This window comes from Arachis hypogaea, chromosome 1 (genome assembly GCF_003086295.3).
Source record: "Arachis hypogaea cultivar Tifrunner chromosome 1, arahy.Tifrunner.gnm2.J5K5, whole genome shotgun sequence".
Classification (NCBI taxonomy): domain Eukaryota; kingdom Viridiplantae; phylum Streptophyta; class Magnoliopsida; order Fabales; family Fabaceae; genus Arachis; species Arachis hypogaea.
The window spans coordinates 39,954,582-40,026,670 of NC_092036.1; the positions used below are offsets into that span (position 1 = coordinate 39,954,582).

The 72,089-nt window shown below is 32.8% G+C and overlaps 5 protein-coding genes and 1 long non-coding RNA gene across 7 annotated transcripts; 2 read left to right on the plus strand and 4 right to left on the minus strand.

The window, feature by feature from the left end:
* The first annotated feature begins 4,791 nt into the window (after positions 1-4,791).
* LOC112802888 (L-lactate dehydrogenase A) lies at positions 4,792-7,363 on the plus strand. Its single transcript, XM_025846279.3, has 2 exons — positions 4,792-5,822; positions 6,751-7,363. Exons 1-2 carry the CDS (start codon positions 5,214-5,216, stop codon positions 7,189-7,191), a joined length of 1,050 nt encoding a protein of 349 aa, XP_025702064.1. The 5' UTR covers positions 4,792-5,213; the 3' UTR covers positions 7,192-7,363.
* Positions 7,364-24,465: 17,102 nt separating this feature from the next.
* On the minus strand, positions 24,466-26,492 carry LOC112717454 (uncharacterized). The gene is made up of 2 exons (XM_025769504.1): positions 24,881-26,492; positions 24,466-24,788 (listed from the first exon to the last, which is right to left on the minus strand). Exons 1-2 carry the CDS (start codon positions 26,490-26,492, stop codon positions 24,466-24,468), a joined length of 1,935 nt encoding a protein of 644 aa, XP_025625289.1.
* Positions 26,493-28,726: 2,234 nt separating this feature from the next.
* LOC112802897 (NADH dehydrogenase [ubiquinone] 1 beta subcomplex subunit 8, mitochondrial) lies at positions 28,727-34,085 on the plus strand. Its single transcript, XM_025846291.3, has 4 exons — positions 28,727-29,027; positions 29,176-29,262; positions 29,362-29,457; positions 33,853-34,085. Exons 1-4 carry the CDS (start codon positions 28,890-28,892, stop codon positions 33,907-33,909), a joined length of 378 nt encoding a protein of 125 aa, XP_025702076.1. The 5' UTR covers positions 28,727-28,889; the 3' UTR covers positions 33,910-34,085.
* A 6,020-nt stretch (positions 34,086-40,105) lies between these two features.
* LOC140182014 (uncharacterized) lies at positions 40,106-44,004 on the minus strand. Its single transcript, XM_072228010.1, has 3 exons — positions 43,791-44,004; positions 41,254-41,585; positions 40,106-40,492 (listed from the first exon to the last, which is right to left on the minus strand). The coding sequence occupies exons 1-3, from the start codon at positions 44,002-44,004 to the stop codon at positions 40,106-40,108; spliced, it is 933 nt and encodes a 310-aa protein (XP_072084111.1).
* A 159-nt stretch (positions 44,005-44,163) lies between these two features.
* LOC112717548 (uncharacterized) lies at positions 44,164-44,712 on the minus strand. Its single transcript, XM_025769569.1, has one exon. The coding sequence runs from the start codon at positions 44,710-44,712 to the stop codon at positions 44,164-44,166; it is 549 nt and encodes a 182-aa protein (XP_025625354.1).
* A 15,774-nt stretch (positions 44,713-60,486) lies between these two features.
* Positions 60,487-65,173, minus strand: LOC112802904 (uncharacterized). 2 transcript variants are annotated; one of them, XR_003202571.3, is made up of 6 exons: positions 64,543-65,168; positions 64,340-64,428; positions 64,114-64,259; positions 61,439-62,023; positions 61,238-61,339; positions 60,487-61,154 (listed from the first exon to the last, which is right to left on the minus strand). It is a non-coding gene; the product is annotated as an uncharacterized lncRNA (long non-coding RNA). The 2 variants fall into 2 exon arrangements; XR_003202568.3 differs by lacking the exons at positions 60,487-61,154; positions 61,238-61,339; positions 61,439-62,023 and having other exon boundaries at positions 63,920-64,259; positions 64,543-65,173.
* Between the last annotated feature and the right edge of the window lie 6,916 nt (positions 65,174-72,089).

The window sequence follows — 72,089 nt, forward strand, 5'->3', positions numbered from 1 at the left end:
ATTGTTTTCATCCCTTACAACCTCCTTTGTTTGTGCATCTTCCTTCTTTGTTGGTGCATCTTCCTCCTTTGTTTTTGCATCCTCCTCTTCTTCCATGTGTGAGGGTGGAAAGTTCTCTAATTCATTGGAGTATAAACTCCTTTGATTGATTTCCTCACTCTCTTTCATAGGATCTTGCATTATATCTCTTGGGAAGGAATTTGCTTGTTCTTCTTCCTGAGACTTGGTAATCAGCTGCACATAATTCTCTACATTTTTAACACTCGTCTTTATATCATGTATGAATTCTTTCATGAGAAGCTCAAGATCTGATGGTATTTGAGATGAATAAGGAGATGGTGGCTCTTGATATGCATAAGAAGGAGATAATGGTTCTTGATAAGTGTAAAAAGAGGATGGTTCTTGGTATGAATAGGGAGATGGTGGCTCTTGATATGGGTAGAAGGATGATGGTTCTTGATATGGATAGAGAGGTGGTGGTTCTTGGTATGAATATGGAGATAGTGGTTCTTGATATGAATATGGAGGTGGTGGCTCTTGATAGTTGAAACATGGAGCATTGATGTTTCTTTGGTTTTGACTTTGCCAACCAAAATTTGGATAGTTCCTCCATCCACCATAATATGAATCACTACTTGGGTGTGAGTAGTAACCCATGTGATCTCTCTCCATTATTTTTCCTTAGCACAAAACACCAAAAATGATTAAACGCACCATGTGGTAAACAGGAAAGCAAAGAAGAAAGAACAGAATTCTAAGAATTAAAATAAAACTAACTAGGAAACACCAAACTTAATTTCAGAAATTAAGAAAAATATTGGTGCTATTTATTTATTTAATTTTTTTTGAAAATATTAAAAATAGATTTTAATAAAATTAAAACTAAAATGCCTAATCTAAGAAATCAAATAACTAATAGTTGTTAATCACTATCAATCCCCAGCAACGGCGTCAAAAACTTGGTGCGGTAATTTTATAACCCACAAACTAACCGGCAACTACATCGGGTCGTACCAAGTAATACCTCAGGTGAGTGAGGGTCGAGCCCACGAGGATTGATGGATCAAGCAACAATGGTTGGTTAAACCACTTAGTTAGACAAACAGAAAAGAGTGTTGGATGTTCAAAGAGCATTAAACAGTAAATTAGGAGTTTGAAGATAGTAGGTGAATAAGTTGGGAATAAAATATGGGAGAAAATAGTTAAGGCTTCAGAGTTATCTAATTTCTGGATTGACGTTTCTTACTAACTATTTTAATCATGCAATATTTAATTCATGACAAACAATATGTGACTAGACCCTAATTCCTTAGACCTTCCTAGTCTCCTCTAAAATTCATTAACTGCCAATTCCTTGGTCAATTAATTCCAATTAGAGGGTGAAGATCAAATTCCAGTTTTTATGCCACAAAAATCCTAATTACCCAAAAATAACAGGATTATATGTCACGTATCCCGTTAAATCCAGATAATTAGAATTTAGGAGAAATTGTTTTCAAGCTGTTGTTCAAGTAAAGAGCTTTTCCAAGTTATACAAGAACTCAATTAGAAAGAGGGTCATGCTTCCGTTCCACCCAAATTCATAAGATAAAGAACGAAAACAATTCTTGAAATATAAATCAAAACATTAATTAAAATAGAAAAATAATAGAATCAATCCATACAATAGATAGAGCTCCTAACCTTAACAGTGGAGGTTTAGTTGCTCATGATTGAGAGAGAAAATAAGGATTCAGGTAAATTGTCTGAGATGGAATGAAAAGTTCAATGTTGCATATCCTTTTATATCTAATCCTAATAAATTTAAAATCTACTTTCTAAAACTAAATAATATCTTTTCCTATTTAAAAATTAAATTTAAAATAGAATTAATTATGACAATCATCAACCCTTCAATTGATGGATGGAGACCACTTGATTCCTTCACTCTATAGCCTCTGATCTGTGCTTTCTGGGCTGAAAATTGAGTCAAAACAGCCCAGAAATTGCTGGGGGCGAATTCTGAGTTTGTAGTACGTCGCGCATGTCGCGCGTACGCGCCAGGTGCGCGTGGCGCGCCGATGAACTTTTCACCAATGTGTGTGTGCTCCGGATGTTAGCTTTCCAACACAACTGAAACTGCCTCATTTGGACCTCTGTAGCTTAAGTTATGATCGATTGAATGCAAAGAGGTCAGGATGGACAGCTTTGCAATTCCTTCCATTTTTGCATGCTTCCTTTCCATCAAATCCAACCAAATGCTACCTAAAATAAATAGAATTGCACAAGACTCAAAGTAGCATCCATAGTGGCTAAAAGATAATTAATTCTTGCTTAAACTTATCAAGTTAAATGCAAATTCACTAGGAAAAGATAGGAAAGATGCTCACGCATCATTACGCCATCGACGTTTGCATGCAAGTATGAGGACCAGTGTATCTTCTAACCTTCCACTTTTCTTGCTTTCGGCGATATGATATGAGTATGCTCAAATTACAACCATCCCCGAATTGGATACATTGTACATTATACCTCAACTAGTCACTCTCTACTATTTTGTACTCCGTAGCCCTCCTAATGCTGTACTGCTTAACTGCCAACATGACTTCTTCCTTGTTCTTAAATTGTTGTCCAACCTCGAACTCGTTGCTTGGATCCTCTTCGGGGCCTCCCTAGGTAAACGACCAATCGGAAGTCATTACATCGAGATTCAACCTCGTGAAATGATCCGGCCGGTCATATGGTCGAGAAATGAAAGGCTGTGTCAGAGCGATTTGTGTGTCATCGTAGTAGTTCATCTCTTCTTCCTCGTCACCATCGTTAGGAATTTCGGGTGTTTCTTCATCAACATCGTCTCCGTCATCGGGATTAACTTCATACTGACCCATCATCGGATTCTTGATAGCAGAACCCTCATGACTTTCAACACCGTCATCCATTAAGTCAACATTACGAACTTTAACATTAGACCTTTCTTGACTACCTTCAGGTGGCATATTTAGGTCCACCATTGTCCTTTTGATAGTTCGTCTAACAGCTCCACTCAACGGACTATCATCGACAGTATCTACAGACAATCCTCAGCCACTCAACTCAACGAGGAACATGAATAATTCCAACAGATGAACATTTGTCCATCGGTTGTGCCACAACCTTATAAGCCGTACGTCCTTATCGTCACGTAAACGATACCTAATTCAAAACAACAGAAATATTTCTCACCATGGTCTAATAAATGTACTAGCATCAGAGACAAGACAACTGTAATATACCTTTTATAAAACAAATTGCCATCTACTTTTGTCGGATATCTGTAGTAAATTTTTTTCACCTTTTTTGCCTCTTGCTGTCTGACGGAATGCAATATCAAATTCTTCAACACTGTTAAACTGTTGACTTCCGGTGTCATATAGGTAATTATCGATTGTCCCGATCTAAAAACGATAGAACTTTCTTCATCATACACTATTTCACTATCGTAATGAATAGATAACAATGGATTTCTTAACATTATAAAGAAAAAATGTCAACAATGATAATAAAAGTCGACAATGAAATTGTGGCTCTCTACTCTGCTGCATGCTTTTATTTTAGACATCTAACCTAGAATTTGTCGGAAATTGCAGCGAACTCTATATAAATCGTAAAGTTTGTTGGAGGTTCGGCGAACTCCCTAATTTATATAGAGTTTACCGAGAATGGAACAAACTTGTCTTAATTATTAAAAAAAATTATACTCCAAAAAATAAAACTCAAAAATCTTATTTAAAGAATTAAATAATTTTTTTATTTTATTTAAGAAAAAAAATCCTAAAAAGCGCGTGATTTAGACGGTTTCATTTTCAAATCGAATGGTCAAATCAAACATATTTTTCCTTAATTTTCTATTTATTATGTTTTTTTTTTTCTAAATCAAACCAATTTGAAGGTTCAAATAAGGAATGTTGGATACAGTTTGGTGTTTCCCTTCTAGAGAAGAGAACTAGAAGGTTGACCGTTGAAAATCCCAAGTGTCTCCACTCAAGTTTTGTACCATGCTTTCCTTTTTCTCCCTCCATCCACAGAAATGCATTGACTTTCAAATATCCATAAGACCATAACGCCAAATTCTAAATTTTACTTGCTGCAATTATAACATTAATGAAACCTTTGATAATATTTAAAAATATAGTTAAAGTAAAATTATATATTCTATTATAAAAATAAATATTATTTCTCATAATTTAATTTTTATTATTGTTAATATGAAAAGTTTTTATACATACTATAAAAATTAAAATTAAATGAATTAAATCTTAAAATAGTTTTATATTGATTATATACTATACAAAATTAATAGATAAAGTATTCTTTGAGTTCGATTTTAAAAGATATTTTTAATTAAATTAATCTATTAAAGAATTAAATTTAATCATATTTATCTTCAAACCATTCCATTAATAATTTTTTTAAAAATAATGTTGTAAAATGTTAAAAAAAACATATATAATATGTGACAAATCTTATTTGATATTAATTAAATATATTTATAAAAATTTATTAATTTAGTCTTTTTTTAATTATAAAAATTTTATTTTAATATAATCTAGTGACTAAATCGATAGATTTCATAAATATATTTAGTCAGCGTTCAATTAGGAATTTAGATTCTCTAAATTTTGAATTTTCATTTTAGAGAATAACGTGAAATCTCTCACCCTTAAATAATTTCTCTTTCAAATTTTTTTTGCCTCACCTATAAAATAAATGGTAAAAAATATTATTAACTAACATTTCACATCATCAATTACTCACAAAAATTATAAATATAATAATTGAAGGACAAATATGATTAATTCATAATTTTTTAAAAGATCAATTTAATTAATAAAATCTTTTAGAAGTGAATTTAAAAAACATCTCATTTTTCAAAGATTAATTTAATTATCAACATCAAAATAATTTTCTAGAATTTAAGAGCTCTAATTATATTTTAAAATTGATAAAAATATATGATGTTAGTCTTTAATTTTTTTTTATTAAATGACTCATCACATTATTAAAAATTAATATAATACGTTTTTCATTTTTATCAATTTCAATAATATAATTAATACAATTAGAATCTCAACCTATTTTAATACATACCACCATAGGCATAACTCTTATTTTACAGTATAAAAACTTCCGTAGCCCCCTCTCCCACTATAAACCCCAAACCACGACAATTCACTACCACAACAAGACACAACACAATGCATAAGAGTCCCTCAGGTTCCACACTGGGCCCAGGTGGGCTCGACCTAACCCAGGCCTTCTTCAGGCCCATAACAAACGCCGCACCACCCTCGCCAACCAAGCGCCAAACCAAGATCTCCGTCATCGGCGTCGGCAACGTCGGCATGGCCATTGCTCAGACCATCCTCACTCAAGATCTCACCGACGAGCTCGTCCTCATCGACAACAAGGACGACAAGCTCCGCGGCGAGATGCTCGACCTCCAGCACGCCGCCGCCTTCCTCCCCCGCACAAAGATCTACGCCTCCGTGGACTACGCCGTCACCGCCGGCTCCGACCTCTGCATAATCACCGCAGGCGCACGCCAGAACGCTGGCGAGTCAAGGCTGAACCTGCTCCAGAGGAACCTCGCGCTGTTCAAGAGCATTGTGCCGCCGCTTGCGCGGTACTCACCGCAGACGGTGCTGCTCATCGTTTCGAACCCCGTGGACGTTCTGACCTACTTGGCGTGGAAGCTCTCCGGTTTTCCATCGAATCGGGTTATCGGGTCGGGTACGAACTTGGACTCCTCAAGGTTCAGGTTCCTCATCGCCGATCATCTCGACGTCAACGCTCAGGACGTGCAGGTCACTCTCATTTTCCTTTTTGTATTTTTAAATTTTTTATTATTGTAATGTCTACATTACTGTATCCCGCAAATCTTGGGATACTTATGTCTCTTATTTCTCTTCTTGTTTTGGATGTGTTGCCGACTACTGCTTCATTTAGTGTTAAAAAACTAAAAATAGAAAAAAAAAACCATGTAGATAATTAAAGGAATGTTCTTGGCGAGTTAGATAACAGCTAATACTTGAAAGACAACAATTTAAATTTATTTAATTTAATTTAATATTTATATTTTTATGTATATAATATTTATAATTATAAATTTATTATATTTTTTTTGGTGATTTTATTTATTATATTTAATATTATTCAATTATTTCAATGATAATTAAAAAATATAAAATAAAATAAATAATAATTAAAAAATTCAAAATAAAGTAACTTTAAACTGATTTTGTATTATTTTTGAATATTTTTGTTAAAATGTTTTACTGCCGTAACAGACACATACTTTATATAGATTTATCTAACTATGCCCATTAAGGTATCAACGCATAATAGAGTTTGTATTGAAAGATTAAAAATTTTAAATTTTCAAAACATTTCACTAGAAAATATTTCACTCAATTACTTTCTATTTAAAAAAAAAATTACAAATTAAAACTGTTAATTTGGTTCAAATTAAGAATGGCATTTGAAGTCTTCCTTAAAAAGGTCACTCAACATTTTAGTAATGACACTCAAAGTTTGGCTTGATGTATCTGATCAACTGATCATTCAAGCCAAGTTGTTAGATATGTTTAACATACATAGAAATGCTTGTTTTAAAATAAGAACATAATTATTATACAGTTTACAAAATGTAATTGTAATATGATTTTGTAGATACTAATTTGAATAACTGAATACTAGAGAATGTAAAGTTTGTATGCTGTTATTGCATTTCAGGCTTACATAGTGGGGGAACATGGGGATAGCTCGGTGGCTCTGTGGTCTAGCATCAGCATTGGTGGTGTTCCGGTTCTGAGCTTTTTGGAGAAACAGCAGATAGCATACGAGAAGGAAACATTAGAGAACATACACAAAGCAGTGATAGACAGCGCCTATGAAGTTATCAGCCTCAAAGGCTACACTTCTTGGGCCATTGGCTACTCTGTTGCTAGCTTGGCGCGCTCTATTCTCCGGGACCAAAGGAAGATCCACCCTGTTTCTGTTTTGGCAAAAGGCTTCTACGGCATTGGCAACGAAGTGTTCCTCAGCTTGCCAGCACAGCTTGGTCGCGGAGGAGTGTTGGGTGTGACCAATGTGCACTTGAATGAAGAGGAGTTACAAAGGCTCAGGGACTCTGCCAAGACCATACTTGAGGTGCAGACTCAGTTAGATCTTTGAATTTGTGTTCATCCTTCTAGAAAGATCTCTCCTCCTTGAAGTGCGCTGTGGTTTATTAGCTAACTTATTTTGTACTTTAACTTTGTTTTGTTTTGATTTGCATGGTTGTTACATGTTAATTTTGACCCTTGCGGTCCGTCGTTTATGTTAATTGATACATGTTATTTCGGTCCTTTTTGTTGTTACATGTTAAGTCTAGCATGGTAGATCTAGTGATATGTATTTTTTTATATGTGTAGCCAGTCAATTAAAATTTCAATTGTTGTAATTCACTACCCGAAAAAAAGAGATTTAGCCACAAAAAATTACTCACAAATACATTAAAGTAACAAAGTTATACGTCAGTCCTTGAAATTTGCTATGAACATTCATCCCTATAATTAGGTTTTATCAATTTGCCACAAATAACATTAACACTGACCTCCTAAACTATAGAACCATTTATTCTCCATTTATATCAATATCAACATTTCCTCTGCCCCTGTATTCTATTTCTTTTCTTTCCTCCCTTCCCTGGTGACGAACCTTAGAGAAATTTTATAATGAGGATAAAAAATAAAATTTAATTTTAGATATATTTGTCTTTGTCTTTCTACAATATCCAACAAGTTAAGAATTAATTCCTTATTAATTTGAGTTCTATTTAAGAGTTTATAATTGGCTAATAAATTATTACACATACAAGATAGAATTGGAACTCCTAATATTTACTTAAGCGGAGGATTAAGTTGTTTATTCGACCAACCTAAATTGGTTTAGATATATTTAAAATTTTAAATTAGAACTATTTATACATGTTGATAAAAACTAGAGATATACACACAATCACTTATTATAGTATTTAAAATAATAAAAAAAAAATTTCACACACAATATAATATTCAAAATAATAAAAGCAATAATTTATAATGACATTCTTTTTTATTTTTAACATGACAATATTATTTTTTATATATCTTCTTAAATAATTATTTTATTTTTTATTATCTCATATTTAACTGTTAAGTCTATTTATTATAGTCTTTATAGTATAAACAAAATTTATACCTAACTTGTCTACCTAAATTTTATTATATTTTTGCCTCCACCGTAAAATTTCTCTGGGTCCGTCACTGCCCACCATGGCTAAGTCGTGCACAATGAATTAATTTGGCATGGTTTCCACCAGTTTTTTCCAATTTTTATTTAAATATTTTTCCTCTAATTTGGTAAAATTTTTATTTAAATGTTTCCCCTAATTTGTTTGGTGCACCAGAAAATGGCAGAGACAAAGAGTTAGGAGAATCCATTTTCAAGTAAAACCCTTTTTCTTTTATTATCATCTTTCAATTCCTGTGATTATCATTTTTGTTTATATTTTGCAACTATAATTTTTGCTTGGATTTTATTCAATTTTTTTTATATTTTTTCATTTTTCTTATTTTTGTTCGTGAGTTATGAAATAGATTTTGCCTTCATTTGTTTATTAGATTGTCGAGTGTTAGCTCCTATTAAAGGATAGGTTATAGGGAAAAGCCTGTTATTTCTTGTTTGATTGTTGATTATCCTTCTATTGTGTTCTTGATGTGTGTGACTCTTTGTAACCATCAAATATGATTTTAATAAATCTTTCGAATAACTGTTGCACTTTTTGTATATGTTTGCATTTGTATAAATTTGAAAATATTTATATATAGCTGCATTAAATTCTCCCAAGTTCAAATTTAAAAGAAGATGGATATTGAAGATGTATGCAAATAACAGAAAACAATTAAGAAACATGAAGTTAAAGATCAAAAGCAAGATAGAATCTTAGATCTAGATTCTTTATATAAGAACCAAACCCATATCTCTCAACACATACACACATGAAAATGATTTCAAAGACTTATTTTTATGAAAATAATGATAGAAATTAATTAAAATTAAAAGGTTTTATTAAACTTGAGCCTAAACGCTTTAAAAACATGATTTATACTGAAAATAAGGAATGGAATCGACTCTGTAACCAAAGAATCGATTCTCATGTTCGAAATTCAAATTTTTTTCAAACAATGAATAGCAAGAATCGATTCTCTTGTGAAAAAATCGATTCTTTTAAGTGACAAATAACTTGTAACGGCTAATTTTGACAAAACTCATTTTCACTTCATTTCTAACGTTCCAATACTTTGAAAATTCTATAAATAGGTGTGTTTTAGCCGTATTTCATATACAACACCTATTCTAAGCTTTATTGAGTTCATATATCAATTTCTATACAAATTTAATGTGGTTTATACACAACTTGAGGGATATACAAGTTTATGTTCATTAGAGCTTAATTTGTATTCATTCACTCTTCTAGAGAGTATTCAATTTTTGTTTTCTTAAGTTGTAAAAGAAGATGTTTTTAGCTCCTTTTGTTGAGTGATTTGGAGTGTGATTCTCCAAGTTTGTAAAGTTTGTTTATACACTATGTCCAAGTTGTAAAAGAAGATGTTTTTAGCTCCTTTTGTTGAGTGATTTGGAGTGTGATTCTCCAAGTTTGTAAAGTTTGTTTATACACTATGTCCAGTGAGGATACCAAAGAGGTATATTAAGCACTCAAGAGAATTCTTAGCGAAGGTGAATTGGCCTAATATACGAGTAGTGATCATATACCGTGAGATATACATCAAGTGCTCGTTGTTGTAACAATTTGTAAAGCATCCTAAAAGCTTGGTAATATAGTAAAAATCTCCAACACTTTAGTGGTAAGGACTGATCGTAGGCGAAGAAGTTACAATGAACTAGAATATATCGTCATTTGCAATTTCTCTCTCTCAACTCAATATCTTTTTATATTCATAGTACATTTTAATAATAAGTGGTGTGGAAAGTAAAACCTCCTTTTAAGTACTTGAGAAGTGACTTAAGTCCTTAGAAAAATACTAGTACAAATTCATTTATGCATTTTACTTCAACTTCATTTAAATTTCGCAAAACTTTATCATTGTTTTTTGATACTCAATTCACATCTTCTTGAGTATCATGTACTAAGTGACTAACAAGATGGTAACGGTTCATTCAATTCATAGCTAAATTTGTCAGTGGTGTTCATAACTTATGCTGAATTTTTATTTATGAACTTTCAACACTTTTAACGCCATGAAGCTTTTGAAAAATCATTCTTATTTTGTAAGGTTAGTCATGAATGAATAACGAATTCCTTCCTTAACTTTAATTTCTCTTCATATGTTTTGTGAATTCCTAGATTAAAATCACAACAAAAAAACTCAACAAACTAATATATCTACATAACTTTTTTAACAAGTCTAAAGTAAATCTATGTCTTCTAGATAAAAGTTCTTGTCTTTGACTCCAACTTAAGGCCTAGTTGGAGATCCAAACATTTTACAGTTCCATGATGATGATGATCAGAACCAACAAGGGAGAATACATACAATAATTTTTTTGTTGATAATGAGAATTAGGAACACATCACTTTAAAAACATCAACAAAAAGACCTGCATCTTCATCATCATCTTGATCAGTATTATTAAAACCAAGCTGAGTTTCAAAATCATTATTATTATAGGAAGAAGGATTATAGAACGAATTATCAATACTGTAACCTACTTGCTGTAAAAGATAGTGGTTGATGGTGGTAGCATTTGTTTTTTGAGACTGCAACTTCTTTTTTTTTATTCTCTCTTTCTTTTTTGTGTGCATTTTAGTGTCCCCTAATGCTTGAGTTTGTGAATTTCTTGTAATAATATTAGTACTCTAATATATTTTATTACTATTATTCTCGTCATGATCTCCCTCTAATAATAATATTGAGCTTTTCTCAACCGATGATGATGAAACTGAATTTGAAGAATTCATATTATATCAAATTATCTCTTCTTTAAAATTTTAAGATCTAGAAACAACAAGATTAATGTAAATGATTGATTTATAACATTTGCATCTTGCAATGTCTTGAATAATTATGCTTATGCTAATAATTATTTCTCCAATATTTTGAATCTAATCAGCCAATCACAACCTTTACCATATTGCAGGCACTTTGCATAAAACGTCAAAGGCTCAGACTCGTACATCCTATAATCAATCCCTTTAGAAAGGGTATACCTCCTAATTGACATGACCATAATCTTCCTAGAACCAAGTTCCATTCCAACAGCAAACTCACCATCTTGAACAGAAAAAACACCTACAAATAAGGAATAACAATTTTAATGTTCTATAAAACTATATATCATAGCATTTAACATGTTAACTCAAAATAAAATTAAAATAGCACTGGTCTATAAGCAGATTGTTTCATGCAGTTACAATATAAAGAAAAATAATGAAACTTATTTGTTTTTTTTTCCGGTGCACAAGAATCTTAATATCAACTACTGTAGCAACATGCAAAATCTTGAAATAATCAACATTCTCTAAAAACAAAAATTAAAATTTTACCAACATTCTTTACAAAATGATAAAGTCACATACTTGTGTTTGCAAACTCAACAAATTCTGGTGCGTGTATAGCGTCGAGGTACAAAGCACACATGAAAGATAGCACATCAAACGAATATTGCCTTGCAATCGTGTTTATTGAACCATGAACTTCCCTTTTAGGACGACTCTCAATCCCTTTGTCGCTTCCTCCTGATAAACCACTATTTTATGGTTTATTTTGTATTGAATTCAGCAAATTTTATCAATTATTCTCACACTTATGCATATAATTCGCATGTTTTATATTTTTCTTCCTAACTTTGTGCTATGATTGAAAACATGCTTCTTTGGCCTTTAATTTGCTAATTTTAATCCTCTCTTATTACCATTCGATGCCGTGATATGTGTGTTAAGTGTTTTCAGGTTTTATAGGGCAAGAATGACTTAGAGGATGAAAAGAAAGCATGCAAAAGTGGAAGAAACACAAGAGATCGAAGTTTTGAGAAGTTGGCAGTGACGCACACGCGTGGACGACGCATACGCATGACTGGTGCAGGAGACGAGCGACGCGCACGCGTGGATGATGCGTACGCGTGACCAAGATTTTGTCAAGCAACGCGTACGCGTGGGTAACGCGTACGCGTGACAGAGCATCACGTGCTGCAATTTATAGAAAACGCTTGGGGGTAATTTCTGGGCTCTTTTTTGACCCAGTTTCAGGCCCAAAAATTCATATTAGAGGATGTTGAGTGGAGTTGGAAGGGGGAATCCATCATACACACTTTCATTCACATTAGTTAGGTTTTAGATGTAGTGTCTAGAGAGAGAGGCTCTCTCCTCTCTCTAGGTTTTAGGGTTTTTAGTCTTGTTCCTTCTCAATTTCAGAATTCTACCTTGCTTTAATTTAGTTTTCTTCTACTCCTATTTGTTCTAGCACTTTAGTTATTTATTTCTCTTATTGATTCCTTTATTTTGATAATTTAGTTTATGAACTCATGTGTTACTCTCAACTTTCATTAATGCAATTTATGTTTCACGTTTCCTATTATTCAATTGTCTTACTATTGTTATTTCCTTGCTTTGGTAGTCTTAGATTTTGCTATGTCTTATTAGTTTTCTATGTTTTTATTTTGTGCCTTCCAAGTATTTGATAAAATGTTTGGTTGAATTTTAAATTAGATTTTTATGTTCCTAACTTGGATTGATCAATTAGAGACTCTTGAGTTATCAAAACTCTTTTGTTAAATGGTAATTGAAAATTGCTAGTTGGCTTAGACTTCACTAAATCTAGTCTTTGATTAGGACTTGTGAACTTAAGTTGATTTTTCTCACTTGACTTTTCTTCATTGTTAGAGGTTAACTAAGTGAGAGTAAAAGGTAATTACCATCACAATTAATAATGATAATGAGGATAGGAATTCCAATTCTCAATCCTTGTTAGGACTTTTCTTAGTTGTTATTTTATTTCCTTGTTATTTACATTACTTGTTCCTTATTTCAAAACCCAAAAATATACTTTCCTATAACCAATAATAACTACACTTCTCTGCAATTTTTTGAGAGACAACCCGAGGTTTAATACTTCGGTTAATTTTATTGGGTTTGCTTAAGTGACAAACAATTTAAATATTGATTGAGGTTTAATTGTCGGTTTAGAACTGTACTTGCAACGCGATTTTTTTGTGAAAATCTTTACCGACGTTTTTCCTCCGTCACCTCCTAACATGTCATTGTTGGCTAAGAATTCTTTTTCACTATCATTGTTGTTTTCTTCCCGGTCTATGTTGTCTCCTTCACTTAAAAACCATTCATTTACTTCGTGCGTATTACCCAATTGCTTGAACTCAGCATACAACTCCGAGATCGGCACATGAGCTTGATTCTGTCTATAAATCATTAACATCTCTAGCATAGTTGCTTCATCAATCACATTCATTGATTGAAATCGTATCACACCACTAAAAAATAACACTGGTTGCCTGTACAAAATATTACTAATTCTTTTGAAATAGATTCGTGTATGTGTTGGCATAATCTATATTTTCACTCTTCAGATGACAATGTGCAAGAAATAATAAGAAAAATTGGATTTCTACAAATAAATTTTACGCCCTCAGTTATATATGATATAACTTCACCATCAAAATATACCAGTACACTCATATTAGCTTCCATTACTCTTACAACAAAAACTAAAAAGAATTGTGACACACTTCAAACATTTTGAAAAAAGGGATATAAATGAAAAATTTGTTAAGAAAAGAGTGAAAGTGAGTCTGAATATGAAGAGATGAGTGAAAGTGAATTCATTTGCAAACTCGATTACCTCTTTTATATAAGGAGATAAATATTAATTTTTTAATCATTAATTTAATAAAATAATTAAATTTTTTTGAAAATAATATTAAAATATTAATATTTCACACGATAAAGTAATCTTTTCGCACTCAACGAACTGACGAAAATATCATGTCAAAACATTTCTCGCTGTGAACAATTTGATTTATTATTTAAAAAAAAAAATTCTCGCATGGTGCGAGATGGGCGAGATGGGCTGATAAGCCCTTTTCCCAATTACTTTCTTGTACAGTGCGAGATGTGAAACGAACAAATTTAAAAAAAAAATAAATCCTTTTCGTATAGTGCAAAAAACAGAAGGCCATCCACATCTGAGAACAACACCTCAGTCCCATCTTAACGCACATGTGTAATATTATTTCCATATTAAATTTTTTTGGCCACCAATTAAACCTATCACAAAAGAAATGGAGGGAAAGAAAAGCAAAAGTTAATAAGATGAAGACACAAAAAATTAAACCTATCACAACAGAAACGAAGGAGGAAAAAAAAGGAATTAATATGGTGAAGACACGTAAAAGTGGACAGAACTGGATTGTATAACATAGATAAATAAATAGATATAAATATGCATGGATTGGCATAACAACCTATTATATTGTTAATTCTTCTCTGTTTTGGTCATTGCAGTTCACACTAATTATATACATGGATCTAGTTACCCAAAAACATGTATTTTAATTTGCCTATAAATAAAGTATGACCTTGTCAAATAATTTTTCAATTTTTATAATTCTACTTTGTGCCTCTTATAATACCATCACAATTGATTCAATAATACAGAGCTTAACCCTTGTTATTATTCCTTAAAAATGGAAAATTTTACTTAGTTTCCAAATTTATAATATAAGAGACGTATGCTTTTTATTAATTTTTTAATTAATTTTAAAAATAAATTATATTTAACTGCTCAATTGTTAGTTAATGATAAACTATCATTTTTGTTCTAAAACTTTGGCATAAATATTAAAATAGTCTTCAAGATTTTTTCGTCTTATTTGTATTTCAAATAATAATAATAATAATATACTTTTCAAACTCTTAAGTTTTTTGTAATTTTGTCTTATTTGTTAGTTTATTCTTGTTCTTATTTTCAACTACAATCAACAAAATAACAAATAATATTAATTTATTTATATAGTAATTAGTATCTGTTGAGAGTGACAGTGAAGGAGGTAATGATGGTGAAGTGATAGTGAGTGAGAATAGAGTTGTGGTGGGTGACTAGGTGGTGTTGATGGAGCTGGGGTGAGTCGGGTATTATATGAGTTAGGAATTATGGATACATTTTTTATAAGAAAAGAATTGGTACAAAAGTATTTGACTAGATGTTGACAATCAAAATATTAACAGTATGGATAAAATTAAAATTTATTGAAATGTTAAAGATAAAATTGAATCAAACTAAATGTTAAGAATATTTTTGAAAAAAAATTACAAACGTCAAAGACAAAAAGCATACTTTATCTTTTTGTAACTCACTAGAATTTGACTTGAATACACGTACCAAGAATGTCCCATATAAGAAAATATATTATTTACTCCTTATACCAAGACTCCAAAAATTGTATGCTTCAATGAGTTTTGCACCTCACATGAGGTAGCACTTTGACAACTATAGTACGGACAATGTCCTGACGCACCTTTATCATGGGAAAGCATGGCTTCATTTTAATCCAAAACATCCTAACTTTGCAATTAAAACTAGGAATCCTATACTAGGTCTATGTTCTGATAGGTTTACATCCAACATCCATTTTAGTATCCCTTATTTCTGCTGGCCTATTATTATTACTCCTTATAATCTTTCTCCTAAATGTATATGAAAGATCCCTACCAATTCTAAACGTGTGTCATTCCTGGCTTAGACAATCCAAAGCTAAAATAGATGTATACCTCCAGCCTTTTATTGATGAATTCAACCAGTTGTGGTCTCGGGGGTTTCAATTTATGATGTCTCCATAAAAATCAATTTCACACTTAAAGCCACTTTAATGTAAACAATTAATGGGGGATTCATGTGAAATTATCTTGTCCTATTTGTATGAGGATACAAAGACTTTTCAGTTGAAGTACGCTGAAAAAATATTGGTTTAATTGTCACAAGAGCTTTTTGCTGGAGAATCAACCTTATAGATGCAATCGAACTACATTTAGGAAGAACACTGAGGATCATGAGGAGCCTCCTATTAGATTGACCGAAGAAAAAGTATGGTCTAGGGTTAAAGATTATCCCAAGATTGACACGAGACATCAACCTTAGCAGCTTCGTGCCCAGCCTCAATAGTTCGTGGCCCAGCCTAAGTAGCTCCAGGCCATCCTTAGTCTCAGTCTTAGCCTCATCATCACACTCAACCTAGACAAAGCCTTAGCCTCATTCTCAGCCGTAGCAGCCATAGATGTCTCAGCCATAGTAGCCACAGACATCTCAAGCATAGACTTTGTAGTCACAGACATAGGAAGGTGGAAAATCCACTGTTAGTGATGATCCCTGTCCTATATTCAAATGGGATGAAAAAGACTGTATATTTTATATAAACATAACTAGAATTCCATCCATTTAATTATTTAATTGCGTATATACTTAATTGTGTTTGAAACAGTTAGGATTCTCCATACGATGGCACAGAAAAGATTTTCTAAGTATACAAGAACCATTACCAATAATTCATATCTTGCTTTAGCATGGTGCCAGACTGAGTGATTAAGCTCTAGGGGAACTTGTTTAAGGTAATTGAGTTATATTTGTTTAAAATTTTGGTTTATTTTAAATTACAATGTTATTAATTCTGTAGTAATGCCTTATCTCAACAGCACATCAGATTCGTCCTCAGGGTGTACTAGACCACCGAAGACCACATATAAGACGACATCCAAAAAAATAGTATGAACATGTTAAAATGGTACATATTATTAATTACGTATATGATATCACATTGATCAATTGTTCCTTTTGATGGGAGGCTAAAGTGGGTTGCAAGTCCCATCATATCGAAATGTTCGAGAGGACCCACATCATGAAGGACGACCTCTCGAAGTGGGTTGACAAACGCTTAGAGGAGACTACCATAAATTTTCTTGAATCTTACCTTTATTCAAATATTATTAAAACTAAGTATATCTATTTAGTTTAATGACTAAAACTTGACAAGCGTGCGTTCAGCATCTCTTTTCGAAGAGAAATTAGCGAAGTCCATCAAAGAACTTGAGACATATCATTGAGGGCGGCCGAGAACCCCTACCCTAAATTTCATAGGATAAAATCTATACTCAAACAATAGGGGGTTGTAAGAGGGAGTAGGTTTTCTTTCTCAACAGGGAGCTGACATACTAGATGGAGCAACATTGAGAGCTGCAAACACGTTACCAAAAGGAGCAGGAGGAGTAAATGCAGGATCATCAGAGATGCGAGGGAGAGATCGCCCGCATGAGCAAAATGTTCAATGAGATGATGAAGACTTAGGTAGCCCAAATGTATTTCTTTTACATGAAGTATATGCAGAATAGTTCTTCCAGTAGTACATTCAGCATAACTCCAACTCCTTCACATCTTTTACATCCTCCGCTATGAGCACCACCTATTGGACGCCCCGCCGAGAATTGAGAGGACCCAGAGGGTCATCATGATGAGGACGGCCTGGATGATGATTATATTTAGTGTACTTCGTAATTAGGACTTATTTGTACTATTTATCATTGATTTGTATATCAATAATATACTGTATTACTTAATAAGTTATAAATAATGTACTATTTATTATTTATATTTGAAATTTATTTAAATGTCGCATTTCATAAATTGTTATTCAATTATAACAAGCACCGAAAAAATATAATTTATATATAAAAATGATGCAATTATGATAATCAATTTTATCGACTCCAAAGCCATTAATAAAATTAATTATTTCATGAATAAAAAATACCGATGATTTCTTTGCCATTAAATACACATTATTTATATAAAATAAATTGATTATTATCGACAGTTACATTGCCAATAAAAATAAATTATTTTTTAATTATTTTTTTACAATACTTTTATTACTGACGACTGAACTGTCACTATAATTATTTTAATATTATCGACGATTTAGACTATTGGTAAATTAGGATTGTGTTTTGATTCGTCCAAACTCTGGGTAGGCCGAGCTTAAGCGCTTCCGAGTAAGTCGTCAACTGAGAGGAAGAGCTTTACGTCGGCCAAGATCAAACACCGCGGCGGGAATACCTGCAAAAGATACTCCGACGCTCAAGTTAGTAATAATCTCAGAAGAGAGAGAGAGAGAGAGAGAGTAATTAAGTGAGAGTGAATAAGTGAATATGAAAACTGGAAGTGGAACCTCATCGTAACCGAGGATATTGACTCGGTTTTATAGAAGTTGTTTTTACCCGCTTAGTGGATAAGTCCTAGTTTGTAGGTTGGTTATGATATTCTGTTTTAGCCATTGAGTTTGTTGAGCACGTTTCCTATTTCTTCAAATGGTTGAGGCCGAGCTTATCGGGCGGTTGGTGTAACGTCGGCCTCGAAATGTTTGCGTGCCGAGTATGCCGGGCGACCAAGGATACAGGTAACGTATCATAGCCCCCAAGCTTGCCTTGGTGTGGACAGGACTAAGGCGAGCTTTTCAGACCAAGGGTACTGGATCCTCGGTTGCCGAATTTGTTTGTCGCACATGGTCCTTGTAGCCCCCGAGCTTGCCTTGGTTATGTTTGGATTACGAAACGGTTTTTTGCGTGTTTAATAGTTGCTTCGTTCTTCGCGCCATTTGACGTGATTGACGTGAAACGTGTCCCGCATCCCCAGGCACCCCTATCCGTTGGATTTCGTGGTCATTAAATGCCTCTGTTTTTTGACGGCGAGGATTTAATGCGAGGGTTTGTGTAACCGTTTAGGTTACTAGGCTTACTCCTTTATTACATTTGCTTTTTGTAGTTCCTATTTGCTACTGTTTTCTGGAAAAAGGGAGTGTTGGTTTGGTTTCCTGTCTGAGAATGTCTAGCAAAGGTCAGTGTTGAATTCACGTTTTCTTCTACCTTTTTGTGCTTTATTTTTTCTTTCTTTGTCTGCAATGGAGAGTTGTGATGTGGTTGATCCGTGTGGGTGGGTTGATGCCAGGGTGAGGGAATATGCGTCGCAGGTTGATGATGAGGAGTCAGTAAAGTTACTGGGATCGGATTTGTGGGTTAGGAATGGTAGTAACATTAGGATAGAGTTGTTGCCCTGTGGTAAAGAGGACCGAGTCTGTGACCGGTTGAGGGATTGGTCTTTCTTTTATATGTATAGCTGTTTGTTTACTGAATTGGGGGTCAAACTGCCTTTTACCGAGTTTGAATGTGGGGTCTTATACTGGTTGAACTGCGCCCCTACCCAGCTGCACCCAAATTCTTGGGGTTTTGTACGGGCTTTCGAGGTATTGATGGAGTTACTAGATTGCCCCCCTTCTCTAAGGCTTTTCTTCTCGTTATTTCAGGCTAAGGGGGTGGGACGTGGGTTGTGGGTAAATCTTAGCAGTTATCCGCGCCGGGCTATCTTTGGTCTTTATAAATCTTCGTTTAAGGATTTTAAGTCGATGTTTGTTAAGGTGAGGAGTGTACCCGAGGAGTTTCCCTTCTATTTGAATGAGCATTTGGTCGAAAAATTTCCCTTGTCTTGGTGTCCCGAACCTTATCAGGTATTAGACGTAGATGATAGGCATCCAGATGATGATATTATGATGAGCTTCTTATTTAAATCATTGGGTCCGAAGGGGTTGTTATCGATTGCTGAGATGTTGAAATGGGATACTAATAGACAGGTTGTATATGATCACATAGATAACTTAATTTGCCATGCTTCTTTCTTTCTTTTATAAGGTGCTCTTTCTGGTTTTTATTTGCTTGTCTTTGTTCTGCAGCCGAGAAAGCTCCTGCGATTACAACTGCGGGCCTGAAATCTTTCTTCAACCAACACAAGAAAAGTGAAAGAGAGGTGTCTTCAAGTGTTGGAAAAGGGGCTGCTGCTGTGGTAACCCAGTATGGTCCTGGGCCGAGGTCGAAACGAAAGAGAGGGCGTGGCAAAGGTAGCCTTGCCGAGGTGCTGGATGGTAAGGGGGAGTCGTCGCTAATATTACAGATGGTTGAGTCTGCTTATGAATCGCAAAAGAAACTTCATGGATATGACGAGAACGAGCACGGCTGATATTTGTGGGCAAAGCTCTACCCTTTTGGTGTAATGACTGACGAGCTTTGCTGTTTCCTAGATGATATGAAGAAGATTGATGATGTTGGCCGAGCAGGTGTCAGCCATTTTCTGCAGGTATAGGTTATTTTGCTGTTCTTTGTAAATTCTATTTTGCGTTTATTCATTTATTTTTCTACTTGTAGGTGATTGGTGCTCGCATCGTTGCTATTGGCCGGGCTCAGGAGCTTGCCCTGGACCGGGAGGAGAAAGAAGCTTCTCGAGTGGAAGAATTGTCTGGGATCATTCAGGAGAAGGATCAAAGGATTGCTAAGCTCTCTGCTTCCATGGAGAAGAAAGAGAAAGAGTCTTCTGCAAAGTTGAAGGTTGTGGAGTCCGAGGTTGTGCAACTCTCTGCTCGGATCAAGGAATTGGAAAGTGGAGTTTATGAGGCCTTTACCCAAGGGTTTGACCGTGCTGTTTCTCAAGTCAAGGTGGTGTATCCGGAAGCTGATCCTTCAAAGCTTGATGTCATGAAGGTGGTTGTTAATGGTGAACTTGTTGAAGATGAAAGTGCTGCTGAGAGTGAGGGATCTAGCATGGGTGATAAGGCAGACTAGGCCTTTTAGTGTTCGTTCTGTTTTATTTTGTAATCCTTTAGTATGTTTTGGATTTAACTTTGAACAATTTTTAAGTTTTTCTCTTAGTAATGATATTTTGGCTTCCGAACATATAGTTCGGCGTTTGTCGATGGTTGCTTTAACAAAGTCATGAGGATGATGTGTTTTCTCACAATTGTGTGTGTGTATGTTGATGACAGTCGCAATTGTTTCTTGATTGTTGATAAAGAGAGCAGTAGCTCTAATGGAAGGGTTGTGGTAGAATGATCCTTTGGGACCTGCTTGGAAAACATGATGTTTGTTGTATTTTGTTTGTATTCTTTCGAGTAATATGGTCGGTATGCGCATTTTGAATTCCGAGTATGAAGCTCGGATTAGTTTGTTTGTTTGAAAAATTTTGACTTGTTTTTATGGTTAAGGTTTTCTGAGGAATAAGCTCGGTTCGTGATGTTAGGGTTCCGAGGATAATGCTCGGATTATTTGGAGTGTTTATTAACTGAAGTGTATGCCAACTGTCATGATGAGAACTGTTTTGATTGCATAGTAAGTTGTATGGGTACAATGATTTGTTGCGTCCGGCCTCGTTAAAACCCTTCTCCGAGTAAAACCCATGTCTTTTGGGAGAAAACCTTCGGAGGGGAAAAAGAGTACCATCATTCGCGAATTTACAGATTATGTTATGATTGATATCCCCTTAGGGAGGAGACATTCCATGTTCCTGGAAGTTGATCTCCTTTGAGGGTTTCTAGTTTGTAAGCCCCCTTTCCGAGATTTTGGAGAACTCGGAAGGGCCCTCCCAGTTTGCCGCTAATTTGCCAGGTGCCGGAGGTTTTCGAGCTTCTTCTGTGCGTCTGAGTACGAGGTCTCCATTGTTGAAAGACCTGTGAACTACTTTTCTGTTGTGTCTTTGCTCTAGGTATTGTTTTCTGGCTCGTTGCTTTATGGCGGAAATATCTCTTTCTTCTTCTAGAAGGTCCAACTCGGCTGTCCGAGCTTGTAGGTTTTTCGATTGATCATAGAGCTCGGTCTTTAATGTTGGGACGCTGACCTCCACTGGGATAAGTGCTTCTGCACCATATACCAGTTTGAAAGGAGTTTCTCCTGTGGCAGATTGAATGCTGGTATTGTAACTCCATAAAATTTATGGAATGAGGTCGGCCCATTCTCCTTTAGCGTCACCGAGCTTTTTCTTTAATCCCTGCAAGATAATTCTGTTAGCTGATTCAACTTGTCTGTTAGTTTGCGGGTGCTCTACTGAGCTGAAATGATGTTTGATGTTAAAGTTTGTTAGAAAGGCAGCGAGCTTATGATCTGTAAATTGTCTCCCGTTATCCAAGATTATCTCTCTTGGGATACCGTATCTGCATATGATATTTTTCCATAAAAAAGATCGCACTTTTTCTGCCGTTATGTGTGCTAGTGGCTGTGCCTCTATCCACTTAGAGAAATAATCTATTGAAACCAAAAGGAACTTTACCTGGCCTGACGCTTTCGGGAAAGGTCCGAGGATATCTAATCCCCATCTATCGAAAGGCCAGCTTACCTCTATGGTATGGAGTTCTTCGGCCGGGGTCTCCGAGAGGGTGGTGTGTTTTTGACAATTATCACATGCCTTGACTTTGGAGATGCAGTCCCGTTTTATCGTCGGCCAATAATATCCTGTTCGCAGGATCTTTGCTGCTAAAGCTCGGCCGCCGGTATGGTTGCCGCAGACTCCCTCATGTGTTTCGGCCATGACATCCTCGGCCTCCTCCCAGCTGATGCATTTAAGGAGTGGTCGGGAGTGTCCTCGTCTGTACAAAGTGTTTCCTAGCACTGTATAGAAGCTTGCTCTTCTTCGGAAGAGCGGCAAGTTCGGCTCGTCATTTGGCATAGTGCATGTGTTGATGTAATCGAGAAAAGGTGTTCGCCAATCTGGGACCTGTGTAATACTCAGAATTGTATCCTGCTCAAAACTTGGTTTGTCAAGTGTTAGCTGGGACAGTGCCGATGTCTTTTCGGCTTGCCGAGTTGTGGCTAACTTAGATAACACATCGGCCCTGGTGTTTTGTTCTCGGTTTACATGAATAATATCAAATTCTTTAAATTTTGAAATTAGATCCTTTGTTATGAGCCAATATTTCTCTAACAAAGGATCTTTTACCTGGAATTCGCCCTTTATTTGATGTACCACTAATGAAGAGTCGCAGTAGGCTGTTATTCGAGGTATTTGCAGTTGTAGGGCGAGCCTTAGTCCAGCGAGTAGGGCCTCATATTCTGCTTGATTGTTGCTTGCATTAAAGCGGAATTGTAGTGACTGCTCGGCCACCACCTTGTCTCCTTCCCTTAGTAGAATTCCTGCTCCACTGCCCTCTTTGTTTGACGCTCCATCAACGTGCATGCTCCAACTGACCTTTGTATATTGTGTATCGTTAGTCATTTTCGATATAAAGTCGGCTAGCACCTGTGACTTCAGTGTCTTCCTTGGTTCGTATTGAATATCAAACTCAGAGAGCTCGATCGCCCATTTTATTAGTCTTCCGGCGAGCTCGGGTCTGGTTAGTATCTGCCTTAGCGGTTGGTCTGTTCGTACTATGATTATGTGGCTCTGGAAGTAGTGCCGCAGTCTTCTTGCCGTAGTGACTAGTGCCAGTGCCAATTGTTCTACCTTCAGGTACCTTGTTTCTGTTGGTTGTAGCACCCTACTGATGAAGTATACTGGATTTTGCTTTCTTCCTGCTTCTGTTACTAATACCGAGCTTATAGCATGGTTAGATACTGATAGGTATAAATACAGTGGCTTACCTGTCTCTGGTCTTTGGAGGATTGGCGGGGATGTCAGGTGCTGTTTAAGTTCGGTAAAAGAATTCTCACATTCGTCCGTCCAGGTGAACTTCTTGCCTTTGGAGAATGTCTGAAAGAAATGATAAGATCGGTTTGCCACTGCAGGTAGGAAACGTGATAGGGCAGCTATTCGTCGTGCAAGTTGCTGGACCTCCTTCATCGTTTTTAGGCTTGTCATGTTCAATACGGCTTTGCATTTTTCTGGGTTGGCCTCGATGCCTCGAGATGTTAACATGAATCCAAGGAATTTCCCTCCTTGTACTCCGAACGCACATTTGTCTGGATTGAGTCTCATGTTATATGCTCGGAGTTGTTTGAAGATTTCTACTAAGTCGTCACAGTGTGACCCTTGTATAGGTGTTTTTGCTACCATATCGTTTACATAGACCTCCATATTGCGGCCTATCTGCTGTTGGAATACTTTTTCCATTAGCCTTTGATATGTCGCACCTGCATTCTTTAGGCCAAAGGGCATTACCTTGTAACAAAAGTTCCCATGTTCTGTTATAAAAGCTATTTTGCTTTGGTCTTCTGGGTGCATTAAAATCTGGTTATAGCCAGAGTATGCATCCATAAAACTCAAAGCTTTGAAACCAGAGGCGTTATCAACTAATTTATCAATGCAAGGTAATGGATATGCATCTTTAGGACAAGCTTTATTTAAGTTTGTAAATTCGGCGCACATGCGCCATTTACCTGAGCTCTTCCTTACCATTACCACGTTGGACAACCATGTGGTGAAATGAATTTCTCAGATGAAACCTGCGTTGAGGAGCTTTTTGGTTTCTTCTAGTGCTGCTTTGTTTTTTCTCCTCTCCGAGGTTCCTTTTCTTCTGTGCTACTGGTCGGACTGTTCTGTCAATTGCCAGCTTGTGGCAGATGACTTCTGGGCTTATTCCGGGCATATCATCTGGTGTTCACGCAAAGAGATCGGCGTTCTTGCGCAGTATCTGTATGAGTTTTGCTCGGTCTTCCCCTTCTAATGCTTCTCCGATGTATGTGCATTGATTGTCATCTGCCATTAGTGTTATTCGTTGGAGGTTGTCCATTGGGCGAGGTCTTTCGCCGAGGTCTTCTCTTGAGTCGAGATCGGCTAGCACGGTGGTGTTAGCCGAGCTATGTATGGATTGGACCTGGGGCCGAGTTATCTCACTCACCTGGTCTTGCTTTAGACAAGCATTGTAGCACTGCCGAGCTTTCTGATGGTCGGCGTGAACTGTAGCTATCTTGTTTTCCTGCACTGAAAACTTAACACACAGATGTAATGTGGACACCACCGCTTTGAATATATTCAAGGTAGGTCTCCCGAGTATAATATTATAAGGGTTATACAGTCTACTATTAGGTATTGAATATCGATGGACTTCGACATATGGATTTCTCCCATTGTGGTCTTCAGCCATATATGTCCCATGATGGGAACTCTCTCTCCGAAGAACCCAATCAGCTCTCCCGAGGAGGGTTGTATTAGTTTTTCTGATAATTTCATTTTTGTAAATGTAGAATAAAATAAAACATCAGCACTACTACCTGGGTCCAGTAATGTTTTCCTTACCAACAGGTCTCTGACCTGGATAGTAATTACCACCGGGTCGTCGAGGTTAGGGCTTGCCGATCTGAAGTCTGCTTGGTTGAAGGATATGGTGACACCTGGGTCTTTGTCCTGCTTTGGCTGTATGGTTCCTTCGATTGCTAGCATCGTTCTATAGCTTCGCTTCCTGGCCGAGCTTGTTTCTCCTCCGCCTGCGAATCCCCCCGATATGTGGCTAATGACTCCCCTTGGTGGATCGGGGGTCGTCCTCTCTTTTTTGTTATCATTGGCTGTTGCTTGCTTGTGCTCCATCTTGTTCGAGTTTCCTCCTTTGCCTCTCCGGTTCTCGATATATTTGTCCAAGAGCCCTTGGCGTGCCAGCCTTTCCAAGAGGTCCTTCGCGACTATGCAGTCGTCTGTGGTGTGTCCGAACTTCCGATGGAAGGCACAATGCTTTGTCCTATCCACGAACCTTTGATCCTGGTAGTTTCCCGCTCGAGCTGGTGGCCTTATGATTTTGGCGTTGAGGATTTCTCTGATGATGTTTTCCCTTCTGGTATTGAATCTGGTGTATGTGTTGTATTTTGACGTGGGCTTGGAAGGTTTCTTAGTGTCTCGGCTGCCTGGCGATCTGAAAGTTTTTTCTTCATCCCTCCGATGTGGTTGTTTGTCCGATTTTTGGGCTTCTCGGAGTTCCTCGATCTCCATTTGATCTGCCGCCCTTTCTCCGAATTCCTCTAGCGTTTTTGGCTTTGTTATGGCAATGGTCTCCCAGAATTTGCCGGGCCTGAGACCGGCCTTGAGGGCGTGCAGGTGGACGGCCGGGTCTAAGTCCTGGATCTCCATAGTGGCGTCAGCGAATCTGGTCATGTAGTCTTTCAGGCTTTCGTGCTGACCTTGCTTAATGGTGCCGAGGTAGTCTGAGCCATGTACGTAGATTCTTGAAGCGGCAAAGTAATCAATAAATGACCTGGCAAGATCTTCGAAGGAGGAAATTGAACCTTCAGGAAGTTTAGAGAACCAGAGTAATGCAGCACCGTCGAGGTAGGTAGGGAATGCTCGGCAGAGAACGGGCTTATTCTTAGGGCCGTTGAAAAACATCATCGATTGGAACTTCTTTACGTGGGGTCGGGGGTCGCCGAACCCCTTGTACGGCTCCAGTGCAGTGGGCAGAGTAAAGTTTTTTGGTATCTGGTAATTTGTGATCTCTTCGGAGAAGGGGTTGTCGAGTGTGAGCTTCTCCTTTGGCGGGACGATGTTTAAAGGGTCTGCAGCACCTTGAGCCGAGCTTTTGGAGCTTTTTCCATTGTTCTGTGTAGACAGCTCAGCTATTCTTCGTACTTCCGCCTGAAGCTCGGCGATTCGAGCCAGGAGGTCATCCTGTGAGAGTTGTGGACTTTCCTTGTCAGCCATGTTCGAGGATCGGGAATCCTGCAAAATAGAGTAGAAGACTAAACGAAGGAAAAAGTGGGGTTAGATGTACTCCGGCCCCACGGTAGGCGCCAAGTGATTCGTCCGAACACTGGGTAGGCCAAGCTTAAGCGCTTCCAAATAAGTCGTCAACTGAGAGGAAGAGCTTTACGTCGGCCAAGATCAAACACCGCGGTGGGAATACTTGCAAAAGATACTCCGACGCTCAAGTTAGTAATAATCTCAGAAGATAGAGAGAGAGTAATTAAGTGAGAGTGAATAAGTGAATATGAAAACTGGAAGTGGAACCTCATCGTAACCGAGGATATTGACTCGGTTTTATAGAAGTTGTTTTTACCCGCTTAGTGGATAAGTCCTAGTTTGTAGGTTGGTTATGATATTCTGTTTTAGCCATTGAGTTTGTTGAGCACGTTTCCTATTTCTTCAAATGGTTGAGGCCGAGCTTATCGGGCGGTTGGTGTAACGTCGGCCTCGAAATGTTTGCGTGCCGAGTATGCCGGGCGACCGAGGATACAGGTAACGTATCATGTTTTTTTAACAATTCATGACCAAATCACTTTTTCAATAAAATAGTTACTAGCCATTGATAAGGACAAAAATGCTCAGAAAATATTTTAAAGCTACAGCATATCCCACTGTAAAAAAAGGTCTCTTTATCAATAGAACACAACTGATATCGCACTGTTATTCAAATCCAACTCAATTGCACCCTATATGCTAATATTCAAACTAGATTTACTGCACAATCAAAAAAAAAAAAGAAAGTCAAGTTCATCATCGTCATAATAAACCAAATTATCACCATAAAAATAACACCAGAGTCATCAATAAAATGAAGAAACCCATCCAAATTTATAGTCAACAACAAAAAATAAAAATAGTACAAAAATCATTGGTAAAATAAAAAACTCAACCAAATTCTTCATCATTAATAATACCAAATTCATCATAAACAAAAAAGTGAAATAAAATAGAACCAATATAATCAATAAAATAAAAATGATTAATAATACCAGATTTATCAACATCGCTAAATTCAAATGGTGATGACAACTTCGTCAACTACAAGAAGATTGATGATTGCTAATTTGTAGATATGCTGCATTGTTTGATTTTCAATGAATTATGATAGAACAAAATCTAGGAGGCAACGAATGAGAAAAGACAAGAAGAAAGAACGTAGAATCAAAGAGAAAATTAAGAAAGACAAAACACTGATACAGATATAAAAAGTACGAGAGAAGACGAAGGATAATATGGAGGTAAAAAGAAGAGAAGGTAGAAGTAAAGGACAGATGATGAAGGATAAGTTTGCAAAGGATAGAAGGCGATGGGCAAATGTGAAAAGTAGAGGGCGGCAACAAAAATGAAAATGAAAATAAAAAAAGACCGTAAAAGATAGAAGGGGAAGGGCGGATGATGAATCTTTGTTGAAGGAGGTAGAAAGAAAGAATGAAAAAGAAGAAGGGTACTCTTATTAGGGTTTATTAGGATTAAGTTTGAATAACAATATCACACTAGTTGTTTCCGTTAACGAAGATGATTTTTGTTATTGTAGGGTATTTTTGTAACATTTTAAAATATTTTAGGAGCATTTTTTTGTTAACAAAAATAGAGGTTATTTTGCCAATATTTTCATAAATTGGAAGTGATTTTAGTAGTTTATTCTTTTATTATTACATAAAGGGTAAGCTCTCTAACATTTTGATCAAATTTTAATTTGGTTTCTAACGTTTCAAACATTCTATTTATATCCCAAAAATTTTAAACAACTTCAATATTATTCTACTATCAAATGTATACAAGTTAACGAGATGAGTAACGTAGAAGAATAACCAAAACCAGTTATTCTCAATCTTCTTCTTGTTAAAAAAAAAATTCACAAATCTTATCATCATGGCTCTAGAATTAAAGTATAAGTTTTTACATAAATAATTATTGGTGTGTCAATCTTACTTATATATTGAAATTAAACGTTATTGGCTCATAAATATACTAATTCTTTGTGTCAAATTTAACAGTAAAACAATATTAAATTTGTCTAAATTATTTTAAAATTAAAATAAGACATTTAAATTATTTCAAAACTAAATAAAACGTTTGAAATGTTAAAAAATAAATTAAGACATAGCCTAAAAATTAAAAATTAAAATAATATTTTATCCTTACATTAATTAGTAAATAAATAATTTTTTAAAGCCCCCAAAAGTTTACCTGAAAATCCTGATTAAAAGAAAAAGCAAAGGGAAAGACCAGAAACGATGTCGTTTGAAGTCTCCGTATTCAGTGTTGCACAGTACGTGTAGCAGCAGTAAAGTGTAGGCTTGTGGAGAAAACAGAAAAGAAACGATCAATAGCAACCTAGAAAACCCATCAATCATGGCAGGGAGATTGGCGAACGCAGCATCGAGAATCATGGCCGGAAACGGTGTTGTTTCCAGATCCGTAGGTTCCTCTCTTCGCCTCCGCTCCGGCATGGGCCTCCCCGTCGGAAAGCACATCGTTCCCGACAAACCCGTATGCATCCATCGTTTCTCTCTTAACCTAACCCTTCAATCATAATCGTTTTTCCCCCATTTCTCAGCTCAATTATTTTGTACAAATTCGAAAATTATTGGCTCTTGTTGTGCTTTTTTAACTATTGCTATTGTGATTGGGGTCTCAGCTTCCTGCGAATGACGAACTCGTGTGGGACAATGGAACTCCATTTCCCGAACCATGTATAGATCGTATTGCCGATACTGTTGGAAAGGTGGGAAAATTTTCCCCCTAATTATTGATTTTTTGGAAATTTTTGGATAATGTAATATTGAATAGTTCTTACAATTTTTTTAAAAAAAATTGGAAACAGTACGAAGCATTGGCTTGGCTGTGTGGTGGATTGAGTTTTTTCGCGTCTCTGGGACTATTGGCAGTGTGGAATGACAAGGCCTCCAAGATACCCTATGTAAGTTTTCTACTTTAACTTTGCTTATCATCCCCACTTTTTTTGTGTTAATGTTTGGTGTTGGATTGGGATTTCATTCTGTTATCTAGGTTTCTTGTTGCTATGTTCTGGTATTCTTTAAGTATTGTTTTGATGTTGTCATTGCCTCATTCGGTAGAATGGATTCTTCATTGCCATTTTATAGATGAAAGTTAATTGTGCACTGGAAAACTTGATGTCGGCTGTAGAATTTCACTCCATTATTACTAATCGGTCCATACTCTGTTTTCTGTCTCAATTTTGTGATTTAAGTCTCTGTTAGTTGTTTTGTTCATTGAAATCACTTTGAGGGTTAGTTGTGGTGCAGTTGATCGAGAATGTTTGTCTTGGAACTTTGAAGGAAGTGTTGTTCTCAATTCTCACTTCTTCCTTTAGGGGGTGCATTTTTTGTTGTTTTAAATCCCCACTGGCCTGTACTTTAGTTGTTCTTGTCTACTGCATATGGCATCTTCCTGAATAAGAATCTAGTTAGCAGGTTGTTTTAATGTGGATACTCTGGTCAAAAGACTGATGATGGACCCTGAATTTAAATTGATGCTGTCAGTGAAAGTGAAGTAGTTGTGTGTGATTTTTTCCGGAAAAGGGGGGGGGGTTTGTGGAGGCAAGAAGTTCTAGAGAATGATTATCGAGGGTGTAGAACTGATTGTCACGCATCTTCAAATTGGGCCCTTGTCTTTCACTATTGCCTCCTCAAATTGCTCAAAAACATATTATAGATAAATCTCATATAAGCCTGGTCCAAAGCAAGTAGGAAAAAAGTCAACAACATATTTGCATTGAACCAAATCTTGTGACTGGTGATTAGTCATCTTCACTGTCCATTTGATGTCAGAATCGATCACCTCCAGCATATAGAAATAAATTGCATTCTTCTTCCCAGAGAGCTGTGTCTCTCACCACCTGTGATGGGGTCAATGTTGGTGGCCTATAGGTCCAACTATCCAAGACAAAAGAGCAAGATACAGTCTGAAAAGGAACATAATGAATTTCTAATTATTTAAATTTTATTAGCTTTATTTCTAAAGAAATTTAACCTCGTCAGATCAGCAATGATGAATCCCAGCCTTTGATTTATTATCTATATCTATTATCTATTCCGAGTCCAATGGTCAAAAGTAGAGTGACCATGGCTGGACCTTTTGATATAGGATCTGTCATAAATGAAACCCTTATTAGGATCTTTATATATCTTGCCTATTATAAATATGGGGCTTTTTTGAGTTTGTATATCATGTTCTCCTAGTCATAGTACAGATTTATCATATGGTCTCTATTGTAATGTGCCTCTACTTTGTGCTTTCTATTAGCAGGTAGGATATTCAGATGGTTAAAGGAAAGTGGTTGTGGTGTTTTCTTTAGGCTTTAATCTCTTTTGTGAAAAAAGGAAAAAAAAATAGAAGGGATTTTGGGTGATGCATTTTCTTTGAAGGGGATAAGTACTGTTTTGGTTCTTACGGTTTAAGGTGAAAATCAAAATAGTCCTTAAGGTTAATTTTATTTTTAAAATCATCATTTCGTTAATAAAAGGACAAATTTACCCCTAATTAAAAAATTTACCCCACCCCACCATTAAGCTCAGATCTTCTCATTCTCCTCATCAACATCCTCTCCCCCTCAAAATGGTGGCAGACACAATTACTGTTTCTTCTACAAAATCAACCATTTTTGTGAAACCCCATCTACCTTGGAGAATTAAGTTGAAGTTTTTACTTTTTACAGTGGGTCATTGAAGGGTCTATTGTTGCATAATGAGAATCCCCCTCCCATGGCCAAGTAACTCAAATTACAAAATCAATCAACACAATCAATCCACATGAAGGAAAAAAAATTCAAAATTTGACACAAAATTTAAAATGGTAGAGCCGCAGAGAAGATAACAACTGTAGAAGCAGCAACAGTGAATCTGTTCAAAATAGCAGCGCTTTGAGAAGGTCCTGGTCCTCCGGACGGTGAAATAGAAATGGAGGAGGGAGAGACAGCATTGACGAGAGAGAGAGAGAGAGAGAGAGAGAGAGAGAGGAGAAAATCCGGTGCATGATGAACGGCGGGAGAGGGAGCGAGAGCATGAGATGAGTGATGCTTAGCTTTCTTGTGAGGAATGACAACCGGTGAGATATCCGGAGTTTGAGCCAATGTACCGATCAACAACAACACAGCCACCACCTTGAAAACATAGAAAGAGCAAAGATCCATATAGAGAGAGAAAACAAAAACAGAGAGAATGAGTGCGCTGTGCGGCCTCCATTTCTGCTTGGAGATAGGAGAAGTTGAAGACCTTCTGTGCGGGTTCTTGTGTGGGGATCTTTTTTTTCTTTTCTAATTTATTAATTCTTTTTTATCAGGCGTAATTTTGTCCAAAAATTAAGATTTGAATAAAAAAGGATGATTTTAAAAATAATTTTAATGTTAAGGATGATTTTGAATAAAAAAGAAAGTTAAAGGACGATTTCGATTTTCCCCGCAAACCATAGGGACCAAAACAATACTTATCCCTTCTTTTAAGCATCATAGCCATGTTTGAGAATTGAGAGGTTCTCTGTTAAGCTCTAAATCTCTCCAAGAGAAAACAAGGGACTTTTTAGTGAATGCTTTTTCTTTTACCAGTCATAGCCATTTTGCATCTCATTTGACTGCACTGATACTGTCTTGCAGTTCTCCAGGTCTGCTATAGGCATTGTGGAGTAGCCAAGATATCCTCCACTCTTCCATGGCATCTTTGATAACCTTGATATTTTAATCCTAACATCTTACCTATGGTGATTCTTGAGAAATTGAACGATAATTTTTTCACTACTTCTCTGCCTTTGGATGATAGGCTCTTGTTCCCCATTTGTCATCAACTCTTTTATGTAGTGCCAGAACTATTTCCAACATCTTATGAGGGTAGAACTGCAAGTTGGAGAACCGGTGAACTTCTGTATCATTACACCTAACTTGCAACACTAAAATGCTTTTCAAAGCTCCATTTTTGGGACTAACTAAGCATATCCAATAATTCATACCATGATACATGTTTTTGTCAAAGACATCATTCTTACAAGAGGATCGTAGGAAGATTGGAATGAGAGGTTGGATTTGCAGAGACAAGGTTTGGAGGTACATGGTTTGCGCATAAGTTGCACACAACCAAGTAGATGGAATGCAAGTTTAGTAGAGGAAGGGGAAAGACCAACACAGTAGCGAAAATTGGGGACTTTATATGACAATTTAAGAGTTTTAAGTATTTTTGGTTGTATTTATTTAGGACAATGAAGGAATAGAAGATGATAAATCATAGGATTTAAGCAAGTTGGTCAAAATAACAAAGTGATTCGGGTTTTAATGCAACAAAAAAGTACATTTATTTATCGTAATGCCAACCGACCAGCTATGTTGTATGGAAATGGAGTGTTCGTGGACTATGGGTGAACATGAACAAAATAAAGGATGAGGATGTCAGTTAGAAAGTTGGAGTAGGATCCATTGTTGAAAAGATGGTAGAATCTCCTAAGTGGTTGTGACATATAGAGAGAAAGCTAATAGACCATCCATTGAGAATGATGGATCAGATGGAAAATAGACTAGTATTTAGAGGTAGAGGAAGACCTAAAAAGGCTCTACATGAAGTGATCAAGTGAGGGTGAACGATCACACTCCAAACATTATACATAATCGGGCGCAATGTCATTGTTTGATCCATGTAGCTAGCTGCATCTTGTGGGATAAGACTTTGTTGTTGCTGTATTATACTTAATTCAATCATAAGCAAAATAACCATATTGATTAAATATTTATCACAGGCATGTGCTACCCCCATTACAGATTTATAGTTATTTATTTGTTTGTAATTTACTGACATTGGACCAGTGGACTGCCTAAGTTGAACAAGCCATTTCATTCTCAATAGTCCGCCTCTTTAAAGAGTTAGTGTTGCCATTTTGAAGGCCCTGCTTATAACTTGTAGAACTGAACTTTGTGATATAAGCAAGTATGGAGCCAAAAATGAAATAGTTGTCCTCGGAAAGTGTATCAAAAGTCACATTAGCTGATTATAGTTCTATAGTTTAGAAGTTTGTTCTTAAACTGTCAAATCCATTCCTTATTCTAGCAGCATCAATATTCATTGTTATCCATAGTTTTCGCACGGAAGTTATCAAGGTCTATTGACTATGGAGGTTTTTGTCTTTTATGTACCCTTATTGTGGCCACCTAGTGGAATAAAGTTTTGTTGTTGTTTGTTATTGTATGTACCCTTATTGTGGCTTGCATGAACTGTGCATTCCGATTGAACTTTGATATTATTGTAGCAATGCTACCTTCTGCGAATACTTAGTATTTCATATGCTGAGGTATTTCTGTTTTATTTTTTGTTACCAGACACCCAAAGTATATCCATATGACAATCTGCGTGTGGAACTTGGTGGTGAACCATAGATGGATCCAAGGCAATAATGGAATGGGAACTTGTTTTTCATGTAATTGTTCTTTTCATTAACTTGTGCTCTCTTGTAGTTCAAACTTCAAAATAATGGAATGTGGGAAGACTTGCTGGAACCAGCTACAGGAATGAAAACTGAATATGGTTTTATTTATTTAATCATTTTCATGCTTATGGTGGCTATTCTGAGGACTGAGGAGTGGGCCATTGTTTTGCTCTTTAAGAAACCGAACCTCTTTATAAGATGGTAAGACTTTTGACCTCGTGAACCTTTGCCCATTTAAAAGTGTACACTATTTAAAGTTTTAAACCACTTTTATGATTGGGAAAAGGACCTCAAGTTGTTCATAGTGCGATACTATGCTCTTAAACTTTTAAAATCTGTTCCACGATACTAGTAGCAATTTTTATATTACGAGACTGAAAAATTGAACCTCGTGCCTTAAATTTAAAATCTAAACCGTCTTTATTGAAACCTCAAAACAACACAATCGCATAACCCAAGCGTGATTATCCAACTGATTGGAAATCTCTGAGGGGTGTGAATCCAATTTATATGCTATTTAGGTCACAAGAGGCATTAATAAATTGAGTAATCAAGTTATAAACCTCAAGTTGGACTGAATAAAACAGCTTAAATCCACCGAAAGGCATTAATAAATTTAAGGGTGTAGAATGCTATGATCATTTCTCAATTCTGGGGACGTGGAATAACCCTTTACTTTCTGTGACTAATTTTTTTCATTATGGATTACAAACGTGTTGACACCTATTTATACTCGTTCGATATGCGTGTCTATTGTATCCAATTGTGTCTTAATAAAAAATAATTTTTTTTCTTTGAACATGTTTGGACACATCTAAACCATCATGACGTATTAGTATGTCCAGTCTTATCTTAACATGTATTCTTAAAATAAATTTAGAAATAGTATATATTATTATTTATTAAAACAAAAAATATTTTATATTTTTAAAATAAGATATTAAAAATAATTAAAAATTAATTTATGTTTTAATATCAATAAAATATCAAAATATCATTATGATTTATCTAAAAAATACTTTATATTTTATATATATGCGTGTGTCAATATATCCCGTGTCATGTCGTGTTCCATGTCCGTATCAGTGTCTATACTTCATAGATATTTATTTATTTTTTTTTTAATTTGAAAAACTGATATCGGAGGGTAAAACTTGTATTGTGAAACATTTTTAAATCCAAAAATCGTAAGATTCGATTTAGGTGTCCTTAATTTAGAAATCCAACACCTTTCCCTTCTTTTTCTTCTTTCTCTTCTTCATTTCCAATTGTTTCACTGATAGCTCATCAAAAGGAGCTTCTTAGTAGATGAGAGGTGTTTAATGAGAAAAAGAAAAATGGATGATAGAGTTATGTTAAGAATGTACTATAATGGTCAGATTTTATTACAAATATATGAGAGGGTGGAATTCGTATATGAGAATTAATCTAACTTTGTGGTTCCTTCCATAATATCATTTGGGGAAAAAAAATGTGTAATTTATAAATGGATAGCTACTCAAATATCGAAGAGCATGTATTTTGTTTAGACATCCTATATTAGTGTTTGGTGAGTTTATTTAATTTCATATAATATATGTCACTGAAGAAGCAATAATGCAAGATATGTTTTCAATCTATTATCAAAATCAATCACAAGTGTCAATCATTGAGGTGTATATTAAGTTTAAGCAATCACAACTAGGACGAAATATCAAAATCGTGATATAGTTTAAGGGTAGCAAAACCGTGCCCTAAAGAACAAAACCGTATCCAAAAGGAAGAAAATTGGAGTCCAAAACACATACGCCCAACATACATGTCCACCAGCCCGGCGTACAAGTTCTCAACCCTGACCTTTTCACACTCAAGTGGTCATAACTTGAATTCCAGAGTTCCAAATGAGGCAGTTCCAGTTACATTAGAAAAAAATGTCTAGATCTTCAAAACGATATGCATGAATCTATAGTAGATGTTTAGTTTGAATCATGCACCACCATCATCAGTTGGACACGTAAAATGGCGCCCCAAACATCTCTAAGTGCATGGCCGGCGAACAAGACCCACGCCCAGCGGCCCCTCCCTGCTCACACACACGCCTGGCGAACAAGCTCTCATGCCCAGAGGCCATGCACTCCACACCCGTTGCATGTATCCCCTGAAGGTGTATTTTGGGCTTATGCCCAAATTTATCTATACAAGCCTGGAGTAAAGACAATTCCAACTCTCAGGATGCAAATAAATTAAGACCCAATCTCAATTATCCACATTATTAGAAGCCTTAAGTGAACAAGTTTCACAAGAGAAAGCATCCCAGAGGAGGATCTTCGGATCCAAATCCAACATTCAGGTCCTCCGCTTAGTTTCTTTTCATTGTTTTCTTTCATTTTTCATGGATAATTAATCTTCTGTTAAAGGGTTATGAGCTTTGTCCATATTTTCTATGGGTTATTAATCTAAGTTTATTTTATTTTGAAGTTTTGTATTGATCTATTTCATGATCGGGTTACTCGTTCTTCATTCGATTAGTGGTATCAGAAGGTATGCTAATCTCTTTTGAATTTTGTTGATTATAATTGGAATATTTGATATTTGAATTATATCTTGAAAACTCTTTCACATGACTCTTTGAATTAGGCTAGGAATAGTGGTTCAATTAGTGTGCGACACATACATGATTTTCAATCACTCTAATTTTGAATAAGTGACATATAATTCGGATTAGAACAACTTTTAAAAATTATGTTTTTCTTCTAAGACTTAACTGGACAGGACTGACTTGAATACGTGACATATAATTCGACCTAAGGATTACTTTTAAATTTTATTTGAATCTAAATCAGTTTTTGGGCTTAACCTCTTTGATTAATTAATAGATGACTAATTAATTATTGAGAAACTGAGGAACCAAGGAATTGGAAATCAATTACTAAAAATTTGTCGTGAAATATCTTTGCATACTTCAAGATAAGTAAATAAGGTTTGATTTCTCTACGAGCATAAACATCTCCGAAGCTCTTGACTCTCACCATCATTGTCTTCTCTCAAATCAACATTCAACCTCTCTATCCGTAAGTATTCAAGCATTCAAGTTCTAAAGTTCTTAGCGAGACTCAATCTTACCCTCTTTAATCCAGGTTTTTATTTTAACTAATTAGGTACTTAATCTGATATTTGCTTGCTTAATCATTTAATTCTCGTGGAAACGATATTTAATCACCGTAGTATTACTCGAGTGATCTGGTGCACTTGCCGATATCTGTGAGCTTTAATTTTCGTTCACCATGTACGTTAAAATTAGCTACCAAAATCATCCATCATGGTAAAGTACACATTGAAATATAAAATATAAAATACATATTAAAAATAATTTAAATTACACATTTATTTATACACAAATACATAGTGATCGATTTTGGTAGTTGATATTAGTATGCAAATGGTTTTTTTGTAATAAATATATTAATTAAAGTTGGCATTTAGTAACAATCCTCAAAGACTCAAGAATATGAAGTAATATTTTTACTAAAAACTCGAGAAGAACAAAGCTAAGTATAATTTCTTTCATCTTTTAAACTATTGATTAACTTTAACATTAAGGTTTAATTATCAAATTCTAATTTGTTATTATTATTATAATAAACTATAAATGACCTAAAGTTTTATTTAATTCGGTCACTATAATTATAGAACTGAAACTCTTTACCAATAGATTTTTTATTACTTACAAGTATTTAAATCGTACCCATTACCCAATATCTATTCAATTAGCACTTTTGGGCATTAAGTATCCAGAATAAAGTATAAAAAATATATTATTAATTATTATGTAATTACAGGCCAAAAGAAATTCTAGTATGTTCATTGAGAATATCCTAGTGACAAATATGCAGTAAGTATAATCATTAGAAATTCTCATAAAGAGTCAGTTCAATAGTCATATCTCTATATATATCATTTATATTTTTTTTTTGGTATTAATATACCATCTATATATAATTTAAGAGAAATGCTAGAGGACCAGTAGGATTTATTGATTTTAGCCACCACTTTTAGCCATCAACCCAATTCTTTTAGTCGAGTAATTTAACAACATACTTTTAGTCCACACTTTTAAATATTGATGGCTAACTGTTAAAAAAAATTACAAACTCTCTAATATTTTTTATAATTTAATAAATGAAATCTATTAATCTTTATTCTATTGTAATATATTGATCTATTTGAATTATTAATGGCTCTTTTAATAATCCTATGACCAACAAATAGTTTAGATTAAATTATACAAAATTTATCTCTTAATAGTATGATCCTTATCATAAAGATAAATCTCTAAATTTAATCAAAGATCTTATTATATTAATTTTTTAATTAGATATATATAATAACAAAAAAAATATTTTATACATGAAAATTAGATTGTGGTCATTAAGCTACTTATTCCTAACATAAACAAGATATGTCCACATGTATGTCATCTATATTATCAACAATATTTGGATATTTATGGGTATAAAAATATAATCTTTTCAAAATAATAAAAAAGTATTTATAGTATGATTTAGATTGATTTATAATACAAAAATCGATATAATCTATTACGATTAAAATTGAATTATTTTATGTTCCATCCAAATTTTAAATTTTATAATTTAACAATTAAAAAAATAAATTTAAAATTTGTGGAAACAGTTTAAAATTTTTAAATTACAAAATATTTTACCAAATAAAATTTAAATTTGACTTAAAATTTCTAAGGGCATTAATAGATTTCTTTGGAAAAATGAGCAAAAAAAAAAAATTAACATGAATTTCATTTGCACTTGAAATACGAAAAAGATATGGCTAATCTCATTTATAATATGAATAAAATAAGTTTATACATATTTTATTCTTACTGTAAACAAAATAAGTAATATTACGTAATAATTATAGTATTTTATACTAAAAATCAATCATAAATTAATCATATCTATAAAATATATGTTAAAATATAAAATATATATTAAAAATGAGTTAAACACACGAATTTATACATAAATAAATAGTGATTGATTGGTAACTAATTTTTAGTGTGTAAATAATATTTTTTATTATATAAATTAATAAAATACCTTATAAATTATATATTTCTGTAAATAAAATACTAAAATTATTTAAAAAAAAGCTTTCAAATGATTTAACACACTTAATTCCTTTAGGTAATTAAGAGCCTACATGTAAGTTGGATATACAAAAATAATGTTTGACAAATAATACCTAAAAGCATCTCTAATACTAGTTTTAAGTTTAATTTTATTTTGGGTCTCACAAAATGACATATTAATATTTATAGGAATATATATTATAAATAGTGATTTAAAACTAAAAATGAGATTTGTCACTTTAATTTTTGGTCTTAATTAAAATTTTATATTATTTTTAATTATTACATAAAAAATAATTATATAAGTAAAATTTTTTTATTGATTTTCTATCAAGGTGATACCATCTCTATAAGATGAGACTGATTTTATTTTATCTATTAATTTCAATACAAATTTCAATTCTAGGTCAATTCACTTCTTAAAAGTATCAAAAGTGATACTTCAAAAACATTTTATTGAGATTGCTCAAAAGAAAAGAAAAGAGGTGTATCAGTGTTAACGGATGTCGTCGTTGCCGCTTCAACCTTGGCAGCAGGACCTCTATATGTCTCTTCTCCCTTCTATGCTTTCTCTCTCCCCCTTTTTCCTTTCTCTCTCCCTCCCTAATTTTTCTCTCCTCTTTTTTTCTCTTCTTTTTTCATGATTTCTTTTGTTTCTTATTCATCATATTTCAAATTTAGGACACTACCTGTCTCTTTCTCTCTTCTTCCCTTCTTAGTCACTTTTTTTATGTTTTCTTCTCTCCTTTTTTCATGTTGTTATTTCTATTTTTTATTTTTTTAATAAAACACTGAAACTTTGAGAGCACAGTAACAATGAATGAAAGAGAATGAAAGGTTACCAAGAAGAAGAGAAAGAAACAGGAGTATAGAGAAAGAAACAGGAGTATATAAAAGTTGAACGGCAGAAACCTCTTATTTTCTTTTATATATATATATATATATATATATATATATATAAACATTGCCACTAATTACCTTTTATTTAGCAATTATTCTAATTAGGCAATAGACATGACAGTCACGTGATACCCGCCATCAAGCTGGGAGTATAGAGATTCAATAATCGTAGCTTGCTACGACACGTGTTGAAGAGAGCTGGAGATAAAGCTTTAGTAAGAATGTCTGCTGTTTGTTCAATTGTCTTGATGGGCAGCAACTTCACCACTCCTTCTTGAACTTTATCCCTGACCAAATGATAGTCCACTTCCAAATGCTTTGTCCTTTCATGGAAAACAGGGTTCGCAGCTATGTGAAGAGCGGATTGATTGTCGCAAAAGAGACTAAAAGTTATCTTATGCTCAGCCTGGAGTTCTTTCAGAAGATACACTAGCCATTGTTCTTCTCTAGTTGCCTGGCTCATTTTCCTGTATTCTGCCTCTGATGAAGAACAGAAGACAGTAGTTTGCTTCAAGAGTTCCACCCAAGAAAAAAAATAACTAGTTACAGATCTTCTACTATCTGGATAAGTTGTCTAGTCCGAATCAACAAACCCTGTGAGTTTCAAGTTATTGTCTTTGGCAAAAAACAAACCCGAACTCAGATCACCCTTGAGATACCGAAGCACATGAAGACCTGCTTGAAAATTTTGATCAGTGGGGCAGTTGAAAAATTGGCTCAGACATCCTACAGCAACAAAATATCTGGTCAATTATTGGTGAGATATAGCAACCTGCCAACTAGTTTCATGTACCGTAGTGAATCACTCAACTTTGTCCCTGAATTCTTGGAGAGGGCAGCTGAATATTGCATGGGAGTGCTTGCTGGCTTGGCACCAACATACCAAATTCTTCTAAGAGGCCTAATGTGTATTCGCATTAGCAAATTGCCAATCCTTTTGAATTGTGAGCAAATTCCAGTCCTAGAAAGTACTTCAATCTGCCGATATCCTTAATTTTAAACTTCTCATCCAACACCTTTTTCACATTGCTGATTTTTCTATGTCATTTCCAGAGAGAATGAGGTCGCTACATAAACCAGAATTGCTGTAAATCCATTCTTGGTGGCTTTAGTAAATAGAGAGTAATCATCTTTTGACTAAACAAAGCCTTCTCTTTGTAGCACTCCACACAACTTCAAATTCCACATTCTACTTGCTTGTTTTAGTCTATATAAGGATCGTTCCAGCTTGCACACTTTTTGTTTTGGAGCATCAAGACCCGGTGGTACTTGCATGTAAACTTCTTTGGATAAGTCTCTATGTAAGAACGCTGTGTTGACATCCAGCTGATGAAGGAACCAGTTTCTGCTCGTGGCAATAGTAAGTAACATTTGTAGAGTGGTCATCCTTACTACGGGGCTGAACGTGTCGAGAAAATCAAAACCAGGCCTCTGAGTGAATCCCTGCGCAACCAATTGCGCTTTATAGTGCTCTACTGTACCATCAATATTGTACTTTGTCTTGATTAGCCATTTGCAGCCAATGAGTCTCTTCCCAATTGGTAAATCAACTAGACGACAAGTTCTATTGTTCTCAAGAGCTAAAAGTTCGTCTTGAATGGCTATTCTTTAACATTCATGCACCACAGCCTTTTGATAGAATTTTGGTTCGGGGTTGGATGAGAGATGTAGTGCAAAACATTTATGATTTTTTGAAAGAGCATCATAATCTACCACCTCAGAGAATGGATACCTGTGTGTGGTTGGCACTTGAGCTTTGGTGGATGTAGACATGAGTATGCAATGATAATCCTGCAAATAAGAAGGGGGTCTTCTTTCTTTGGTGGTCCTTCTCGATGCCATATGTGTGTGTGGTGCAATTTCAGCCAATTGTACATTTTCTGAATGTGCTAAAGATGTTTGTGAATCTTGTGTATCATGCAGTGTTGTGCCTGAAGTGTGTGAGGCAGTGCTTTATGCTTGTGTAGGAGAAGGCAAGGAATGTTCTATGATAATGTGTGGAGTACGTGTGAGAGTGTGTGTAATATGTTGTGGCTCAAGATCTATTGCGAATAAATCAAGGTTAGTAATATTGTGAGATAGCATGCATGTATATGATGCATGTTTGAAACTTGAGTTATTGTCTTTGAACTTGTATGGAAAATGAAGCTCATAAAATTGTACATGTCTTGAAATAAAAAGTTCTCTAGAATTCAGGTTAAATAGAATGTATCCTTTAGTTCCTTGTTTAGATCCCAAAAATATACATTTTCTAGCTCTGCTATCTAATTTTCTTCGATTAGCAGTTAAAGCGGAAACATAAGCTAAACACCCAAACACCTTCAAATTTTTTAGATTAGGTAATTCATGAAACAAAATTTGAAATGAATATTTTTAATGAAATTTTTACTAGGCATTCGATTTATAAGATGGACAGCATGGCTAATAGCAAAATGCCAAAAAATTTTAGGAATATTGGATTGAAATATGAGGGCTCTAGCTGTGTTGAGAATGGTTTGATGTTTCCTTTTCACAACACCATTTTGTTGTGGAGTCTCAACACAACTAGTTTGCTGTTGTATGCCTTTGGAATCAAAAAAGGTTTTAAGACAAAATTCAGGTCCATTATCACTTCTTATGCATTTTATAGTTTTTTCAAATTGAGCTAGAATCAAATTAACAAAAGCTTGTAAGAGGGAACCTGCCTTTGATTTGAATTTCAAAAAAATATCCATGTAAATTTACTTTTTTCATCCACATTAATAAGAAAATACTTGTAACCATTAATAGAAAGAGTAGCAATGGGTCCTCATATATCCACGTGAATAAGATCAAAGCAACATTTTATTTTTGTAACACTGTTAATAAAAGGCAATTTCTTTTGTCTTGAAAAATGACAAGAATCACGTGGTATGATGTTTTTACAATGAATGAATGGGTGTAGTTTATGAATGCTATGCATCCTATCTTGTGGCATGTGTCCTAGTCTAAAATGGCACAACACTTCTTTATTATCTAATCCATGTGCTATGTCTATTTGTTCTATGTGTGATATGACTTGAGTTGGAGGAGAAACAAATTTTTGATTTGCAGGCAGTTTGAATATGTAAAGTCCTTGATCCACCTCAGCTATGCCAATCATCTTTCAGGTATTCAATTTCTGAATCTCACACCTTAAGTCAGTTATAGAACATTTACAATGCAAATTTTTAGTTAATTTTAAAACTGAAATGAGATTAAAATTGAATGATGGAATATACAATACATTGGTGAGAAATAGGTCTTTGGTGAAAAAAATGGTGCCAATTATTTGTGTTGTAATTTGCGAGCCATTGGGAAGTTTAACTAAAATAGGATTGATTTGTCTATAACTTGAAAAATTTGATATGGTGTGAGTACCATGGTCAGTGGCTCCTGTGTCCACAATCCAAGATTTTGAAAATAAATTTTTTATTGTAAACAAGTAAGAAATACGTGTGCTCATTGACAAAGCATAAAAGTTACCTGAGGTGTTGAAAGGATTGATTGAGTGAGGAGCTGGGTTGGCGCCTGGAGGCTGAGTGTCTTTTTGTTGGAGGATAGACATAAGGAGTTGCCTTTGTTCAAGAGACAATGTCACTGTAGAGCTAGTTGGATCTGCCAGTTGAGTTGAATTTGAACTGATCTTATCATCACAATTTCTTTTCTGTGGCCATGTTGATGCTAGCGCTTCTAGGCTGCTGCTTCATATGGGAGGGGGGACCTGGGTTTTTGGTAGCAAACATCTACCAAGTGCTCAGTCTTATTGCAAAATAAACAGATTTTAGGATAGCCTCTACCAAAACTACCTCGATCCCTCCCTCTATTGCTTCTTCCAGATCCACCCCTACCACGAGAATTGAATCTTGAATTACTGTCATGATTAACGAAGCTATCAGAATTTGCAACAGCTAGCATGATTTGTGGATCATGTATATTTTCGTCCGTCAAATTCAAATGTCTCTCTTGTTGTGTGAGCAAAGAAAAGATTTCATTAACATCTGGAAGAGGTTTAGCAAGCATGACTTGAGAACGAACATTGTGGTATTGCTCATTTAGTCCCCTAAGAAATCGAACAGTATAAGTCTCCTTTTTCTGAATTCAAAGCTTTTCCATCCCACAAATACACGTGGATTCACATGCTACACAAAGAGGAATAAACTTAAAATTTTTAATTTCTTCTCAAATAGCCTTCAATTTTGTAAAGTAAGCAGTGATGCTTGAATTCCCCTGCTTCAAAGAGAACAATTTTTCTTCCAATTCTGCAATCTTGAAGATATCATCTTGATAGTAACGATGCCTCAAATCATTCCAGATATCCACAGCTATATCATTCCAAATGACACTTCTTGAAATTTTATTACTCAGGAATTGAAGAATCCATGCCACAACAAAGGTATTACACTTGTCCCAAGCTGAAAAATTGGGATCATCTACACTAGGTTTTGGTAATGTGCTATCCACAAAGCCAAGCTTATTCTTAGATTTTAGCGCAATTAACATCACTCTGGACCATTCATTATAGTTCTTGGTATCCAATTTCACAAAAATAATTGAAACCCCAGAGTTTTCGCTTGGATGAAGAAAGAATATACTTGAAGGATCAAAAAGAGGACTCACACTTTTGTGATTCAATTGCGACTGCAAGTGCGTGAGGTGATTGAGGAGATGAGATAGAGTGTGAACATCGAACCCTGGAGAAGCACCATTGCTGATAATGGAGTCTGTCATAGAGTTACCATGAAATTGAACAAATTGAAATCTTTTCTTCGCTTATTCATTGATCGGAGTCACCGTCTTGCACAATTGCAGAAAAAGAAAGGCGATGCACTTTCATCAATAATTTCTGTTGGGTGAGTTGTGTGAAGAAAGGAAAAAAGAAGGAGAAAAAGGCTCACCATACCATGATAAAACATTGAAATTTTGAGAGCACAACAACAATGAATGAAAGAGAATGAAAGGTTACCAAGAAGAAGAGAAAGAAATAGGAGTATACAAAGGTTGAACGATAGAACCCTCTTATTTTCTTTTTAATTGAAAACAAACAGTACCTATATATATATATATATATATATATATAGGCTATCACTCATTAGGTTACATTGTGGTGCACGAAATTGTGATCTCTAATAATGGCATTCAACTTGGTATGCGTGTTTATAACTCAGCACTTTCTTCACAACCTCGCACAACTAACCAGCAAGTGCACTGGGTCGTCCAAGTAATAAACCTTACGTGAGTAAGGGTCGATCCCACGGAGATTGTTGGTATGAAGCAAGCTATGGTCATCTTGAAATTCTCAGTTAGGCGGATAATATATGGTTATGGAGTTTTCGAATAATAATAATAAATAAACAGAAAATAAAGATAGAAATACTTATGTAAATCATTGATGGAAATTTCAGATAGGCGTATGAAGATGATGTGCTCTTTCTGAATCTCTGCTTTCCTACTACCTTCATCCAATCCTTCTTATTCCTTTCCATGGCAAGCTGTATGTAGGGCATTACCATTGTCAATGGCTACATCCCATCCTCTCAGTGAAAAAGGTCCAATTGCTCTGTCACAGCACGGCTAATCATCTGTCGATTCTCGATCATGCCGGAATAGAATCCATTGATTCTTTTGCGTTTGTCATCACGCCCAACAATCGCGAGTTTGAAACTCATCACAGTCATTCAATCCCTGAATCCTACTCGGAATACCACAGACAAGGTTTAGACTTTCCGAATTCTCATGAATGCCGCCATCAATTCTAGCTTATACCACGAAGATTCTGATTAAGGAATCCAAGAGATATGCGTTCGGTCTAAGGTAGAACGGAGGTGGTTGTCAGTCACGCGTTCATAGGTGAGAATGATGATGAGTGTCACGGATCATCACATTCATCATGGTGAAGTGCAACGAATATCTTAGAACAGGAATAAACTGAATTGAATAGAAAATAGTAGTAATTGCATTAAAACTTGAGGTACAGCAGAGCTCCACACCCTTAATCTATGGTGTGTAGAAACTCCACCGTTGAAAATACATAAGTGATGAAGGTCTAGGCATGGCCGAATGGCCAGCCCCCAAAACGTGATTACAGGATCAAAAATACAATCCCGGATGTCTAATACAATAATAAAATGTTTATACTAGACTAGCTACTAGGGTTTACAAAAGCAAGTAATTGATGCAGAAATCCACTTCCGGGGCCCACTTGGTATGTGCTTGGGCTGAGCTTGAGCTTTACACGTGTAGAGGCTTCTTTTGGAGTTAAACGCCAAGTTGTAACATGTTTTTGGCGTTCAACTCTGGTTCGTGACGTGTTTCTGGCGTTTGACTCCAGAATGCAACATGGAACTGGCGTTGAACGCCAGTTTACGTCATCTAATCTCGAATAAATTATGGACTATTATATATTGCTGGAAAGCTCTGGATGTCTAATTTCCAACGCCGTTGAGAGCGCGCCATTTGGAGTTTTGTAACTCCAGAAAATCCATTTCGAGTGCAGGGAGGTCAGAATCTAACAACATCAGTAGTCCTTTGTCAGCCTTCTATCAGAGTTTTGCTCAGGTCCCTCAATTTCAGCCAGAAATTACCTGAAACCACAGAAAAACACACAAACTCATAGTAAAGTCCAGAAATGTGAATTTAGCATAAAAACTAATGAAAACTCCCCTAAAAATAGCTAGATCCTACTAAAAACTACCTAAAAACAATGCCAAAAAACGTATAAATTATCCGCTCATCACATTGCCACTAATTACCTTTTATTTATCAACTATTCTAATTAGGCAATAAACATGACAGTCACGTGATAATAATTCTCTTTTATGGTATTATGGTCTTCATTTGATAGGTGTTTACAAACTCGAATCTGAAAAAAAAAATTTAAGAAAATATGAGATGTGATCAGATTTATTGAGAGAAGACAAAAGTACATCTTCCTATTTAGAAATAAAAAAATTATTTTGTCTCTATTTTTATTCATTAAATTTTTTTATACTCAAATATTATGCCTCTTCTTAATTTATAATTCAAACTTATAATTCAACATATATAATACATTTTATAATCAGTTGATATTTTGATTTAGATGTAAATTTAATACTTTTTCTACAATTTATAAATATTATTTGACTACTTCTATGAATGAAAATTATTTTTTTATAAAAAAATTATAATATTTTAATTTTAACTCCCATATATGCTATATCTGGGTTTTTAACATTGATTTGTGCCATATATACAAAATATATACATCACATACGTTATTTTGTATATGATAAACTAAAAAGTTATATGTTTGTTCTTCTTACTTTTTAAAATAAAAAATTTAATATAACGTTATATATTAATAAATATTTAGATTTGTTTTACTCTTTATTATATTTATATCTATTAAAATTATTTTAAATTTTTAAAAAAACTTTTTTAAATATATATTTTATAACTCATACTAATTAAAAATTATTTTTATTTTAATTTATTAAATATAGAACTGCTATAATGTTTGAAAAACACAAAATATTTATTTTTCAAATGTATGGTTGAAAAAGTATATAAAGTAATGTGCACGACATACATATCGGTAAAGCTTACTTTTAACAAAAATGATATATTTATATAAAAATTAGTCACTAAATTAGTTGATATATGTATTTAGATATAATAAATATATGTATTTTTTAATTTTTTTAATATATATTTTATAAAAATAATTGTTTTGGTAGTTAAGTTTTTGTGTAAATATAGTATGGTGATGGATTATTGAAAATTTATATTCACGGATGCTATTATATGCACCTTCCTGTCTTTTGTAAAACTTTGCAAGAAGAGAAATGATATTTATGTTATTATATAGGTGAATTCTATGGTGTAGATGCCAAAATATTTCTACACATATAGAAATATACGTGTCATTCAGTTAAGGAAAATAAATTTAAAGTGTGACCTTTAAAGGAGACAATTCCTGCATATTAGATCTCATCAAGCCTGTAAGAGCTAGAATTGAAGGCCCCATATGTAATTAAAATTCTCGTTAATCCACTTGATTAAATCATGATATTAGCTACCAGCATTTAAAGAAAAAATAAAGTATAAAATAAGATAAATAGTTGGACTATTACTCATTAGTACATCACAAAAAAATTATAAAAAGTGAAATTAAAACATAATAATATTCTATTTGTTGAAACAAATTAATTTTTATCTTTTAATATTTACCTTGTAATAATATCAGTTTATTGTATTTATTTTTATTAATAAAATTTTGTTGTAAATAATATCTCTCGAAATAATTTCAAATTTTATAATTCATTTAAAATGATTATAATCACTCTAAATTTGTATATTCATTAAGTATATTAGGGTTAGAAATGAGTCGAGTTAGATCAAATTTAAACTCGACTCACAAAAATTAATCTTAATTTATGATGTATGAGTATTATTTGTATCTTTTTTTATTAATTTGTACGGTAAATTATTAAATTTCTAGAGAAATTAATTATATTTAAAAAAATGACTATAAAATTTTAAATAATTAAAAACATTAATATATATATATATAAAAAATTATATATTATTTGAGTTTAAATTCAGTTCAACAAACTGGTTCAAATAATATATAATTTTACATATATATTAATATTTTTAATTATTTAAAATTTTATAGTCATTTTTTATATATAATTATTTTCTATAAAAATTTAATAATTCACCATATAAGTTAATAGGAAAAGATATGAATGATGCTCATGCATCATTAATCAAGCTTAATTTTTGTAAGTCAAGTTTAAAATTGGTCTAACTCGATTCACTTCTAGTCTTAATGTACTTAATAAATACACAAATTTGGAGTGATTGTAATCACTTTTAAATAAATTATAAAATTTGAAATCATTTCAAGAGACATTTACAACAAAATTTTATTAATAAAAATAAATATAATAAACTGACTTTATTACAAGGTAAATATTAAAAGATAAAAATTAATTTGTTTCAACAAATAGAATATTATATTTTAATTTCATATTTTATAATTTTTTTGTGATGTGTTAATGAGTAGTAGTCCAACTGTTTGTCTCATTTTAATAAAATATTTATTTATTTAAAAAAGTATTTATTTATTTTTTCTTCAAATACTAGTAGCTAATATCATGATTTAATCAAGTGGGTTAATAAGTCACCAAAAAAAATAATCAAGTGGATTAATAAGAACTTTAATTACATGTGGGGCCTTCAATTTTAACTCTTATAGACTTGATAGGACTCAATATGCAGGAATTGTCTCTTTTTGGGTTACACATTAAATTTATTCTCCTTCAGTTGAATGACACGTATATTTATACATGTGTAGAACTATTTTGGCTTCTACACCATAGAATCCACCTATTACATATATATATATATATATATATATATATATATATATATATATATATATATATATATATATATATATATATATATATATATATATTTTTTAAGGTGTACTTTTTTTAAGTATTATATATTTATCGTTTTCGATTCTTTTTATTGCATTTAATTTCATATTTGAAATTAAACATTATATAAAAGAGTAGTATAAATAATACAATAAAAAAATTGTCTAATAGGGCCTTTATTTAGGAATCACAAGAAAATAATTTGAAAATAAAATAAAATAAAAGTTTAAACCTATCATTTCCTGTTTAAGATATGGGCTAGCAAAAGTGCAAAATCCGAAAAACTTAACCAGTAATATTGTCTGATCCGTGGGCAAGCAAATTTGATAATATCTATACAAAAAATAAAAAATAAAAATAAATAAAATTTTCTCACAATTATCGGTTGCTAGCTCAATTATATTTTGTAATAGGATTATGTTATATATATATATATATATATATATATATATATATATTAAAATTAGTTATCAAAATCAATTATTGATATAAAATATATATTAAAATATAAATACATATTAAAAATAAATTAAATTACACATATATTTTTATATAAATATATTAATGACTAATTTTAATGATTAATTTTATTAGTATTTTTGTTTACAATAACCTTGATGTTATGTACTAATGGAGTAATGGAGACACAGTTCTTACATAGGAAGGATTATTTTGGCATCTTCGTAGATTGTGAGTATCACAATCATAATCATCCCAGTAGGTCAATATTATAATCTAATCTAATTATCAATATTTAGTAATAAATTAAAGTTGAAAGTTGAAACCAACCACCACCCCTTTCCCCGGGCCAAAATACTCTGAAATATATTTTGGGTGAAAGATTGTACCATTTTCTCAGACAAGGGCCTCTTTCGATCCACAATATTAGCGAAGAAACAAGTGATTAGTCAAATCTGATTATGACATACACTTCTCTTAAAATCACAAATTCAGAAATGTTGTGATTGACTACGTCTTCTCCTGCCGGATAATGAAGCGATGGAAAAAAATCCAAATAAACTTTTGTCCACACCAATGGAAAGCAAATAAATAATAACTGATATATCTCAAACAAATTAAAAAATTAAGTCGGCAAAAATATTGAGGTCAACATTCACTACTGAATTTTGTCCATTTTCGTTTACTTTTTCTTTCTAAAAGCCAATGGGGTGACTTCTTTCGAATTTAACGCGTCTGTGCTAGCTTTGCTATGGCCCTGAAGTCCTAATCCTCTGTGCAAGTGGCATATATGGCACATTGGAACCTCAATTTTCTGATGACTATAGATTTCACAGAATCAATACCTCTCCTTCAAATGGTTTACTAGCTTAGCTGTGCTTAGCCACAAATTCTTCTAGATATGTCGTACTACTAGAATTACATACATGCATTTGGGTTGACTTTCAAGGAAAATAAAATTTATATTTAAATATACAATGTAAAAATTATTTTGTTAATAAATAATTCATCAATTTTTTTTAAATTTACTCATGTATTATTAGCTTAAAATAAGAGTAGTAATTATATTTTTTAAAAAACAGAAATACATATTCAAAAGTCATACCTAAGTATACATAAAATTTTATCAAAGTCCTTTTAAAAAAATTCTTTTAAAAAGACTATCTCAATGCAGTTATGCACACTTGATACACCTTTTAAGAATAATCATTTATTAATTTGTAATATTGATAAATTATAATAAAAGTTCGAATATTATTGTTGATAATGAGTAGTGTCCCAACGATATTAATAAATTTTTAAAACAAAAGAAAAAAATTTATATAAAAAAATATAAACTTTTTAAGTTTCTAATATTTTAACTCTTTATTAACATCTTGAAATTATATCTTTTATGAATTATAATAAAAATGCTTTTAAATTAAAACACTCATTAAATTATAGGTTAACTACCAATTCAATATTTGAAAGATTCAATCGCTAATAAAAGAATCTTTAAAAGATATTATTGACAAAACAATTTTTAAAGGAGTAGAACTAATAAATATTATATTTTTTATAAGTAACAAAAAACATTTTATATTTAACAAATGATTTATCTATGTAATCTAAACTTTTTTTGATAACATTTAAATAAATATTTAGAAAATATACAAAAAAAATTCAAAATAAATTTTAAACTCTAGATTTTTTTATTTTTTAAAAAATATGATCATTCACAATAAAATATTTTTTAAAAAAATTATTTGACAAAAATTTACTAAATTTTAAAAATAAAAAAATCTTATTTTCTTAATAATATTTGTAAAAATTTATATCAAATTTGATCTGTAAAATCACCTTTTAAAATATATATTTGATATTTAATTTTTTGTCACATTTTAAATTTTTAAAAAATTATTTATTATTAACATTTTTTAAATTTTTTTGTTATCGATATAAATTTTTAAATATTATTTTAATAATTTACTCTTAAATAATATCTAAAAGCATATAAGAATTCATATTTTACTTTGCTAGTTGCTAACTATTATATTATTATATTTATTATCATTTTCAAGTTTCGATAGCCCTGCCCACAGGTTTGATGCTAATATTTTGGCTAGTTGTTTTTGATATTGAAAACTGGGGATTTTTTCAGAAATAAAAAAATATATTTTTTCAAACACTATTTTTAAACTTTAATTCTTAAAATACGATTTTATTTAGTATAAAACAAATTTGTGGCACCCCATCGAACTCTATAAAATTATAGAGTTCGCCTAACCCTCTCGCGAACTTTCTTTAACCTTTTTGAATCCCACGTTTTTAATCTATTATCATCATCTCTAGATAATATATATATTTACAAATAATATATAAAAGTACACAAAAATACACAGACAACAAGCATGACTTTTTCAAGGATTTTTCTTTTATTTTTGAAAACTAAAATATGATTTATAATTAAAAAAATCTTTGTTAAAATATTACTTATTCCGGTGTATCTGTGTATTTTTGGAGACGATGATAATGGTTGATATTGTTAAATATGGCTTATTTTTTTAATTTATAACTTAAAAAAATCCTTAAAGAAGCCATGTTTATTGTCCGTGTATTTTTGTGTACTCCTGTATACTATTCGTAGATCTATATACTATTTGAAGATGATAATAATGAATTAAAATGAATTAAAAATGCGAGATTCAAAAAAATTAAAGAGAGTTCGTCTGGTTAGGCAAACTCTATAGCTTGCTCTATACCAAAAAAAAAATCGTAGAATTAAAGTTCGAAAATAGTGTTTGGAAAAATATAAAATTTTTTTTATTTCCGAAAAAAATTCTTAAAAACTGTGGTGTAATTTACATTGATGTTACCAATGCAATTAAGTATTTTTTAATATTATTTTTTATTCAGTTTTTAATAAAATAAAGAATAAAAAATAAATAAATTTTTTAATTTTTTAAATAATTAATACATAAAATTAAATATTTAAATTAATCAAATAATAATAAATTTTTAAAAAATTACTAAAAATTAAAAATTAAAGAATAATTAATATTTTTGTAATATTATTATTCTTTTATGTAATATATTAATATAAGAGATAGTTAGTATAAATAAAATTATGAATATTAATTTTAAAAATGGAAATAAAAATTAAACAAAAATTGTGGGTGATAATTTTCAAAAAATAATTTTTTTAAAAGATATCGTTACTAATGATTTTTATAGGAAAGAATCTCTGAAAAATAAATTATAATCACAATTTCTTACGAAAAGAAATTTAAGATACTTAAAAAATACAGTTGTGGCTAATAACAATTTCAAAAATACTTATTTATATGGTGGATGCTTCTATAAAGTGGGTCTAAAATACTTTTTATAAAGATGCTATAGGTGTTACAATATGATTGGATATATTTATTAAACCGGTTTAACAATTTATATTTTAAAAAATTAGAAAAAACCGGTTTATTTTAATAAAATCGGCAAAGTGTAAACCCATTTTTTATGATCCACACTGAGTCACTCCGCCGCTGCAATGAAAACCCATACCCAACCCTAAGACGGCCACCTTCCTCCCTCTTCTTCTTGGTTGAACGCCGGCGTCGCTATCGCCGGTCTTATTAGTGTCGGCATCACTGCTTCGTTCTTACTTCTCCTCATGCGTTGTTGTTGTTACTCCTTTCTTCTCTTGCGCCGCCAACGAAATCTCTCCAAGGTGCCTCTCCGTCGTCTGTGCTTGCATCCTCTCTTTCGTCCGCTTCTCTTGTTTTGATAAATCCGCTTCTCTACTCTGTAAAATCCTCTTCTCATATTTTGCTTTATTTCAATCAATCACATTAAATTTTTTTTTTACTACAATAGTCACCAGTATCTTATCTTTTATCGTTTAATTTAGTGAAGTGAATGCCTCTGTCTTTCATATTATAAAAAAATTTTATTTTGTGGGAGAAGATTTTTGTAAATAAAAATTTTGATTCTGCTAAAGATTACCGTCCTACACTTTAATTTTATGAGTAATCTAAAACTTGTGAGTATCCTTATTTATTTTTAAATAGGTTGTTTATGTCGAAGTCGAAATGTCTGGATGCTTTGACCTTTTTTATTCTTAATTTGCTTGGTCTCTTGATTGTTGTAATGGGGTGTTTAGTTTTTATTTGGATTTAATTTGATATAGTATATGGAGTTGAAGGTTTGTTTGGAGTCTTTTTCAACTTATATTTATTATTGTTCTTATACAATGCAGCTGTCAGCTCCACCTCTCATCATTTTTTGTTTGATTTGTTTACCACTTTACCATGAATTTGTATTTTTCTTTAGTTTGCACAGTAGATTTAAGGTTTCTTTGGTTAGTTTTTTTGTTGTTGTTGAAAATTATTACTAATTTATTACTAATTATTATCACTAAACATTGAATTTGTTGCTATTTGCTGAAAACGATGGCGCTGAGGAAGGAGAACAACGCGGGTGCACCACGGCGTCGGCAAAGAGAACAACACACAGAGAGGAGAGAAAGACGGTGTTGAGAGACTGAGCAGTGAACACGACGCGGAGAGAAAGACTGAGAACAATGCCGGTTGCTGGGCTGGACGGCGACGACAGAAACTAGAGAAGAGTAGAGATGGTGATTTTGTTAGAAGAGAGGGAGAGGGAATGATGGTGGCGGATAGCAACCAGAGAAGAGGCAGAGAGAATATGAGGATTTTTAAAATTAATAAATTTACAACGAGGGCATTATAGTAATTTTCTATTTAAAAAAATAATTCACTTGGTCTAATATCATTAATTGGTTCAAATAAAAAAAAAGCCAGTTTATAATAAAAAAAACCATTAAAATAAACCAAATTTAATTAATACCACATGTCAAGTATTAATTGTTGGAAATTTTATGTCTTTAAAAAAAGACGTTTCTTATATCTTTATAGTAGTGGCTCCCTATTTATATATAAATCACTACATTCTTTTTTTATACGTCAATCTTTCCTGTTTAACCTTATAATCATTATTCTTCACCACCATATAATCATTCTTTTTCATCACAAGAAAAATCTTTTTTGGTTTTCTTTTTGTTATATGTTTAGTGAAAAGTAGTTAAATTTTGTTGAGACAGATCATGGCCATTGATTGAAGCAACGGTTTTTTTCGATCTCTCTCTCAATTATAGTGGGTTTTTTTCTTTAAAGTAAAAAAGCTCAATACAATGAGGTGCCACAAAAAAAAAATTCATAACACTAAAAATAATAATCTCTAGTTATCTCTGGCATTATTATCAATAATTATAGGGTTTACTATCAATTCACTCATCGTAACTTGCAAAAGATCGGTCAATAATATCCACCACATTTGAACTTTGATTTTTGAAGATTCTATCATTTTTTTCTAATCAAATTGTCCATATGGCCGTAAAAAAATCAACCAACCACTTCTTCCATTTCATCTTTCTCGCTGATATATTCGTCCAACTTTCATAGTGTTGTTTGAGCATACCTGAAATAGTCCGTATCCTTCCAAGAGCGAACAACCAAGCACACCACACCTTCTAAGTAAGTTCACAACCAATGAACAAGTGAAAATCAGTTTCAACAGATTTATGACATAAAATACACATGTTATCATTCTGGCCAATAACACTTAATCTACATAGCCTTTTCCTTGTATTCACCCTACTAACCAGTACAAACCAAGTAAACAACTCAATCCTTGGTGGAACGAATCCTCTCCAAATAGTACTAGTGAAGCTATAGCTTGTGATATTCGCGGAAAGTACCTCTGCCTGCAATACCTGCACAAATAAGTTAGTAGAATAAATACTTTTTTTTATCAAATTTCTAGATCACTATGTCCTCTCCCTGAATTGTCAGTTTCACTGATTGCAAAATCGCATGAAACTGATTTACTAGTTCTAGCTCCCATTAAAATAACTCTTGTCACCACTGAAAATTTTAAATCCACAATTTCTTATGATAGATCTTTAAAAATTTGAGACCGAAAAAAATCTTGAAAAAGTAATTTTTAGAATACCACAAAATAACTAGCTATCCTCCCAGAAGCAGATTATGCCCCTAATTTTATAGCCAAACTCTTAATCATCTTCTCTCTCACTTGTGATTCCTAATTTGTAAATATAATTGTTCCTTTTAAATATTTCTCAATCCTAACCACACATTTAATTCTATAACAGTTGGTAGTGATTTTTTTTAAGTGGTTCTAACTCCAATAATTGTTAGTTATATTTTTTAATAAAGTAATAGAAATATTTAGTAAAAAAAATCAAAATTTATTTATTTAATATTTATTAATTTTAATAATAATTAATAAAAATTAAATAAAATAAATTTTAACTGTGTATTTTTTGTTTCTTTAATATTATTATTGAGATAAATTCTAACATCATAATAGCATATTACACCGTTCTATTATAATATAGACGTATTACACACCATGTAACTTTTATAATAAAATTAAGGGTTAAGTATGATTTTAGTTTTTAAGATATAAGTCAAAAAACTTTTTGTTTCTAACCTTTTTTTCATATAAAATCGTCCCGAGGTTTAAAACTAAAATTTTAAATTATTCTTTTTACCTAAATATTAAAATTTTGGACCAAATTACCTATAACAAAAAAAATTATAAAATAAAAAAAATAAGAGAAAGAGAGTGTTTCTATTCCTGTAAAAAAAAAAAGAGAAGAAGAAAAAGAAAAAAAAAAGATAAAACTATCCACAAATTTATTTCTATTTACGCCGTCACCACCTCCGTACGATTTTGGTCCTTAAAATAAAGACGATTTTAAAATTAAGTTAAATTTTAAAGACAATTTTAAAATTAAATTAAATCTTAAAAATAATTTTGTATACCAAAATAAATAAAAGACAAAAAAATTCGACCCAAACAAACTCGTACTTAATCTAAAATTAACTTACGTATTATTGTCGCTAATATGCCGAAGAATGCACTATTGCGAATGTGCACTTAATTTGTTTGTTCATCATATTTATGACTAGTTGCAAAATATTATTCCGCAGTCTTTATGGACATTATTAATGTTACTGAAAAGCAAGTATATACTACTGAATTCGTGTGTTTACATACAGAATTTTGCTAGAGAACTAATAGAATATTTGTATAATATGTATAATAGACTATTTATTTGGTTTAATATGAGTTAAACATTCAGAATATAAAATATTATTAATTTTTCAAACACAATATACTTACATTATCTAGAATAATCATCCGAATACCAAGAATAATAAACATCTGATATTCTACTAAATCGAATATCACTATATTTCTATTGTACATATTATACCTATACTCCATTGACTCCTTATGTTTCCTCTTACATTAATTATTTATGTATACCAACACTACGGCATATTATTTAGGGTTAGGTAAAAAGTATCGTTCCAAATATACCCTATAATTCTTGCTATACTCTTATGGACTGTTTTTATTTAGATTATTGTTTGCAAAGAAATATTGGTTTAAATATATTTTTATAGAATTAATTTTGATTTAAATTAAACAGATGTTAACATATTTTGTTAAATTAAGAGCAATTTTGAACTTTATCTAATCAGTCAATTGCTACGGAATATGAATATTTTATTGAATTATATATTATTATATTTATGTGTTAAACACATTTTAGATATAATATTTATTTGATATTCGTTTAATTTATGTGGTCTTTTTTATGTATAACTGGATTATTTTATGTTTAGTTTAGTAAAACTTTTTGAATAAATACTTGTACTTTTGAAAAATACAAATATCTCATTTTATATTTGGTAAATTAAAAAGACTATATACTTATACTTACAATTTTTAAAGAATATAGATTTTTTTGAAAGTACCTAAAGTAAAATTTTTTAAAATTAACTTATATTTATAAAAAAAATGTAATATAATCTTATATACATTAAATATTTTCCATATTTGAAAAGTAAAAACTCAAACCAAATCTTGATAAAAAGTAAAACATATTTTTTTCTAAATATATTTGAACATACTTAAATATAATCATATATTAGTTCCTACAACTTTATTCTTAATCTATATTTTTAAAAAAAATTTATAAAAAGTATATATTATTATTATTAAAACAAAAAAAAATTTATATAAATATTTTATATCACCAAAAAAATAAAAAATACATAAAATATTAATTTATATTTAATATTAATAAAATATTAAAATTTATTATATTTTATCTAAAAAATATTTTATATTTAATATATATGTTGTATCTCTATATCTTATAAAAATTAACATTATTATATCTGTATATTTTATACTTGTGTATCGTGTTTGTAACTTCATAGATAAATTCAGTTTTTATCAATATGGGCATATGAGTTAAAACATGAAATAATATCGTCCAATTAGAGAATCGAAGTTGGGGTGGGCAAAACCTACTAGCGTATATATATATATAAAACAAAAATATTTATGTATGCTAAAAATTAATTTTTATTTATTTGTGTGTATATTTATATAAAAATTCTATGTGTATATAAAAAAAATCAATTATCAAATTAATCATTATAAATTTGTATAAAAATATATGTTTCACACAGCTTTTCAATCAAATAATCAGCCATTAAAATATTAAACTTGTTGTAATAGAATAATTTAAACATACAAATGAATAATCAAACTTAATTATAGTAACATATTAAAAAAAATGAGATGCTAAATATAAATATTTCTATATCCAATGGTTGATTGATAACTAAATTTTAATATATATATATATATATATATATATATATATATATATATATATATAAGACTTTTTTTTTCAAATTTATATAAATTTTTACGTAGACTTTTTTTTTTATTTGTCTTATACAATTTTTTTTAAGGTCAACAAATTAAATAAAGATCTAATTCTAAGTCTTTAAATCATTGAATTTTTGACATTATATTATAAAACTTACTTTTTTAAAAAATTTAAATTAATAAAAAAGAATACATGAATAAATATATCTAACATAAATAATTAATTATATCTAAGCTAAAGGTAAAAAGAAATAATTGAAATAATTTTTTTTATCTAAGCTATATTCGGGTTAGCATGTGATGCATCCGTATAATGGAAGAGAAAGCTCACATATATATGATGCTGAACTATCAATAATTATAATAGTAATGCATGCATAGAATCATCGATCAGTTGGTGGATTATCTCATGTTTGTGATTTAGTATACTATGTAACAAACCTTCATGTGAGGATGTCAAACGAATAATATTCCTCTTACTAGGCACGTGGCATCTGGCATGGGGTTATAATAAAGGCAGCGAATATATTGGAAAAACAAGCTAAGACATATACGAATGTTACTGATTTATTTGAAAGGTTCATGACACAAAACAATACTTACGTGGCTTTTAATTTCGGTACATAAAATATGTTCAAAAGGGTGAATTGCATATAAAAGTTAAATATATTTTTTTTCCTAAAAAACAACATATTTTTTTATTCCGTAAATTTATGAGTGAATTTCAAGCATTTTAAACTACGTACTTAACATATTCAATACCACTTGTATTAGATAACTAAAAGTAAAATACGAAAAATAATATATTAGTATTTTTTCAAGAGCTTATAAACAAATTTCAAACACTTACAAGTTATACTTTTCAAAAACTATGTTTATTTTAACTACTGCATAGAGATAGAATATGTGTTGACGGATGTAAGGATTAAGATTTTTAAAATGGTTATATCTCTAGCTTGGATAGATATAATGTTAGCCAGAAAAAACTTATGGATACAAAGAGTCATGATTGTCGCAATCATGTGTTTATAGAATTTTTGTTCATTGCTTTTACAGAATTATTAACTAACATTTAAAAACCACCCACCGAGTTAAGTGAGTTCATTAGAAAGTTTTGTGCCATTACACTCTGTGTTAATGATCTCGTAATTATAGAAAAGATCATTCCTATTTTTTTGCTATAGAAAGCAAGATTCTGATCTGTGGCCAGTTCACTTCATATGGATGTATCCATTTGAGAGAGGTTAATATGCTCATTTAAAACAACAGTCAAGAACAGAACTTGAATTGAGGGTTCAATATATGAGGTCTTCTTAACAAAAGAGACTTCTTCCTTTTGTTCATTCTATTTTGATTCTCATCTCCGATCACAAAGAACTTGAGTTGATAGGGATGATAATGTGGGAGAATCATCTTTAATTTAACTGAATTTGTCAATATTTGTACAAATATCGCAAAAAAAAATGTTAAATACTGTCGAAATTATTGTCAAAAAACGAATAAAATTTGACAGTAAATTAATTACTGATAAATTTATCGCTGGAAAGAATCTGATGGTATAAACTTCGTTGATAATCAGTTATCGTCGGATTTTTTTGTCTCGGATTCTGTGATGAATTACTTGTCTGAAAAATTATTTGGTTACCGGTGGACTTTTTCAACAGTAACATTGGCGCTATAATATTCTGTTTTTCGCATTATTACCGTCAGATTATGTCCTCGGTAAATCCGATGGTAATGTCATTATTAAAAAAAAAATTGTGACGCATCTTTTTTTATTTTTATTTTTTAATATTAATTTTTTTATTTAAATTTATTTTTCACAAAATTGATAGTCAAATTATAAATAATAGAAACCAATTATGTAATATTAAATATCAAATGTTCAAATAAATTAAAATTCAAATAAATCAAATACAATGAAACATTAAAACATAGCTCTAATCACTAAAGATTCTGGTAGTCGTCGTTGTCGTCATTCCCGTAGTCTTGCTAAGGTAGTGGAGAAGGCGATGATGTATGTGTCCCACCAGTAGCACTGCTGCCACCAGCAGCACCACTGCCACTGACGTGCATCTAGGCCTGGTACATCGCTATCTACTGCTCCATCTGCTGAAGTCGCTTCAGTTGCTCTTTTCACTCCAGTCTGAGCTTATCCGTGTCCGTCATGCATATGAGGATCTTCTGAAACCTCTCCCAAGTTTCGTTCAGCTCCTGAGTCTGTTCATAAAGACTCTGGGTGAGCTCCTGCACTTGCAGCCTCAAATCAATACCTTCCCTGGGATCAACGACTCGACTGGTGATAGAGGTGGACTATGGCCTCATCGTGGAGGTGTAGAAACTGCTGACGAAGAACAACCCAAACCTGTATACGCGGTTCTTGCACGGTGCTGAGGCAGTCTCGTGCCAAATCGCATTAGGATCGACGACTGAAGTAACAGAGCCACTAACCTCCTCCCCACTTTGCTGAGATTGCTCAGTTGCGGCCTCCAATCTTTGAATGTAGGACTCCTGTGTAGCACGATATTATGATTAAGACGACGGTTGTACAGTTAATTGAAAATTTTATATCACAAGATCAGATGTTTATTCACATAATGATCCGCAAACCGTTGATAAGCAAATCTCTCTTTGTTCTCCTTCAAAATGTGGGTGTAAATGAAGGTCTCCGCCAATGTCACCTAGCAATCTAACAACTTCGACAACACATGTTGCATTGAAACAATATGTTAGGATGCCTACTAATGATATGTCAAAGAATATAACTAAGTTAATAACAAAATTAGAGTAGCTACATATCAGTCTGGCCTTAGTCTTCATGAAGGTCGTTGAGTCGTCGGTATACTTGGACGATCTATCCGATGTCATGTTAGTTCTGTTTGTGAGATGCCGATGCCTGAAACACTCATCGGTCTCCCAGTTAATGTACATAGTGTAACACCCTAACTATCAGAATGTCACGCTTCCGGCTGCACCACTATGATAATTCGAGTATTACGACGAATCTTATAATATTTAATACTAAAATACGAGCCTGTTTAAAACTTAAAAATCGTATTACCATTCGAAAGACTTTTAAATAGATAACATACATCTATACAAAACTCAATACTTACTATATATACACACACACACATCCTATTAATTTTACAAGCATTACATAATCAGAATCATATTCCTCATATAAAAAATTGTAAAAATAAAGGCAAGGGAAAAAGTAACTAGTACAACACAATATCATTAAAACAGAAAAGGAAAATAAATAAGCTCTTCCGAACTTCGTCACTCATAACCTGAAAAAGAAAGGACCTGTAAGGGAGTGTGAACATCATCCTCGTAGGTTCTCACTATAGGGTTAGAGAATTATTATAATAGGATACCTGAAAAATGAAACCATTTTTTAAGAATAATGATTAATAACTGTCTTATGTATCTTTACAAAACCAAAGATTCATATTCAAACAAAATCCGAAATCCTTTTTAAAATAGAAAAATGTTAATTCTAAAAATAAAATCCAAAAGCCTTTTTAAAAGTTTTTCCTAGACAGTATGAGTGACCAAGCTGTTCCAAGCATAGGTTCATTAAGTCTATGCTGAACCAGTTTAGTTTTTCGTACTTTTCTAAACCAAAACACAACCCAAGCACGGCCTTCGCCCCATCTCATAACCAACCACGGCCGTAGGGCCAAAAAATTCAAACAACAGCCAATCTAACCAATTTTCAATCACAAACACAAGTAGAAATGTTCAAGCGCACTCAAGCAGTTACATCAAATAGAGCAATTCGCAATTAAACATAATTATTCACATAGGCAAACCAAGTACAATATGCACATCCAAACAATGTCACATAGATGCAAATGATGAATGCCTACCCTATGGCTGATGAGTCTCATCTGTTAGTTATCAAGCCAACCCAACAAGTCCGGCTGCTAAACCCTAGACTGTCCCCCCGACGCGCATCCCCAAGAGTTTATGCATAGCTTTTTCTCATATATATATATATATATATATATATATATATATATATATATATATATATATATATAATTGCTCAATGGGTCAACATTCCCAGGAATTTATAAGTGCCCGGTCACACTTATGTCGTAAGGTCAACAAAGTATCGAGTCTTAACTTGAAACACGTGGTGGTAAGCGACGGTACTTTACCTAGGGAAACTCGCATCTCGGATAAAAGAAGTGCAAAGGCCCCATATTCATTTATTCATTATCATTTCTACACTTCATTAACAATTCACATCAAATCAATTATCATTCAAGCCATAAGTCACTTTTTCTCAAATCTTTTTACTTTGAAACCAAAATCAATCCATCTCAGTCTTAACTCTAAAATCCTCATGTCTCAAATTATTCCAAGTTCATAATCCACTTTTTCTTAAAAATAATATCAAAAGGGAATTCTCTTTCAAAAAGACTCAAATCCTTTACTTTTAAAATCATTTGTTTAACTATTTTAAATCAGAATTATTAATTAACAACTTTGGAAAAGACTCAAGACTCTAGGGAAGATTAACCTACCTCATTTCTTAAATTCTTTAGAAATCCTCAAAATCATAGTTACTTAATTTGAAGTCAATTGAAATAGAGACTTAAAACAAAAACCAAAGCATGTAAAATTATAGTGAAAATGAAGCCAATTTTAAAACCAAAATTATTGAAATAAATTAAAATAGAGATTTAAAACCAAAACCAAAGCATGTTTAAAACACTAAGTTTTAAACCAATTCTATTTCATTCTTAAATCAGTAACCTTCCGAAAGGCCCGGAATTGTTTAATCTTGCTAAATCAAAATTTAAAGAATACTTTAAAAGCAAAACGAACTTAATTAATCAAAGTTCAATTTCTTTTAAAATTTACCAAAACATCCCCAAAGGTACTTCTTTAATCAAACTTTAAAACATAGGTTCTTTCATATTTAAATCAATCTTAAAACATAAACTTTTCTTAAACAAATTAAACTTGAAAAATCTATTTATTAGTAAATCAAAAACCAAATAATAGAACCTCTCAAATTCATTCCTTTTCTAAATCACATTTTAAAACAGAATCTTAAATCTTATAAAAATTCGACAGCATCTCCTCTAAAACTTGGACTTTGCCACCCTTTTCAGGTCCCAACCAAACCATTCTGCAGCCCCTTCCACGGTTCAAAACCAAATCAGTTTAAAATTAGACTAATTCCGAAAATTCATATTTCAAAAAACAACTTCATTTTCAACGGATTAAACTCAATTTCAAAACTTTAAAGAAACAACTTTAAAGAAATGCTTCAAGAACCGTCCGTTTCATAAAACCAAACAATAATCCAGTTAAACAAGTATTCATATCCATCCAAGACAACCAAACAATACATAAGACTTATACAATCACTAGAAGTGCATTACTCACATCAATATCTATATATAGCAACTCCGAATTACAAAGTTTAGTTTTCTGAAAAAGTCTCAACCTCAATAAGCGAAACCATAACCCAAACGTGTTAACTGAACTCTTTTCTTTCAACCCGAAATCAACAGCAACCAAAACTTCAGCTCCGCTTGCTTTCTCAATAGCAAAACAGCCTCAATTGCAATATGCAAAATCAATTTTTGATTCCTAAAAACATTAATATCGCGAAAATATTAAAACACATAATGGAAAACTAAAGATGAGGGTTCGAAATAGAGTACACTTACGATAACAGCAGAACTGAGCAGCCGCAATCCCGAACTGACTCGGCGGCAGCTTCGACAACGGCCAAAAACTCCGGTGGTTCAATGGCAACCTAAAATTTGACATGCAAACCTCAGAGCTCGACCCTATGGCAATCAAGATCTAAACCTCGTCAACAAACTTTAACAGAACAATAACACTGAGAGTTTCGAAAAAGAAAAGTTACCGGGCTCAGGAAGGATGCCGGAATAAAGCGGTGGTAAAGGCGTTTTCTCGGCGGCAGCTCCCAGCAACAGCGGTGATAGAGCACGCGACGGCGGCGGTAGCTTTGCGCAGAACGGCGACGCCTCCCCTTTTCCCCACCGCGAGCTCTCTCTCTCTCTCGCCCTCTGTTCCAATGATGGCAACGATTTGCAAAGGAAAAGACAACGGCGAGGACTTCATGACGGTGACGTAACTGGGCAGCCGCCGGGCTCGTCAGCGACGACAACTCCACACGCGACGGTGGCGCAACGGTTTCACCTCCTCCTCGCGTGGTTCAGTGTCTTGATGGTGGCTTCATGGCGGACCAGCGGCGACGGCGGGCTAGGTGGTGGCGGACTGACGGTGGCAACGGCGCAGGTGACACGACGGTGGCGGTGCCAACAGCTCCTCCTCCCCTGGCGCTCTCCCTCTCTCACGGGTCTCCCTCTCTTCCTCCTCCTTTCCTTCTTTCCCTCTTCCTTTCTTTTCTTCTTTCTTTCTTTTTTTCTTGTCTGAAGTTGAAGCTAATTAGTGTTATGGTATGGGGAAAGGCTGCGGCGCTAGGAGAAGAGTGAGGGTGAGTTAGGGTAGGAAATTAGGGTTTGGGGTAGATTAGAAAATTTTAATAAAATAGGGGGTAAAAATATAATTTTATAAAACAAATAAAAAGATAGAATAATAATTAAAAATAAAATTAAATATAAAGTATCTATCTTTAAAAAAATAACTTTTAATTACCAATCTGTGAATTATTTTTAGTTAAATACTAATTTAATAAAAATTGGAGATAAGTAAATTAATTCTCCTTTATTTATAAAATAAGGTTAAAAATATATTTGTTAAAATTAAGGTATATAAAATACTCATTATTTTTTAATTATAAGAACTCTAAATAATAAATAAAAATTTACTCAACTTATATATAAAAATCTTCAAAAATATGATCTTAAATAAATAGAATGGAAGATAAATATTTTATTAATAACTTTTCAAAATTCGGGATCTTACATCCTACCCCACTTATAAAAATTTTTGTCTTCGAAAAGAGTAATGCTAGGGAACCAAAAGGGTATTAGCCAAAAATCAGCCAAAATATTTTTGGTGAATTCAAAATCTCTACGAGTTAATAAATATGAATGTTTCTTCTGCTAAGTATCAGAATTTTCTTTTTCATATTAAATGGATGTTATTTTATATATTTTTCTAATTTTTTTTATATTGCAAATGTGAATGTCTCTATTTATTTAAGAATTTCATATTTTTTTAATTTTATAGATATTTAATTATTTTTACTAAATATAATTGGATGTTTCTTTTGTTAAGTATTAGGATATTTTTTTCATATTAAATGAATATTTTTTTAAATTTCTGTAATTATGTAATTTGACGTCTCTTTAATCATCAAAACGGCACCTAATATTCCAAAACGCAAAGAGTAACATCGTGACGATGCTGCTACCGTGCCATGTTTCGGTGAACCATTGTCCTTTGATGGAGAATTTAAACCCTCATTCATCACCACCATCTTCTTTTTACTCAACTCTCTCACATATTCCTTTTTATTTGTATTCCTTACGGTTTTATTGGCTTTGAACTTGAAGAAGAAGAAAAAGAGGTATCACTCATCACTAGAATTACATACCACAAAACACATGTACAAAGTGTCGCCACCGATCTACCAAACACCGTCAAGAACACCAAAATCATTATCATAATGACGATGGGACGAAATCATCATTATCGAAATACGCGAATCGAATGACTTGGAATAAACCTTCTTCCTTCTCTCATCGAGTTCAGCTAGAAGTTCTCAAAACTTGTCTAATCCACATGTTGAGTATGGATTCTTGTTGACGGTGGCGAATCCGACGAATCAGATGTCGGTGATAGAAGAAGAGTGGGTCGCAGTGGGGAGGCGGAGAGGATCTGACAGTGAGAGAGAGAGAGAGAGAGAGAGAGAGAGAGGTCTGTGTGATTGTTGGAGGTGGGTAGGTTAATGTGAGAGAAAAGAGGAAGGTTTTTATAGTTTTTAATTAGGTTTACTTAATCAATTTTAAATTTTGAATTTAAAAAATTTAAAATTAATTATTAATATAAATTAATGTGATTTTGTTTAGTTTTTTGCTGATAACCTTTTGGTTCCATATACTTTTCCCTTCGAAAATTAACTTAATACACAAAATACTAAAATAGTTTCGATTACCTTATTTTTGTATACTTTAAAAAAGCAGAGGTCTTGGCATATATATAAATATAATTTTTTAAATACCGGATAACACATAAAACATAGGTGTAAGGGAAAAGTGTGGCCTAAAGTAAAAGTTACAAGATGGTTCAAAACAAAGATATCACATGGGGCTACTATTATACCAAAACTTAGCACAAGAAGGTGCAAGTATTCTAGTTAGGTGTTTGCAAAAACAAGGGATATCTAGATGGCAAAAGTTTAAAAACAGGTTGACGTAAACAACTAAAATAACGTCAGTGCACATACCTCGTACCAACTTCAAAACTTAAACTTCCGAAATCCATCAATCACTTCACAACCCCATAACCGGTCATAAGCCTAACAACCACAAACTCTTCCGTGAGAAGCGAAACTCTCACAATTTCTCATAACATTGTACACTTATCGATCCACCTTTCACGTTCACGAACAGCATTTTAAAATTTTGTTTACTACGCCTAAAGGTCATACGTGACTCCAAAGCAATTCTCGAATTTATTCAGAAGAATACAAGACCTTGGAAAAGGACAAGCGACAAGGACAAAATGCGCAAGAGTTTGAAAAGATTGTTGAGATCACAAGTAATTAGAGATGCACAGGAAATAAAGAGTGCCGGAAAGAAAATTAGTTTGGCAATCTCAAGAGTGACTCCCGAATTAACAAAATTCGATAGGAATAATAAGAGAAAAAGTAGTGCATTAGTTTAAAACAAAACCAAGTTGAGTCAAGGAATATGAGGTTTACAGTAAAAGAATGTCTAAGACCAAAGACAAAGCTCATAAGACTCGAGTAGAATTAAGAATATTTTCGAATAAATTACTCATAAAGAATGGAAACTTTTTCAAAAACCATTTCACATTATCAAAGAAAAGATGCGTAACAAACATTTTGTAAAAGAATAACAAGCATGTAAATGTGCCACTACCTTAATATAATTTTATGTTGAAATGGATTATATAGAGTTTTAAAACAAATGAACACTAGTTTGGCTAAAAGCAAATTATTTTCTCAAATATTTAGAAAGGTAGTTAGATGCCCAGCTTAACAAAAAATATGCATAAAGCTGGGAAGAAAATCAAAGGATTGCTAAAAAATTTCTCAAAGTTCATATTCAATTAAACATGTATGAAAGTTATACCAAAGATAGAAGAAGTCAAACTCTATTTAGAAAAGTGAAATCTGAAGTAAAAATTTTTGTAAACACACTTTTATCAAAAGCAGGGTTCCACGGACGCGAACACCCTTTCGCGTACGCATGGGCGCTAAAATACCCATCTCGCGTATGCATGCCACCTACGTGTACGCGAGCATGCGAAATAGAAGGTCTGCTTCGCGTTGCGTGCCAACTACCGCGTATGTGAATGCCTGAAAAATTTTACCTCCGCGTACGCGCGCTAGAGCAGCGTACGCATAATAAGGTCTTTAAAACTTCACTTAAAGAAGTGTATGCTAAGTCAAAACAATCTTATCAAAATTTAATAAATGGTTTTTAATTACAAGCAGAAAAATTTAATTTGAAACTTCTTCAAAGAGAATTCAAAACTTCTTTAAAAATAGATCAAAATAAAACTCCAAAAGTATACTTGAAATTACCACCTTCACAGGAATATTCAAGATATTAAGATGCACTTAAAAAAATCTACAAAAAAGGATCTTTAAATCAAAGAAATTCAAACAAAAATTCACTAGGCTTGGAATATCAAACAAGTTTTCAATTGATTCAAAGGAATACAAGACGCGTAAGGAGAGACAACTCAATCAATAGAAAATTCTCAAGAAAAAACATTTGACTAAAGAAAAACAAATAAGAGGATAAACGGTGCATTAGATGGAAACAAATTCAAGTTGACTCGGATGAGTATGAGATTCATAAGAAAAGGAAAACTAAGACTAATGGTGACGTTAACAAAAGTAAGAGAGTAATAAAAAATAGAATCAAATATGACCTCTATATCTAGAAATGAAAAGTTTAAGAAGGGAATTGATCCATTCATAAGAAGAAAAATATGAGTCCAATATTTTTAAAAGAGCAACAAATGCATAAATAGTGTGTTATGATAAATCAAATTTAAATATATTTTATTATTATTATTATTATTATTATTATTATTATTATTATTATTATTAAACAATTTAGATGAAATTTTGTGATCAATGAGAATAAAAACAAAAATTCTTTCTTTGAAGAATATCTGAATACATAATACAATAAAGATATTTGTAAAAACTGTAATATAGTTGTTAGAAAATCAAGTTGTATTTTAAAAATAAGTATATTTTCATAAACCAGTAAAAAAACTGGTGAGGTATTGAAAATAAATAGATTTTAAATTGCTCAAATAATTTTCAAAGTTTTATATAGAGAAGGTTATGTCAAATCAAAAATGATTTTATAAGGCTTCAAGAATAATGGTTGTAAATATAGTCAAGTAAGAGAAAAATTAAATCTCAACTTCTTTAAAAAGAACTCGAAATAGGAGCTTAAAGAAATACATGGCATCAAAACAAATTCAAAGTTGTACAAAAAAATACATGGATCAATAAAAGAGTTTAAACAAAGAAAGACAAACACAACAAGGACGTTAATTAAGCAAGCATATGCGGTTAGAATCAAATGAGAAAGCATATAAACAGAAGAATAGAGTTGAAAAAACATCAATTTACTTCCCAAAAGAAATAGCAATTGAGGACTTCAAGGTAAACTTACGAGAGAACAAGTCACATGACATTCATAGAGTTCAAGACACATAACTGAGTAACCTCGAGGAATAGATTCTAATGTTCCCAAAAATTCGTGACTCGTATTATCCATTACTCGTATAGCGTCTATGATAACCCATTAGTACTTCCATATACATAATCTACTAATTTTAAGCCGGCCAAACCTAATACCAGGAATTATACAATGCAAGACTAATGGCATTAATCAATAGACCGTTGACGAACGGATTTTCTATCGATAAAGAAATATAAAAATATAATATCGCATTGTAAGTATAGCTTCTAAACCAACAGAAAATCCTTTCGTATAAAAATTTTGGTTGTCACAAGTAACAAACTCCTTTGAAATTGATAACCAAAGTATTTAAACTTTGGGTTGTCTTCTCAAGGAATTACAGGGAGGTGTTCTTATTATTGGTTATGCAAAGGTATATTTTGGGATTTTCAAAAGGGTTGCACAAGTAATGTAAAATAACAAGTTGTCAAAATAATAACTAATAAAGCTCTTGGCAAGGTATGAGAATTGGAAGTCCTATCCCAGTTATCCTTATCAATTGTGATGAGAATTGACTTTTGCTCCCACTTGGTCAACCTCTAATTATGAGGTTAAGTGGATAAATTAATTTGGTTCCTCAAGTCTTAGTCTTTTCCTTGGAAAAGCTAGAGTTAGTGGAATCCAAATTAATTAGCAAGGAATTCCAATTTTTGGTCAACACCTCGAGTTTGATAACTCAAGAGTCTCTAATTACTCAACCAAAGCCAAAAGAGAAAATTCTAAATTATCTATATCATAAATAAAAGAAACAAATCATAGATCTGAAAATACCTCAAATTATATTAAATAGAATATTCAAATCTAACATGAAAAAGTTCATAAATTAAATTGGAAAAATAAATAAAAGGAACATTGAACCTGGAACTTAGAAGAAATTATAAGTTGAAATAATAAGAAATCCTAAATCCTTTAAGAGGAATTATAATCCTAAATCCTAAGAGAGAGGAGAGAGCCTCTCTCTCTCTCTAAAACTACATCTAAATTATGAAAAGTGAAATATGAATGTTGTATGAAGTATATGATGAATGGATGCATTCCCTCACTTTATAGCCTCTAATATGTATTTTCTGGGCCGAAAACTGGGTCAAAAACAGCTTATAAATCGCTGCTGGTTCGTACAGGTTGCGGCAAAGTGACGCGGAGGCGTCGTCCACGCGTTTGCGTGGATTGAAATTCGCAGATGCGATGCATGCGCGTCATCCACGCGTCCGCGTCGCCTAAATTTGGAGAGGCTATGGCAAATTATATATCGTTGCGAAGCTCCGGATGTTATCTTTCCAACGCAACTAGAACCGTGTCATTTGAATTTTCGTAGCTTAAGTTATGGTCGATTTAGTACCAGGAGGTCAGGCTGGACAGCTTTAGCAGTTCCTTCAATTTCTTGTATTCCTTCCAGTTTTGCATGCTTCCTTTCCATCTTCTGAGCCATTCCTGCCCTGTAATCTCTGAAATCACTTAACACATATATCAAGGCATCAAATGGTAATAAGAGATGATTAAAATACACAAATTAAAGACTCTAGGAAGCAAGTTTTTAATCATAGAACAAATTCAGGAAGGAAAACGTAAACTCATGCAAATCATATGAATAAGTGTATGAAAGATTGATAAAATCCACTCAATTGAGCACCAGATAAACCATAAAATAGTGGTTTATCAACCTCCCCACACTTAAACATTAGCATGTCCTCATGCTAAGCTTAAGAGAGCTAAAAAGAGTGAAGGGGAATGGTAAAATGTATGAGATGCAATCCTATCTATATGAATGCAACTAAATGTGAAATGCTTCTACCTAATTAGTTAAAAGTAAATAAGTTCTCCAAGAAAAATATGAATCAAATTCCACTAATTCAAATTACACAATAAAAGATAAGTAAACTTTGTAAGAAGATAGCTCATAAAAGCAGGAAACATAGAATCAAGCATTGAACCCTTACTGGTAGTGTATATCACTCTAGTCTCTCAAGTGTATAGGGTTATTCACTCTACTCTTCTCTAATCATGCTTTCTAAACCTTGTTCTTCATCTAACCAATCAACAAATATTTAATGTACCAATGCAAACATCATGAGGTCTTTTCAAGGTTGTAATGGGGCTAAGGTAAGGGTAAGGATGTATATATAAGGCTAAGTGAGCTAACAAAGTGAATCCTTGATTAGTCTAAGATCTCACCTAACATATACATACTTTATATAATTTAAAATACTTTACCTAGTGATAGGCAAAATTGTGATTTCTGATAATGGCATTCATGTTCGTTCTCTCCCTGGTAATGGCGCCAAAAACTTGGTGCGTGATACCATGGTCCAAACATAACTTCACAACTTCACACAACTAACCAGCAAGTGCACTAGTGAGTAAGAGTCGATCCCACGGAGATTGTTGGTATGAAGCAAGCTATGGTCATCTTGTAAATCTCAGTTAGGCGGATAATAAATGGTTATGGAGTTTTCGAATAATAATAATAAATAACTAGAAAATAAAGATAGAAATACTTATGTAAATCATTGGTGGAAATTTCAGATAG

What these genes read in the sequence shown, in the direction of transcription:
- LOC140182014 (XM_072228010.1), bottom strand. Translation starts at nt 44,004, where the DNA reads ATGCTTGCTAAACCTCTTCCAGATGTTAATGAAATCTTTTCTTTGCTC. An exon ending in CAATAGAGGGAGGGATCGAG is followed by an intron (nt 41,586 to 43,790) that starts GTAGTTTTGGTA and finishes GTTAAAGAATAG; the next exon opens with CCATTCAAGACGAACTTTTA. An exon ending in CCAAAGAAGTTTACATGCAA is followed by an intron (nt 40,493 to 41,253) that starts GTACCACCGGGT and finishes GAACTCTTGAAG; the next exon opens with CAAACTACTGTCTTCTGTTC.
- LOC112717548 (XM_025769569.1), bottom strand. Translation starts at nt 44,712, where the DNA reads ATGACAGACTCCATTATCAGCAATGGTGCTTCTCCAGGGTTCGATGTT.
- LOC112717454 (XM_025769504.1), bottom strand. Translation starts at nt 26,492, where the DNA reads ATGGCTGACAAGGAAAGTCCACAACTCTCACAGGATGACCTCCTGGCT. An exon ending in TCAATACCTAATAGTAGACT is followed by an intron (nt 24,789 to 24,880) that starts GTATAACCCTTA and finishes TTAAGTTTTCAG; the next exon opens with TGCAGGAAAACAAGATAGCT.
- LOC112802897 (XM_025846291.3), top strand. Translation starts at nt 28,890, where the DNA reads ATGGCAGGGAGATTGGCGAACGCAGCATCGAGAATCATGGCCGGAAAC. An exon ending in ACATCGTTCCCGACAAACCC is followed by an intron (nt 29,028 to 29,175) that starts GTATGCATCCAT and finishes TTGGGGTCTCAG; the next exon opens with CTTCCTGCGAATGACGAACT. An exon ending in AGGCCTCCAAGATACCCTAT is followed by an intron (nt 29,458 to 33,852) that starts GTAAGTTTTCTA and finishes TTTTGTTACCAG; the next exon opens with ACACCCAAAGTATATCCATA.
- LOC112802888 (XM_025846279.3), top strand. Translation starts at nt 5,214, where the DNA reads ATGCATAAGAGTCCCTCAGGTTCCACACTGGGCCCAGGTGGGCTCGAC. An exon ending in TCAACGCTCAGGACGTGCAG is followed by an intron (nt 5,823 to 6,750) that starts GTCACTCTCATT and finishes ATTGCATTTCAG; the next exon opens with GCTTACATAGTGGGGGAACA.